The sequence below is a fragment of the Nicotiana tomentosiformis genome, chromosome 11 (genome assembly GCF_000390325.3).
Source record: "Nicotiana tomentosiformis chromosome 11, ASM39032v3, whole genome shotgun sequence".
Classification (NCBI taxonomy): domain Eukaryota; kingdom Viridiplantae; phylum Streptophyta; class Magnoliopsida; order Solanales; family Solanaceae; genus Nicotiana; species Nicotiana tomentosiformis.
In genome coordinates this window covers 76487600-76559688 of record NC_090822.1, presented here as the reverse complement: position 1 = coordinate 76559688, position 72089 = coordinate 76487600, and positions in this window count along the sequence as shown.

The window sequence follows — 72089 nt, the reverse complement described above, 5'->3', positions numbered from 1 at the left end:
ACATTACAACCTGGAAAGACCTAACTGATCATGGACATCGCAAACATAGATTAGTAGAGACATACACTACGGGCAAGCCTATGGTACGACCTCGTGATGCACATGAATTTCATTGAGAGAGTGAGCGAGTTATTTTGATTTATAAGTCCTTAAATTATATTTGAATGCATATTTGAGTGTGTGGACTAATTTCTATCTTTGATTTGTGGTGAGGGCATATGATTTACAAAGGATTGGCAAAGTCCTGGTACTTTGAGTTGGCACAAGAAGTGAGTTATAGTAGGGAATGTATTGGAGTATTCTTTTGAGGTGATGATGTTAGAAAAGTCACACAAATATTTTAAATAGTCTTGGCATGAGTCTAATTTTAAAGAATGATATCAATAAGTTTTATGTTGGATTCTAAGCGTTGATATAAACCATTGTCATTGGTGTGTTATTCGAGTATGTTTTGAAATGTGTTTCTTGCCTATGCGCTTAATTGTAAGTTGCTCGACGACGAGCAAGAGTTTAAGTGTGGGGTGGTGATAAAGGGTGAAAAGTGCATATTTGAGTGTGTTTGTGTATTAATTCTTGTGTGAGTTGCGGGAGTTCACACTACTTTTGAAGTAAAAATAGGCTCATTATATGTTTATTATGTGTAGAAATGAACTTGTGCGAAAAAGGATCAAATAGGATCAAAATTGGCGAAAGAAAAGCTGAAGGAAGAAATCTGGGACGCCAGACCGGGACCGGAGCAGAAAACAATCAGCTTCACCAATCCGAATTAAGAGAAGCCAAATTTGCCCTAACGGAACCCTAAACCATATAAATATGATAGCTAGCCACTTTTTGAAGGGAGAGAAGATTTTGGGGAGGCAAGGACACACTAGGAAGCAAAGAAAAGCCATAACAGAGTTTGGAACCGTGGAATTCATCTCGAGTTCTTCTTTTAACCTTTTACTATTGATTTTTATGTATTCTTGAGAATTAATTGAGATTGCTACCATGACTATGCGTGGCTAAACTTGTTTATTCTGGGTTATGATTTTACATGAATGTTGATATTCGGAGATTGATTTGACGATTTAATTTTTTATATTGAGTTATTTATTCATATCCCGAGCCTAATTATTTTACTGCCTATCTAATAGTGAAATACTATATATGAATCTTGAGTTGAACTTGAAAGAGATAATTCTTGATTGCAATAGGATTGAATAGAGAACGATCTTGAACCTAGTCATTGGGAAATTGATTTGTGAATACAGATAGAAATATACCTATTTGTTGTGCTTAGCCAATTGTGCAATAGATTATTAATGCGATTTTTTTATCTCTAATCTCATAGAAATATAGGGCTTAGCATAAATTGATTATGCTAGTAGAAGTTGTCTAATTTTTACGAATATTATTGTCTTTTCAAGTTAATAAACCCGATATATTGATTAGTTGAGTTAATTGAAGTATTCAATAGAATTGTATCGAACCATGACACCGCAATATTATTCTCACTGAATTCAACCTTTTGTGCTAGGTGTGCTTGTTAATTAGTTCTTTTAATCGTAACTTTAGTTAGTAGAATTAATCAAACAAAATCGCCTTGAAATTGTCCTTGACTCTATAAATTAGAATTTGCTTTAGTGTATAATTGTTCATAAGTTATCGTTGGAACAATACTCTCCTCACTATTTATTACTTGATTGATTGCGTATACTTGCGTGTGCGATTTAGGGCAACAATAATACGTCAAAAGATGGCACACGACACAAAATCAAAATGTTAAATGACCGAGCAGCAGCAAGACAACTGTCACCAGCTATGGAACGATGCAAGAACAATCCCAGAATTCTGAATGAACACCAAAAGAAAATCAATCAAATCACAACATTAGTCTAACTGAAATTAGTAGTGACAACAGTAGGTCAAGATCCAGGGGCGTAAGAGTTAAAAATCCGTCGAGGTAGCGGAGTTCTAGTGAAGCGACGACGGCAACCAAATGACCTGGTAAAAAAGCTTAAAGCTTGCTGCCTAAAAAACCGAGGAGACTGCAACAGTGAACACAAACGACTCGCCGGTGATGAACTCCGGTGTGGTCGAGAAATGAACAGAAATGAAGAGGACTCATTTTGATACCAGATCCGGATAATTCCGACAGAGAAGCAGTAGAAAAAGTGAAAATAAAGCAAGACCAACCAATGCATCGTGGTGGCTCGCTGATGACGAAGTCCGGCTGAGTTTCGCGGCCAACGATGGTGTTCCTCCTCCAATCATCATCTTTATTACGAATAAAAAAGGAAGTAGAATGACAATAACAGGTATAGACGAGTGTTCATGATACTACAGTCTAATTAAGTATGTAAATGTTCTAAAAAACAACACATTAAATCCTTTCAAGATGTCATATATTCTAATATGATTTGTAACACAAATAATTGAATGTAATGACCTAGCATGTTTTTAGGTATTTTAGCCCCGTTTCGCTTATTTGATACTTTACTTATGTTTATTAATGGTTACGTGACTTGTCGGGGTAGTTTGTTTGGTTTTGGGGGAAGTTTCGGAGTGAATTGGGACACTTAGTCTCAAGGTTGGAAGCTTAAGTTGTAGGAGTTGTCCTGAGTTTGACTTTTGTGTAAACAACCCCAAAATTGAGTTTTTATGGGTCTAATAGCTTCGTATGGTGATTTTGGACGACGTATGTCCGGATTTGGAGGTCCCTAAGTTGATTTGGTTCTATTTGGCAAAAATTGAGAGGTTGAAGGTTTAGAAGGTTGATAGATTTGACTGAGAGTTAAATTTGGTGGTATCGGGTTCATATTTTGGTTTTGGGAGTTATAATAGGTGGGTTGTGTCATTTGGCACTTGCATTCAAATTTTGAGATCATTTGGAGTTATTTAGGATTGTTCGGTGTATTTTTTGAATCCAGAAATTTGGTTTAGTTCCTTAGGCTTGAGTTGAGGTCTAATTCATGGTTTTGACGTTGTTTTGTGTGATTTGAAGCCTCGAGTAAGTCCGTGTTATGTTTTTGGATTGGTTGGTGTGATTGGACAGGGGGTCGAGGGCCTCAAGTGTCTTTCGGATGGGTTTCAGATCATTTTACCATATTTTGGATTGCTGGTTTCTGATGTCTGGCTTCTCTTCATCACGATCGCGATGGGGAAGTCGCGTTTGCGGAGGGAAATTTGATATCAGGTGGGTTGTTCATCGCGTTCTCGGAGCTTGAGGAGGCTGTGGTCTTCGCAATGGCGAGCTGGGTGCCGCATTCGCGTAGAATGGGAGGTTGCTGGGTGGTAAGGCTTGTAGCCTTCGCGATCTCGAGAGAAGGGCCGCATTCACGTAGGCTAAGGGGTGTTGTGCCTCGCGTTCGAGACCAAGGTCCCGCATTCTCGTAGAGATTTTTCTGAGGCAATGTTTGGTCGTGCTTCGCGCGTGAAGTTGGTCCCGCGATCGCGAAGGGTATGCCTGGGCAAAATATTTAAGTACTCTATTTCTATGTTTTGGTTATTTTATCTCATTTTGAGTTATACAACTCGGATTTGGGCGATCTTGGAGGGGAGTTTTATGATTTGGATTGGGGTAAGTGTTTTTGACTCGGATTTGTTCATTATTCATGAGTTCAACCTTGATTTTAGCATTTAACTGATGAATCTAAGTGTAGAAATTGGGGAATTTAGTAAAAAAATTCTAAAGTATAAATTGATGATTTGAGGAATGATTCGAGGTCGAATTTGAATGAAACGCATATATTTGGACTCGTAATTGAATGGGTGTTCAAATTTTTTGAGTTTTGACGGGTTTCGGGGTGCGGGCCTAAGGTTTGGGTTGACTTTTTCTATTTTAGTTAAAGATCAAAACTTTATTATTTGGAGTCATTTCCTTTGACTTTTATTAATGATATTAAGTTATTTTTTCTAGATTCGAGCCATCCAGAGGTTGATTCACGTGGGAAGGGCTTATTAGAGGGTTGATTTGGCTTCCTTGAGGTATGTATCTTGTTACACCTCATATTTTCGAAAGTATTCCATAAATAAATTGATGAAAGCTCGAAAATGAGATGTTACATCTCGCATTTTTGTACGTTAAAATTTTGTCGTAAGTTAATCGACGTAAGTTTGGGAATGAGATTATTTTGGGATTATAAGTATTGTGCTACTTCAAACAAGTGACGAGTAAATTCATGAAGGTGAGAGGGTAAGCAAATAAAATAAAATTAATTTCGTCAAAGTTTGACAATTTGGGATAAAATACGGTCCGAGCTATAATACCCGGTATTTATGGACTAGTGCCATACAAGGTACCACATGATCATGATGGTATGATGTATAAAGTGTGTTAAAAATGAGTAATATTTAAAGTAATTTGAGATAATTCTTAATTATGTGGATAATTAATTAATTATTGGATAGTGGGATATTACCTAATTAATTAGGGAATTGTTGGATAAGGATTTATTTCCACTACGTGGCAGCCCCCCTCCTTCAAATTAAGTGACTCGTACACCTAGATTGAAAGGTGGCCAAATAAGGTGTTATACACAAGACACTTATGTGTAAAGTCATACATAGAAGTTTGGCATTTTTGGCTTCATTTGGCCTTAAGATATGCAAGTAAGTGATCTTATAATGTTCTTCCTATTACAAAGATTGCAAAATAGATGTGAGAATATATGAAGGGAATTCATAATGTTTTCAACAATTCCTTCAAAGATTCCAACGTTAGCAACCTAAATCCAACGAGATTTCCATAAGATTTCTTGAAACAAATATTCCAACGAGATTTCTTAGCATCTTAAGCAACCTGAGATTTTTCGATACTAAAGGAGTACGGTGCAACCTTTCTCAAGAATATCGTACAGAGTTTTTCCTACTCCAGGTATGTTAAGGCTATCCCTTCTCTCTTTTTGGTATGATCTATACGACACGAACAAAGCGAGCAAATGCACAAATTCCATAAATGACTCTATTCATAGAAGTATTATGTGTTCTTGAATTCCCATATGTCTTATTATTCTATCATCTGTTCATGGGTCTCAGAAAATACGTAAGTTGATAAAGTTTGTTTCATGATATTAATCAGAGGTATAATGGTGTTATGATGTTCCGAGCGATTTTATTGACGTACTTCTCATGCATTGCATTCATTTATACATGTACATTGACCCATGACCAGACGGTATTATATACGCATATATATATATATATATATATATATATATATATATATATATATGGGATGTGGGAAAAGGTTACGGCGTTATATACGCACCACCACCTGATCAGCTGGTATACTTTAACTATTTGCCCACAATGGCCGAGATGATATGATGGGATGCCCTCAGAGGCTTGATGATGTTACATATATATATATATGGGATATGGGAAAAGGTTACGGCGTTATATACGCACCATCACCTGATTAGATGGTATACTTTGACGATTTGCCCACAGTGGCCGAGATGATATGATGGGATGCCCTCAGAGGCTTGATGATGTTATGAACGCATATACCTAATCATGGTATGATATTTCTATGCATATGCATGACATTGTAAATATTAATGATTCACAGAGTTATTCAGACATACATGTCGGGTCTTTTACTCCATGTTTTTCTCATGTCTATTGTTTACTAATTTTCATTCCTTACATACTCGGTACATTATTTGTACTGACATCCCTTTGCCTGGGGACGCTGCATTTTATGCCTGTAGGTCCCGATAGAAAGGTTGAGAGTCCTCCAAGTAGGCTATCAGCTCAGCGGAAGGTGTTGGTGCGCTCCATTTGCTTCAGAGTTGCTTGTTTGGTCAGTATGCTTTAGACGTGTATTGTTTGGTATGGCGAGGCTGTCCCGACCATTATGATAATTATGTATTCTTAGAGGTATGTAGACATATGTCATGTATGTAAAAGCTTGTATGGCCTTGTAGGCCTATGTTCAGTATATGAGTGATCATTTTGGGTCTTATAGGCTAGTATGTTATATGTATAAGTTTATTCCCTCATGCTTTACTTCAGTTCATTTACCTATGATGGAATGATACGAAAGATACGTTATGTTGGTACTCAGTTGTGTAAGGTACCGAGTGTCCATCGCGGTCCATCGGTTTGGGTCGTGACAAAAGTGGTATTAGAGCAGTTCTGTCCTAGGGAGTCTACAAGCCATGTCTAGTAGAGTCTTGTTTATGGGTGTGTTGTGCACCACACTTATAAGCAGGAGGCTACAGGACATTTAGGACTGTCACTCTTTCTTCTTACTCTAGATCGTGTGGTAGAGCTCAGTTGTAAGAACTCAATTTCCTAAACTCTATCTTATTCAGAATAATACGATGCTTACATCTACAAAGATGGTTGGTAAGAGATTGAATGTGGCTATGGAAGAGTTGAGTCAGAGGAACTCAATTTTTGCATCATGCTTATGAGGGATAAATATGAGGTATTCAGAAGATCATGTGTGTACTAAGATGTGTAAACCTCTTGATAAGGATCCCTAAGGCAAGAATGTCTATCCACTCTTACGATAAAATGGAATAAGAGAATTGGAAGATAGATACAAATTTCAGCATGTAAAAGAAGCAAGGAAGAAGGGTACGAGGTACCCATTTAGTAAAGATGAACATTATCTACAATTAGGGAAGAGAGATATAGGCATTTTGAGTTACCTTCAACAGTAATAGAGGTATGTACAATTGGCCACACCCATCTGATTTATGCCTTATGGGGTCTAACAAAAGTAGTATAAGAGAAGGACGGATATCAGGATTCGGCTAGGGTAAGAGTAACCCAAACTGGTGAATGGATTGTTTGTGTTAGTTGACATTTTCGAAGAATATTGCAAATGTGCTAATGGATATTCTTGTGAGACGCTCAGATGGTGCACTCTAGAATAGTACAGTTAGATATGAATACTAGAATGTTCAAAGATAGGCACTGGAATCTTGGAAGGAATAAATATTACTTTAGTATGGCTCCCGTCCCTAGTAGAGAAAGAATGTTAGGCAACCCGAACAGACAATGGATGCAACAAGGGGCGCTAAAAGCAAAAGAATGTCTTGTTCGAGTTTTTAGAATAAAGTGATAGACATAAATGTTAGCGGGAAATAAGAAGAGAATTAATGAAGCATTATGAGTAATATATGATACATGGATGACAACGGTAGATCAAAATGATGATAGTATTACAGAGTCTATAGCCAAGTGAGGGAAGAGACGAGATGTGACAGACCTTAAGACAATAAAAGAGTATAGGCCATACAGTCATATCCTCATTCCGAAAAATAAGTTCGCAACTCTAACACGATTACCAAAAGGAAAAGTTAGACCTAGAGTAATAGAAATCAGTATGGACTGGTGAACAAGATAAACTAAACATGAATTAGGGACTGAGTAATTTGATAATAGTCGGCATCATGAGAATTTCAAGATTGCGTTCCGACAATAATAGAATGGACGACGGAAGAATAATCCTCAAAGGTCATTTAGGAAAACGCTTCCCTAAAGCAAGCAATGTAAGTTTAAGGGACTATGTGAGCCAGTTACACTAAGTGTCACCCTCATGAGTAAGGAATTTTGTTATCCTTGGTATAGAAGGATTACCGCGATGCGAGTAAGGATCATCGATGATGTGAAAATATGCCAAATATGAAAAGGTAAAACATCTATACATAGATCGTCGTAGCTCCAATTCTTAGTGCTCCCCTAAAGGGGGGAATATAGTGTGATGTGGCATTAAGTTAGAATTAAGTGGTTCTAGTAACTATGGAATGGTAAAGGAAGAATGCGATAAATGAGAAAGGGATGAGATTGCACTCATTCAAATCCTATATATATGCTATGATTCCAGAACATTATGCAAGCATGACGTCAAGGAGACGAAGTAAGGGTTCCTACCCGAGATGTTATTGATAGATAATGAACCAGTGCGAGATGTAAGTTAAGACAAAGGAAATAAACAAAGAAAGATTATGCAAAATATTGATATGAATGGGCCAACAAGTAGGTAGTAGTTGTTTTAGGAAGAGCCTAGTTATGGCTAAACGAGAGGACACAGACAAATCAATAGATTATGCAAGACGAACATAGTTAACCCCAACATGGGTAATTCAGTCTCGCAGATATGACATCGTGATCCTTGAGATATATTCAGATAGGAGTTGGGGTAGTTAGAGGTAAATAAAATAGAATGCCACTGGGAAGACAGTCAAAATATTAGTTCAGAAGCAACCCTACAAGCACAAAGGCGTGGAAATAGATAACTACGGATAATTATAGGCGGGGAAGAACATCAAAAATTCCGTCAAGTATACAATGTAATAAGCTCAGAGCTTTACAAGAATCAGAGGATCCTCCCTAAATACTAAAATGAAAGACTAGCTAAGGAAATAAGGAAGAACGCTTCAACCTAAGCACAATGGCCGAAAGAGGAAATGGTCTTGTAACAACTGTCTCACAACAACATTGTAAGCACTCTATAAGAAACTGACACCTATCGTGTCTAATGAATGGGGAGTAAAACCAAAAATAATATTCGAGATTATATGAGTTGCACGAAAACTCCGGCACGCAACAAGGAGGCAAAAAGACCAGGAAAAGTAATAGCTTACATTTAAAGAAAGTTGAGAAGTAACGAAAAGAATTTTTTGATCAGTGATCCAGAGTGAGTAACGTTATGAATGTACTTTAGATTTCGGAGTATTATCCATGTAGCATATATGTTGACAATCATACAGCTGTAGAAGACTCTGGTATAAGTTAAAAGAAAGATTGAGTCCGAGTCATAGATAAGAGATTGAATTGTTAGATGATGGTATCACAGATATTCCATAGCGGCTATGAAAGATTAAAGTAATAACTAATACCATGAGCCTCAAATCGGAAGATATCTTAACACTACACGAAGGCCGATCAGAAGGAAGAGGAAACTAAAGAGTTACATCAACGAAACAAATCAGGAGTCTGATTATTGGACCCAGAAAAATTTAGACATCATGATTGAGAATATTGAAAAATCACTCTTAATATTAGAGGTACAAGAGAGATAGTACAACAACCATATTCCATTACAGCTCTACGAGAAAGCCAGTTAGAAGAGTACCAGCCTCATAAGAAGTCAATATGGAGCTCCCACCGGATTGTGTATGCGCCAGAGGTGCAAGTATTATAATAGAGCTTCAAGTTGTGGATGTGAATCATACCTATATGGAAGGGAGGTCATGAAAGAAATATAAGATGTGATGTGAGATCTTAAGGCAAGTAAGGTAAATGTGAAAAACGTACGAGATACTCAGGCGTAGAAGATTGTGAATAATCTATAACTTCAAGATGAAGGGCTAGAAGCGTTGGGATTTAGTATCCAGGAATACTAGCGGTGTCGTCAGTGGCATATCTTCCAACCTATGGTTTCTAGGTATCGAGAGATCTAGCCAAGAGAGTAAAGAAGAGTTAGAGACAATGTGATGTCTCGCTTAATTTTCCAGAATACCATAAGGAAATCTATGGTGCAAGAAAGTTGAAGGAAGGTTGCAAATAATATAAATAGATACGTATAGGTCGCAAGCTAAAGTATAGTAAAGCGACAAAGTTTTATGACAGGAGTAAGGATGAGAAAGGGCGAGTGAGAAGGTTACGAGAATGGATAAGTCCTCGGGATTAAGCCCATGAAAGCAAGAGAGCTAATGGTTTCTCTAAGTTATAAAAAGTTCAGTATAGCCTGAATGAATCAAAGGGATCTAAGACTAATAGGATCTAGAAGAAATGGAATGCTACCCTGGTAGTAGAATGAGGGTGTGATTGTGATAGATAAAGGATGACATTTGGGCCTTCAATTGAGTAATGAATTGAAGAGGATTTCATGAATTGTACGGGATTAATATACCCACGTAAGGTGAGTCATATTGGGATGCTACAAAATACGGTTATGGAAGTATAGTATTGCCCCTAGGTGGATCAGTATAATTACTCCAGATGTCCCCGATGAGACGTAAGCCCTAGCGGCAGTGTTACATAAGAGATCAAGTTATCAGTGGTATATGATAGATCAACATTAAGGTGAATAAATAATGGATGGACAAAAGTTACAAAGTATGAGGTGAGACTAGGCCATCATTCTTAAGATGAACAGTAATAAGGAAGCATTAAAGGACATAGATTATACATATGGTATAAGCAATGAACGTAACCTGGAGTTTGGTAGCATACCTCAGTAACGATAAATAGAGGCAAGAGTTATGATATATATTATGACTTACTTAAATGCAGTGAAGTCATGCGGATAGATAACTGGGCTTATAAAATAAGATATAGCAATATTCGTAAGTTCGACAAAGTACCGAGCGAAGAACTTCAGTATACCTATAGATGCCTAGAGGGATATCTTGTCAAGCTCTGTATATGTTTAGAAAGTGAGGCCTAGAGATGGGTTAAAAGCTAGAGAAAAAAGGAGAGAATAATCGTATAGGTGCACATACAAGGAAAAAGTCAAACAGACTGCATGACAGAAGGTAGCAAGAGTTACGAGATTGGAAGAATTCCGACCACAAACTGTGGTGTGAGAAAGAGGCCTAAAGGCGGGAATGCCCTGGCATTTCGGATTCATTCACAGAACAGTTGCCTAAATGGCAAGAAGAATATTAAAGTATTCGCAAGAGATACGGGTTATGAGAATGATAAGTGCATCAGTCAACATTCGAGGACAAATGTTCCAAAGGGAGGAATGATGTTACACCCTATATTTTCGTACTTGAAAGTACGCCATAAATAAATTGATGAAAGCTCGGAAATGAGATGTTACATCCAATATTTTTGTACGTTAAAAATTTCATCGTAAGTTAATCGATGTAAGTTCGAGAATGAGATTATTTTAGGATTATAAGTATATGCTACTTCAAACAAGTGATGAGTAAATTCACGAAGGTGAGAGGGTAAGGAAATCAAAGGAAATGAATTTCGTCAAAGTTTGACAATTTGGGATAAAATACGGTCCGAGCTATAATACCCAGTATTTATGGACTAGTGCCATACAAGGTACCACATGATCATGATGGTATGATGTATAAAGTGTGTTAAAAATGAGTAATATTTTAATTAATTTGAGATAATTCTTAATTAGGTGGATAATTGGTTAATTATTGGATAGTGGGATATTACCTAATTAATTAGGGAATTGTTGGATAAGGATTTATTTCCACTACGTGGAAGCCCCCCCCTCCTTCAAATTAAGTGACTCATACACCTAGATTGAAAGGTGGCCAACTAAGGTGTTATACACAAGACACTTACGGGTAAAGTCATATATAGAAGTTTGGCATTTTTGGCTTCATTTGGCCTTAAGATATGCAAGTAAGTGATCTTATAGTGTTCTTCCTATTACAAAGATAGCAAAATGGATGTGAGAATATATGAACGGAATTCATAATGTCTTCAACAATTCCTACATAGATTCCAACGTTAGCAACTTAAATCCAACAAGATTTCCTCAAGATTTCTTGAAACAAAAATTCCAACAAGATTTCTTAGCATCTTAAGCAACGTGAGATTTTTCGATTGTAAGGGAGTACAATGCAACCTTTCTCAAGAATATCTTGCGGATATTTCCCTACTCCAGGTATGTTAAGGCTATCCTTTCTCTCTTTTTGGTATGATCTATAGGACACAAACAAAATGAGCAAATGCACAAATTCCATAAATGACTCTATTCATAGAAGTATTAGAGATGCCTATGTTCTTGAATTCCCATATGTCTTATTATTCTATCGTCTGTTCATGGGACTCAGAAAATGAGTAAGTTAATAAAGTTTGTTTCATGATATTACAGAGGTATAATGGTGTTATGACGTTCCGAGAGATTTTATTGACGTACTTCTCATGCATTGCATTCATTTATACATGTACATTGACCCATGACCTGACAGTGTTATATACACGTATATATGTATATCTATATATGTATATGGGATATGAGAAAAGGTTACGTCGTTATATACGCACCACCACCTGATCAACTGGTATACTTTGACGATTTGCCCACAGTGGCCGAGATGATATGATGGGATGCCCTCAGAGGCTTGATGATGTTATGACCGCATATACCAAAGCATGGTATGATATTTCTATGCATATGCATGACATTGTAAATATTAATGATTCACAGAGTTATTCAGACATACATGTTGAGTCTTTTACTCCATGTTTTTCTCATGTCTATTGTTTACTGATTTTTATTCCTTACATACTCGGCACATTCTTTGTACTGACATCCCTTTGCCTAGGGACGCTGCATTTCTTGCCCGCAGGTCCCGATAGACAGGTTGAGAGTCCTCCAAGTAGGCTATCATCTCAGCAGAAGGTGTTGGTGCGCTCAATTTGCTCCGGAGTTGCTTGTTTGGTCAGTATGCTCAATTTGGTATGGTGGGGCTTTGTCCCGACCCTTATGAAAATTAGGTATTCTTAAAGGCTTGTAGACAGATGTCATGTATGTAAAAGATTGTATGGCCTTGTAGGCCTATGTTCAATGTACGGGTGATTGTTTTGGGTCTTATAGGCCAGTATGTCATATGTATAAGTTTATTCCCTCATGCTTTACTCCGATTCATTTACATATGATGGAATGATATGAAAGATACTTTATGTTGGTACTCGGTTCTGTAAGGTACCGGGTGTCCGTCACGGTCCATCGGTTTGGGTCTTGACATATCTTACCTAAACTTGGTTGAGGCACTAGTTGGCTAAGTTATTTATGATAGCTACGTGCTATGGGTGACGCACATGAGTGGGGTTGACCCCATGTGCATGCACCGAGGTATTTGCTCATGCTCGAGGTAGTTCATAGGATATAATATGCCTTGAGTTGATTGCTAAGTTCCATGATGTGATATTTCTCCTATCTGTACCCCTTTTTCTGAGCTCTTTGTATAATGTTTGAGGTTACATAGAGGTTGATCTCTTGATTGAACCTCATAAATTGCTACTTTCTATATGTATTCGCCTGATTGAGATATGATAGAAACTTTGCACATGCATACACCTTAGCATGTCACTTATACTAGTCCAGGAGTATGAAATTTTATATCCATTGATCATATACATGTATTCTTGCATATTTGCTTTCTATGTGATATGGTCTGGACTGGTAGCACGTGACCATACCATGCGGTTTGTGATAATGAGCCTTTGACCATGCCGAGAAAATTGTGATATTGAGCCTGTGACCACACCGGGCAGATTGTGATATTGAGCTTGTGACCACATCGGGCAGATTATGATTATTTGGACGTGACTACGACGTGCTGCATGTGGATATGGATCCATCCCCCTAGGGTCACCCTCTCATGTTTCTTATTGATTGTGTACACATGGTTTGAGGAAACTGATCAGTGGTTTGGTACGGTTATGGAAATTCCGAGGAAAAGCTGGCCAATGTTTGATTTGGTTATTGCATTTCATCTTTACTTGCAATTTTCTTGGTTGTTTTCCCTGATTTATTTGCATATCTTCTTTATATGATGGTTTGTTGGCTGAGCAGAGTACATTAAGAGATTTTGTACACCAAGGTGGTTATTTTTGTGATTCATGACTTGATCATATTATTGTTCTGTACTTGTTAGATTTATGAACTGTATAGGTGACTAGAGAGTATCATTTATAATTCTTGCTTCCAATACCTCACCGAGGTTAGTTATGGTACTTGCTGAGTACATAGGGTCGGTTGTACTCATACTACACTCTGCACTTGATTGTGTAGATCCAGGTGCTGGACCGAGCCACCGGTAGCTGAGACTTGTTTGATGAGGCATCTCGACCGCAATCTTTGTATCTTTTTTCATTTTTAGACTTGTATTTTCGTTTTAAAGCTCTTTACTCTGTACTTAGTTGTTTTAGGGGATTTTTTATGCATAAACGTTGTTGATTATGTTAATTGGTCTTAGACTTGTACTGTTTCTGTTAATTTAGTATTTATATTTTGTTTTTGTTATGCTTGGCTTGCCTAGCAAGTGAATTAGGCGCCATCAAGATCGGTTGGTGGTTGGGTCATGACAAGTTGGTATGAGAGCCCTAGGTCCATAGGTTTTATGGGTCATGACCAAGTTTAGTTGAGTGGCGGATCGGTACGGAGACATCTCTACTTATCTTCGAGAGGCTACCAAACTAATAGGATACTTCACGTTCTTGCATTTTTGTCATGTGAATTTGTTATTTCTGAAGTTTGAACGCATACTCTTCTATTCTCTCATGTATGGTGACGACGCATTTAGCCAGATTGGGCGGGAAAGCACCACTACCACTAGACAGGGCCGTGATAGGCCGAGTTCGATGTGGGGCTCACGCTACAGCTAGAGCAGCACCTGTGGAGCCACCAGTCACTCTAGTAGAGGAGCATATTTTAGATACTATTGAGCCGGTGGGACCAGCTCAGACACTGTCGGTACATATTGTTATAACTTGTGTTCAGGAGGATTTGGCTCAGATCTTGAGTGTGTGCACAAGCTTGGCTCAGGCGGGTATTGTTCCAGTTGCACCAGCTACCTTATAGGCTAGGGGAAGAGCCCAGACTCCCATCGCCCATACACCGAAGTAGCTAGCTCAGGGTTATCAGACACCATGGGTGTTACTAGTTCAACTAGTTATTGCTACTCAGGCCGAGGTTGGTCCACCTATGACAGAGGAGGACCAGAAGAGGTTTGAGTGATTTAAGAGGCTCGATCCTCTCGAGTTCAGTAGATGAGAGTTAGATGATGCTCAGTATTTTCTGGATCAGTGTCATCATATTGTTCGCACAACGGGAATTGTTGACACCAGTGGAGTTACCTTTATTACTTTTCAGCTGACAAGGGCAGCCTACGGATGGTGGTAGACCTAGGAGCCAGGTAGGCCAGCTAGTGCAGCTAGCGCAACACCACTTACATGGCATGAGTTCTTAGTTCTCCTCTTAGAGAAGTTTGTCCCAAAAGATATATAGAGAGGAGCAGCGTAGGGAGTTCTAGCAGCTATGCTAGGAGGGTATGACTATGACCCAGTACGAAATGAGATTCGTAGATTTTTCACGTCATGCAGTATGGTTGGTTCCCACTGAGAGGGAGAAGATCCGGAGGCTCATTGATGGTCTCAACTATGATCTATATTATAGTTTGGCTCGAGAGGCCGAGACGGATGCTAGGTTTGACCAGGTGGTTGAGATAGCTAAACGTTTAGAGTAGGTTCGCAGTCATGAGCGTGAGGAGTGGGAGGACAAGAGGCTTTATGTTTCAGGTGGTTTTAGTAGTTCCTCGTCTGAAGAACAGTCTTATCACAACAAAGGCCATCATTTTAGATCCGCTCAGATAGATCGTCAGATTCCTCGTGGTTTTTCAGTTAGCCACAGTTCATACAGTGCTCTCCCAGTTTAGTCATCATTCAGTGTGATGCTTTCAGAGAGTTCTTCTCGTGCTCCATCTACTTAGGGTTCCACAAGTATTTATTCGGGTTATCAGGGTCAGCAGCCTCATAGGAGGGGTTTCTTAGAGTGTGGAGACTTGAGTCATCCTAAGACAGATTGCCCTAGACTTCTGGGTAGAGTTCCACAGCATAACATGTAGCGTATGGTATCAACACCAACATGTACACCACCCGTACAATGAGCTAGGGGTGGGGCTCACTAAGTTCGAGGTCGCTCTAGAGGAGGAGGTCGGTCAGGTGGTGGTCAGGCCCGTTGCTATGAATTTCTTGCTAGGCGAGAGATAGTTGCTTCTGACGCTATGATCATAGGTATCATTTTAGTGTGCCACAAGAATGATTCAGTGTTATTTGACCATGGTTTTACTTATTCAAATGTGTCATCATACTTTGCTCATTATTTGGATATGCCTCATGATTCTTTAGATATACCTGTTCAAGTATCTACACTGATGGGTGATTCTATTGTGGTGGACTGTATAATTGGTCTTATATGGTGACCATTGGGGGTTATTAGACTAGAGTTGATCTTTTATTTCTTAACACGGTATATTTTTATGTGAGTTTTGGGCATGGATATATCATGCTATTCTTGATTCTCACGCTAAGACTATAATAATGGCTATGCCGGGATTGCCGAGGTTGGAGTGAAGAGGCTCCCTGGATCATGTTCCTCGTAGAGTGGTGTCTTTCGTAATGGTTCAGTGGATGGTTGAGAAGGGGTGTATGATGTACTTGACCTTTGTGAGGGATGTTAGTGCTGATACTACTAATGTTGAGTAAGTTCCAGTAGTAAGGGAGTTTATAGATGTGTTTCCTACAGACATTCTGGGCATGCTACCCGATAGAGATATTGATTTTGGTATTGATTTGGTGCTGAACACTCAGCCCATCTCTATTCCACCGTATCACATGGAACCAATAGAGTTGGAGGAACAATTACATGAGTTGCTTGATAAGGTTTCATCAGGCCTAGTTTGTCACATTGGGGTGCACCAATACTATTTGTGAAGAAGAAAGATGGTTCTGTGAGAATGTGCATTGAATATAGGTAGTTGAACAATGTTACTATCAATAACAATTACCCTCTATCACGTATTGATGATTTGTTTGATCAGCTTTAGGGTGTTCTTGAAAATTGCTTTGAGATCGGGGTACCATTAGTTGAAGATCCAGGCTTTAGATACCGAATACGGCTTTCAGGACCCGTTATATTCAGTATAGGTTTCTGGTGATGTCTTTTGGGTCGACCAATGTCGCATAAGCTTTTATGCACTTGATGAACAATGTATTTCAACCCTATCTCGATTCCTTTGTCATAGTTGTCATTGATGATATATTGGTGTATTCTCGCAGCCGGGAGGATCATGAGCAGCACTTGAGGATCGGGCTCCAAACTTTGAGGGAGAAGAAGCTATATGCTAAATTCTCCAAGTGCGAGTTTTGGTTAGACGTGGTGGCATTCTTGGGCCACGTGATGTCCAGTGTGGGGATTAAGTGGATTTGAAGAAGATTGAGGCAGTACATAGTTCCCCCAGACCGATTACTTCTACTGAAATCTTGAGTTTTCTTGGGTTTGCTAGGTATTATCGTCGTTTTGTGGAGGGGTTTTCACCTTTAGAAGCCTTATTGACTAGATTGATGGTAGTCTAATGAGTGTGAAGAGAGCTTTCATAAGTTCAAGACTGCCTTGACTATAGCTCGAGTTCTGATTTTTCCTTTGGGATCGGGTTCTTATACGGTCTATTGTGATGATTCACAAATTGGCATTGGATGTGTGTTGATGTAGGACGGTAGATTGATTGCTTATGCTTCGCGTCAGTTTAAGACCCATGATAAGAACTACCCAGTACAAAATTTGGAGTTGGTAGCCATTGTTCACGCGCTCAAGATTTTGAGGCATTATCTTGACGGCGAGCCTTGTGAGGTGTTCATAGATCACAAGATTCTCCAGCACTTATTCAAGAAAAAGGATCCGAACTTGAGGCAGCGGAGGTGGTTAGAGCTACTAAAGGACTATAATATCACCATTCTTTATCATCCGAGGAAGGCCAATGTGATGGCCGATGCTTTGAGCAGGAAGGCTGAGAGCATGGGAAGTTGCATATATTCTAGTTCGTGAGGATTGATATTTCGGAGTCCAGCAGAGTTCTTGCTTGTGTTGTACCACAACCATCCTTGTTTGAGTGCATTAAGGCATGTCATTATGATGATCCCCACTTGCTTGTCCTAAGGGACACGGTGTAACACAGAGATTCCAAGGAGGTTATTATTGGTGATGATAGGGTATTGAGCCTACATTGTCGAAGTTGGGTTCCAAATGTTGATGGGTTGCGAGAGGTGATTCTTGAGGAGGCCAATAGTTAAACGTATTCCATTCATCCGTGGGCCGCAAAGATGTACCATGATTTGAGGTATCACTATTGGTGGCAGAGGATGAACAAAGTTATTGTTGAGTATGTTTCTCGGTGTTTGAATTGTCCGCAGGTGAAGTACGAGCATCAGAGACCTGGTGGTTTGCTTCAGAGTCTTGATATTCCAGAGTGGAAGTGAAAGAGTACCACTATGGATTTTGTAGTAGGGCTTCCACGGACCTTGAGGAGATTTAATGCATTGTGGGTCATTGTGGACAGACTGACCAAGTCTGCACACTTCATTCTAGTCCTGACTACCTATTCTTTAGAGCAGCTTGCTCGGATTTATATTTGGGACATTGTTCGCCTTCATGGTGTGCCCGTATCTATTATCTCGGATCGAAGCACGTAGTTTATATCGCAGTTTTTGAAACCAATGCAGCGTGAGTTTGGTACACAGGTCAAGCTGAGTACAATATTTCATCCCCAGACGCACGGGCAGTCCGAGAGCACTATTATGGATTCTGGAGGACATGTTTACGTGCGTGTGTCATTGAATTTGGGGGATCATAGGTTCAGTTCTTTCCGTTAGTAGAGTTCGCCTACAAAAACATATATTATTCAAGTATCCAAATGGCTCCTTATGAGACCTTATATGGGAGGCAATGTCGTTCTCTAGTTGGTTGGTTTGAGCCTTGGGAGGCTAGGTTGTTGGTCACCAATTTGGTCCGTGATGCTTTAGAGAAGGTAAAGTTAATTCAGGAGCGACTTTGTACAACACAGTCCAGACATGAGTTTCGCCCATGAAGGGTGTGATGACGTTTGGAAGGAAGGGAAAATTGAGCCCTACGTATATTGGACCATTTGAGGTGCTTGAGAGAGTTGGACAAGTGGCCTACAGACTTGCCTTGCCACCTAGTCTATCGAGTGTTCACCCAATGTTTCATGTATCCATACTCCGGAAGTATTGTGGGATCCTTCACATGTTTTTGAATTCAACACGGTGGAGTTGAATGAGGATTTGATTTATGATGTGGAGACGGTGGCCATTTTTAACCAGCATGTTCTAAAGTTGAGGTTGAAGAATACAACATTAGTGAGGGTTCACTAGAGAGGCCAGTCGGTTGAGGAGGCTACATGGGAGACCAAGCAAGAGATGCAGAGCAAATAGACTCGTTCGAGGGCGAACGTTTGTTTAAGTGGAGGAGAATATAACGACCCAACCGGTCATTTTGCGTATTTTAGCCTCGTGTCCCCTATTTAATGCTTTACTTATTTAAATTTATGGTTACGTGACTTGCCGATGTAGTTGGTTTAGTTTTGGGGATGTTTAGTAGTGAGTTGGGACACTCAAAAACAATAATATGATCAAGTCATGAATCACAAAAATAACAACCTTGGTGCACAAAATCTCTTAACGTACTCTACTCTGCCAACAATCCATCATATAAAGAAGATTTGTAGATAAATCAGGTAAAATGACAAAGGAAATTGCAAGTAAAGATTAAATGTCATAACCAAATCAAACACGGACCATCTTTTCCTCAGAATTTCTATAACCCTACCAAACCACTGATTAGTTTCCTCAAACCGAGGGTACACCATCAAGAGATCAAATTGGGGTGCCGCATTCACATAGAAGGGGAGGTCATTGGGTGGTCAGGCTTGTAGATTTCGTGATCCCAAGTTGAGGGCCACGTTTGCATAGGCTCAAGGGTGTTGTGCATCGCGTTCGCGACCAAGGTCCCATTTTCGCGTAAAGCATTTTTTGACGTAGTGTTCAGTTGTGCTTTGCGATTGCAAAGTTGGTCCCACGATCGCGAAGGGTATGCCCGGGCAGAATATTTAAGTACTCTATTTCGATGGTTTTGGTTATTTTATCATATTCTGAGTTATAGAGCTAAGATTTGGGCGATCTTGGAGGGGATTTTCATGATTTGGATTTGGGGCAGAGTTTTTGACTCAGATTTGTTCATTATTCATGAGCCCAACCTTGATTTTAGAATTTCATTGGTGAATCCAAATGAAGAATATGGGAAATTTAGTAAAACCTTTTCTGAAGTATAAATTAACAATTTGAGGGTCGATTCGATGTTGGATTTGGATTGAACACATATATTTGGAATCGTATTGGAATGCGTGTTTGGAATTTATGAGCTTTGCCGAGTTCTGGGTGTTTGCCCGGGGTTGACTTTTTTATTTTAGTTAAAGATCAAAGCTTTATTGTTTGGACTCATTTCCTATGGATTTTATTGATGATATTAAGTTATTTTTGGCTTGATTCGAGCTATTCAGAGGTTGATTCACGCGGGAAGGGCTTATTAGAGGGTTGATTTGTCTTGGTTGAGGTAAGTATCTTATCTAAACTTGGTTGAGGAACTAGTTGCCTGAGTTATTTGTGATAGCTATGTGCATCAACATCAAGCATGATCGAGTGTACATTATAACTATAGGAAGAGGAATAAGCATAATACAATACAGAAAAAGGAAAGCACAACTAGGGTGCAATAATCAAATCAACATCACAAGAGCCATATCGCTCATATATCGCTACAAGGCCTAATAACAATTACGATTACAACATGCATACGAATAACCAAGTAGCCTCACAAGCTATCATAACATAAGAGAGAAACACGTAACATACACTAGGGCACAAATAACATCCATCCCTCCCGATGATATACCAACGGTATTAGTTGCGTAAGAGTAAGCAAATCCGATCCGATATTGAATACACATTGTCATTAGGCCTACAAATATCCCCCAACAGGTAAATAACCTTCCAAAAGTCTATAGAAACCTATCTATAACATATACGATCAGCTATCCAATTTTTAACATATCTTCACAGTCCGCAACTAAGGAATAATATACCTACGAGAACATATAGTCTCTAAACCTCATGAATACCGGAATCTCCATATCTGATCCCAACTACACCACTCAAATTACTGATACATCACTTATACCCTATCATATTACGGAAAATTCACACATAGATCTTCTGTTCCACATATCAAAACCTGAACCTCTACAGCCCAAAACCAGGTGATCACCGTAACTCTGGTCATGCATATGCAAGTCAAAACACAATGCGCCTCCTAAAATGCACACTTTTCTCAGGCGATATCAAATAGTTCAAACATTCTCTTAAATAACTAAAATCGTTCGTGCCTTCTGGAAATCTAGACCTTCCTTTTAAAACGAAATCACAACCTTGAAATCGCAACCTTCAATCCTACATGGAGCCCGCTAGTATCATGCTAACTTGCAAAAATACGGAAATCTCATAATCAACTATGAATCACAAGCAGGATGAACACCTCATCAACTGAGAACCTTCAATTTAACTTAATCCGGGAGGACATCACCACACGTAACACACCTTCTATACCTGTAGAAGACATCAACCCCGAGTCGTGGCCATAACCATCGTGAATATTTCGAAACCCATTACCACATAATCAAGTCATCATAACTTATTTCCCTCTAAATCAACCGAGTCAAGCAGACTTCCAAACCCAAAAGTAACTCAAACCGAAATGCTCGCTCTGAAGGGACATTTTGCGAATCCGAAGTCGTTTCATGCATTTCTTTAATACTTCTATGTAGAGTCAATAATTATATAGAAGTATTGCAATTCTAGACACCATCCACCACCGATCTCACGTCCTAGCCATACACAAATCCAAAAATCCTTAAATACCGCATATGAACCTTGGACTCATCAAAACCTTCTCGATAGCCATCCACTATGCTCCAATCTTTGATGCACTTACAATACGCATCGAACAACCTATGCTTCACCAGCACATGAATATACAAAAGAAAGAACTATTGATTCCCTTTCCTGGTGCAGTACATCTACAATGAGCATCAAACCTGAATCATCCCGAGACCTCTATATACCCATAAGGTGTAGTATATCATATATCCAATAGATACGTTGCTTGAATCATCCTTGAAATCTTCATTTTCCAAGTCATAATTAATCTGCAAGCGTCCCTCAGTCAAGAAACTAATATAACACATGACCATACGATCCAATTGTCGATAGCAGACTCTTAACTTGGCTCGAACCCGTAGAGTAGTACACATCATTTGTTTCCCATAGTACTCTTACTTTATAACTGCCCTCGACCTCGCACTTCTAATCAACTGAATTCTTCATAAACTCATGTAACACTAGTCATAAAATACCCCAAAGGCTCCGCCAAGTGCATACTTAGCCTTGTGACAATCGTGCGAACTTCCTCAAGCCCTCCGAAATGGCAGTATATGCATTCCGCTAAATAGAAGCCTCTTACGGGTCACAGAACCTCAAATCTTTCACAGGAGATAACCCACTTGTTAACCTCAAATCAATATCTTCCCATGACTCTACCTTGGCCTCAACAACTAGGCCACCAATTAATCCTCCTGAATCTACACTCGCCAACAAGATATAAGAATCTACTTCATTCCTCAAATGAACAATTGAAAGATCCACTAACACATCCATATCTCAAATCGTACCACACATCAAGATGATGATCAATTATCCACAGCCCTTTGCATCCTCTCTGCATCATCATAAGCCGTCAGTGCACATCTAATACCGAGCGTGTAACATCATATATGATTGAATGGAAAGAAGTTGAATGTATAAGCTTCAAGCTGAAATAAAGTTGTACGACAAGGAAAGAAAGATGGGAAGTTTCTTAGATGCCCTATGGCCTCTCGGAGATAGATATAGACGTCATCATACCGATCCCTAAGACTCTACTAGGTACGTAATCCCGACTTGTAGAATCTATGAACTGTCACGACCCAAATTATCCCTCCGTAAGGTGTCGTGATGGCACCTAGTCTTTACGACTAGGTAAGCCTAATATTACGAAAAATATAAAGAAAACACAGCATTTTAAAGATAAAAAATATATTATGAATGGCCAAGAGTAGCACCACTCGGCATATACAAAATAATTTTTCAAATCATGGAATATCACTAAGTCACAAGCTGCTATAATCTATGTAGCTCTATACAAAAGTCTGAAGATAATAAATAAAGTCTCTAGGCGAGGGAGTAGAAGGGGACTCCATAGATCTGTGGACGCAAGCAGAAATACCTTGAAGTCTCCTAGAATCAACAGCACACACTAACCCCATGGCTGATAGCTCGTACTTGGATCTGCACATGAAAAACATGTGCAGGAAAGGGCATGAGTACACCACAATGGTACCCAGTAAGTGCCAAGCCTAACCTCGGTCGAGTAGTGACGAGGTCAGGTCAAGGCCCTACTGGAGTAAATATAATAAATTAAATAGTAAATGATATAAGTAGAATTTACGGTAACACAGTTAAAGATATTCTCGAAAATTTAACAGTTAAGGGATCCCTCGGCTCAAAACAAGGTAAACACAGTGGGAAATCTCTCGGGATACCGTCCCATAGTTTCAAATGAATATGCACTACAGGGGGATCTCTCGGAATACGTCCGTAGTCCCAAAGTAAATATGCAGTCCTGGGGGATCTCCCGGAATATGTCCGTAGTCCCAAAGTAAATATGCAGTGCTGGAGGATCTCCCGGAATACGTCCGTAGTCCCAAAGTAAATATACAGTACAGAGGGATCTCCCGGAATATGTCTGTAGTCCCAATTTAAATATGCAACGCAAGATGAAATGACAGGTATGACATCAAGTTATACAGTTTATACTGGACACAAATAAGGCAAATAAGGACTTAACTATACATGACGCACAGAATGTCAATTAGGCAGTTAAAACACGTAAGCATGATTTTCTAGTCTAAACTACACAATTAAACATATTAGTATAACTTAATAAGAGAAGAAATTTATGATTTAAAAAGGATAGACAGGATTTTTGTAATAATAGCCCGTGTACGTACTCGTCACCTCACGTACACGGCGCCCACACACCAAATAATATTAAGATATCCTAAGGGAGAAGTCCCCAACACAATGTTAGGCAAGCCACTTACCTCGAACCGCTCAAATCAACTCGATATCACAACAGTATAATACCAATAATACGCGTTAATGGAATGAATCCCACAAGGAAAACTACAAAATTAGGCAAAAACCCGAAATTGGCTCAAACCAGGCCCCCGAACCCACGTCTCGAAACCCGAAAAAATTCACGAAACTAGAAAGCTCATTCATTCACGAGTCTAACCATATCAAATTTACTAAAATCCGACACCAAATAGTCCTCCAATCCACAATTCAAACTTCCAAATCCCTAGCCTCCAACTTCCAATTTCCACCTTAAATACACATTAACTTGGTGGGAAAAACACATGGAAAGGCAAGATTATTGACCAAAAATAATAACAAGGAACTTACCTCAATAAATGCCTCGAAAACGCTCTCAAAAATCGCCCTAACCCGAGTTTGCAAAGCCAAAAATGATAAAAATCGCAAAGCCCTTCGGTTTTAATCACTGCCCAGGTATTTCCGCACCTGCGGGTGCGCTTGTGCGGAAAACGTGCGTATCTGGGCAACTCACTTGCCCCCATCTGCCTTCGAACCTGCGACGAAAGGGTCGCACCTGCGCGCATGCCTGCGGACATCCCTTCCGCTTCTGCGCATCTTGCGCATCTACGAACAACCTTGCGCATTTGCGAGCATCGCAGATGCAGAACTTCCTTGCACCTGCGCCCGCAGGCCAATGCTCGACTTTCTCGCATCTGCACCTGCAAGCCTCGCTTCTGCGAGGCCGCACCTGCAGACTCCCCACCGCAGGTGCGAAAACACCAGAACCAACATAAATCATAAATTCCTCTAAGTCCAAGCTTTCACCCGTTAAGCATCTGAAACACACCCAAGGCCCCCGGGACCTCAACCAAACATACCAACCAATCCTAAAACACCATGCGAACTTAGTCGAGCCTTCAAACCACGTCGAACAATAACAAAATCATGAATTAAGCACGGATTCAAGCCTAAGAATTAAAAATCTTCCAAATTCTACAACCGACGCCGAACCATATCAAATCTAGTCCGAATGACCTCAAAATTTACACACAGGTCACAAATGGCACTACGAACCTACAACCACTTTCGGAATTCCATTCCGAGCTTGATATCAAAATTTCAACTATCGGCCAAAATCGCCGAAAAACTAACTTTTGCCAATTCAAGCCTAAATCTATTACAGACCTCCAAAACACATTCCAGACGCGCTCCTTACCCCAAAATCACTCAACGGAGCTAATGGAGTTGACGAAATTCCATTTTGGATCCGTCTTCACACAGTTCCTACTACAGTCCAAACTCTAAGGCTTAAATTCACGACTAGGGACTAAGTGTCCCACAACTCTCAGAATCTCATAACCAATCACTATGGCAAGTCCCAAAAGTAGAAACAAATATGGGGAAAACAGATATTAGGGGATCGGGGATCTAAATCTCAAAATGACCGGCCGGGTCGTTACATGAACCTAGTGCTCTGATACCAACTTGTCTCAACCCAAAATCCACCTAGTTGTGATGGCACCCAACACCAGTGTTAGGTAAGCCTAACATAGAATAAGGTAACTCAAGTGAAAGATCATAAACAATAAGAATGAAAATAACTAAATTTTATACAACTTTCCAAGGATTGGTAATATAAGTCCCGAGCCCCTGTGATTTATATTTACAAATCGATAAGAAGAAAAAAACAATATATGTTTGAAATTTACATAAATAGAATTTAAGTCCTAAACTACCATGAACAAGAAGTAACTTGATTCTGGAACGCTGGAAAATCTTCAATGCAAGGCTCCATCTCCCACAATTAAGCGGCTCCAAGATCTGCATAGAAGGTGTAGAAATGTAGTATGAGTATGACGAATGCAAAACACACACTTAAATTATGCTCGCTAGTCAAACATAGTATAGTATAATATCGTGTCCACATGGATTGGATTTAAACAGTATTCTTGTAGTTTCTAGCTTGATTGCTATTCAAGATGATCAACAATTGAGAAGTATATGAAGTCTAACTAAAATTTAACTACGAATCTAAAGCTATTGACTAATGACAATCGAAACAAAGATAAGCAAGGAAGTTATCAGTGGGAGGAAATAGGGGTTGATAGGATATGTGCAATATAATTGTTGGGATCTAACTCTAGGTAATTCACTTCTAATGTTTAAGTGAGTTTCTCAAATTCACTCAATTATTAGTTCAAACGTTCAGCAAAAACTCCTCTCTCGATTAAGTCTTAACCTCACAAGATGAACCAATTTAAGCACGTGAAGATATGCAAGAATGCGTAGTGGATTGGTATTTAGGAGAACCTCTCTCGATTATCCTCCTAACTAGGTTTAATCAATGATTCAACTAGCCTACCTCGATTACTAAGAAGAATTAAAGAACTCAACCAATAATATAATGCAAAAATATCATAAGTTATGCCCCTCTCGATTACATGAACAAGTGAATATAAATGCAACAATTAAATCATCCAAAAATGCTTCAATACATAAAACTAGATTTATAATCAACAAAACATCATCGATACACCAAATATATCAAACCCTAAAGAAAACTACTCCATAGATATGGAGCAATTCATCACAAATAAATTTTGAGAGTAGGAAAACATAAATACGATCCAAACTGGGGTCTTGAGTGAGGAAGGAATGATGAAATTCTTGTACTTTTGCTCCTCCAACTCCTCCTTAGCTTCCTTAGGTCTAAAGTATGTCAAAAGTCCAGAAAATAATGTTTTCACATGTATTTATACCAAGTAGGGTCGGGCGCAAATGAAATCACCTTTTCCTAGCCGAAATAGGACATTTACTCTGTAAAGATTGCACAGGTGCGCCGCATGGGGCGACGCGCCATGCGGGACATTAGTGGGGAAATCTAGAGAGCTCAACAATTCAACAGGCAACAAAAATACACTGCTACGTCGCCTTGTGCCTCGTACCCTGCGTCGCACTAGTGCAAATTGCTCAGTGTATGGCTCAAATCTTGCATTTTGGCATCACGACATGGTCCTTGACCCCCGAACACGATCCCGGCTTAATCCCTTGGTATTTTACTCAGACTTCAAATCTCCAAATCACTCAAATAAGATCCATAACATCTACATCACTTGGAATCACTCCTACAAGGCATAAAAGACACAATAAGTGCAAAACTCTATCAATTAGAGCTCAAAATGAGTAAAGTACAGTAAATTAGAGTGCGATAAGTGACTAATATATGAGATTATAGACTACCATCAACAACCGACCCCATGTACTCAGTAAGTATCTTGACTAACCTCAGTGAAGTAGTGACGAGGTTTTAAACTAAAAGATACTCACTATTTATTTTTACTTGTGCGGATGATAAGCAGAAAGAGAAAAATGAGATAGAGAAATGCGTAACCACATAATAAATGAAATAAGAATAGAAATGACTAAGGGACCTAAAATATCATCACTTCTCAATCTCACAACACTATATGGTAACAGAAACCAACAACCAAGAATAACCATACTATATTTTTTCCGTTTTACAACACAATACGGTAATGGGAGAACAATCTGAACCTATTTCAATATAAGTACTGTTGAGGCACGCAACCCGATCCCATATTGATATAGGTGTTGTAGCAGCGTGCATCCCGATCCCATGTCAATATAAACAATGTTGCAGCATGCACGATCATTTAATCACATTGTAGCAACATGCAACCCGATTCCATATATATTATCAATATTGTTTTACAAAACCAAGCATGGGAAGTTCATAATGTAACGCCAAGGAAACTAACACGTTGAATTCAACTAGGAATACAAACTCAAACAAAGTAGATGACCAACACATCATCCCAAATCTAGTCTCCCACATATAGAGACAACATTTTTCACAAGGGATAAACACACAACCAATATAAATGTCACCAAATCCGGCTAAGCAAAGAAGTGTAGAACATGAAGCGATGAGGGATGTATGTCAAATAAAAACCGGTATCAAGTAGAGGTGTGTAAGAAGTGAAATAGTGTAACATGTGGAGGCATGTAGCAACTAAAGGCATATAGCATGTGAAGGCAGGTAGTAAGTGAATGCATATAACAGGTAAAGACATCTAATAAGTAAATCACGTAACAAATAAAGGCATGTAACACGTTCGAGCTAATAAAAAGTAAATGTATGGATTCAAAGAGAATATGTAGCAGAATTAAGTCAAGTAAAAGCATAGGAGAAATAGTCACAAAAAACGTAGAAACATAGATATAGCAGTATCAGGCCAAATATGAAGCACCGAGATCACTATATAAGGAATACAAACGTGAAAGTAACATACAAACATCAAACGTTAATAAACACCAAAGTAGAGGGCATGTAAGTGTTTAATGAACAATTAATCATAACAAAAATCCAACTCCTATTCTTCTCACATGGTAATAACCAACCAGTCAAACTTGTTTCTCACTACACGGCAATACACATCGTGCCAACATCATATCCACTGCACTGAAATACCCATCGTACCACAGAAAGGCCCAAGGCCCCCAATCATCATCTCTTATTACAATTAAAGAATCTCAAGTAGCATGACAATAACAACTATAGATGAGTGTTCATGATACTATGGTCTAATTATGTATGTAAACGGTCTCAAAAAGAGCACATTAAATCCTTCCAAGATGTCATATGTTCTAGCATGATTTCTAACACAGATAATTGAATTTACTAGGCATACAATTAATTTATGCATAAGATAAGGGATCACCAAGTTCAACAAGGCACAAATAAACATATATTTTCTCCTCCCAAGCATCGAAACTCTGGCACATGAATATACGCTTGTCTCCTCGTATATGCATCACCCACGCATATTGCAAACAATATCATTTACTAGAAAAACGTCCCTCAACAAAGCTAGGCAAGACACTTCCCTCATTCCAGAACATATAATAAACTATCAACCAGGGCTTTTCCTTTTGAACAAGCATCCAAATCAGTCAAATCTTACCAAATATCGTTCAAACAATTCACAATAAACTTTAGAAACTACCAACGGATGAAAAAGGTTAAATGGTTAACTATATAGAAAAAGTCAACAAAAAGTCAATCTGGTCCCACGTGGTTGAAATTTGAGTTTCGGCTTAAATTACGATTACCCATTCACCACTAGCCGGGATATGTGATATTTTTTAAAATCCGACCTCAATTCGAGGTCTAAATCTCAATTTTATAAAATTCTTAGATTCTACACAAAACCCCTTATTTCTACCTTTAAATACATGGATTTGATGATGAAATTTATGAAAAAGTAATTGAAATTTATTGAAAACAAGTTAAAGTTACTAACCAATGAGTTTGGGAAGAAATTGCTCTTCAAAAATTGCCTCTGTGGACTCTAGGGCTGAAAAGATGGTGTAAAATAAGCTAAGTCCTGAAATCCCAACATTTAACCCAGCTGCAGATGTCACAATTGCGAACTCTTATTTGTAATTGCGACGTTTGCAAAAGTAAAAAACTGGTCGCAATTGAGGACCTGTCTTTGAGTCTTTAGCTATCGCAAAAGTGATAATATCATCGCAAATGCGAACCCTGGGTAGCCACAAATATGATCAATGCTTTGCAAATGGGAATGTAAGGCCCCGTAAAATTTTACCAAGAACTCTAGGTTTGTGGTACCGAGGTAGGCTAATGTGTAAGGCCACTTGAATTTCTATTGCTAATTCGAGCGATTTCGAGCTTAAGAATACAATTTAATATTTACCCGAACCACATTAGAATTACTAGAGTGAATAAAGTTATTTGGATACATGGGGATAATTATTTTATTAATCTTTGAGTGTTGTAATAATGGGGAACACTTGGATGTTAATTTCAAAGCAATAAGACTAACGAAAATAGAGTGAGCTATCTCCCCATAGCGCATCTATAGCACAGGAGGGAAGCAGAAAATTTTAGCAAACCAGTGAGCTAAAGCCTTATAGCACAGAGATAGCACCAGTGGAAAAATATTGTACCTGATTTTGGAAAAACAGTGAGCTAAAGCCTTATAGCACATGGATAGCACCAGTGGTAAAATACTGTACATGAGCCTATTAATACCTTAGCGGGGAGAGAGAAAATTAAAAGGATTTCGAGACTAGAGGTTTTCTCTCCATCACCCATCCGGTCAAGGCTTCCAATACACACTTAAGATCGAGTTCTTAATTGTGTTTTTATGATGATTACACTTCTCAATCACTAGTTACAACAAGGTTTTGTTTTGGATTCCATAGGATTTCTTCAAAATCTCAAGAACACCCCAAAAGTTGACTTTCAAGATTTGGTCTACAAGAGGTAATCTTTCACTCTTAAACATACATGCATGGATTTTTAGTGAATATATGGGAAAGGAATAAGTACTAGCACTTATGATATGGTTATTGGAATCCATAAATACTTAAACTAGATTATTGGTTGTTGTAAAGATTTTTAATGAGTTAATAAGTGAAATTTGGTGGATGTGAGTTCATTAATAATTTATAATGGTGCAAAAGAAGGCAGTTAGTAATCAAAGGATATTGTATTATATCTTGTTAGCAAGAGGGAGGGATTGTTGGATGAATAAACACCATTACTAGAGGTAGTTGAATGATATGCACTCTAGGTGTTTGATAAAATGCCAAAACGAATAAAAACCTAGAAACTTTTACTAATATTGGTCCAATTGAATTATGTTGATGTAGATTGAAGTTGTAAGAGTAGTGGGTCATTTTAGTAGTACTAAAGAGCTCCATCAAGGTATGTTGTCTAAACTACTCTTTTAGAAATGAATTCCATGATGTTCCCGTAAGTTTCAAGTATGGTTGTTTCAAGTTCCTAATTCCTATGTTCCGAGTTATTCCTTATAAACTTGACTATTCCGAATGAGCCTTATGTCAAAATATATATGTTCAAAGTATGGGTTGTGTATTAAAATGTTATGGCTTTGAGTCGTGTTCCAAATGAAAGCTAGTATGCCAAATTGTATAAGAAAAACTCGATAAGCTTAACGCTCTTAATTGCTCATATGTGTAACTAAAGTCTTGATTGGAAATGCCTTGTTGTTGATAATCTATAAAGATGCTTGAAAGTGAACGAAGTGAGTTGAAGATGTAATGTGTGGCCACCGTGCAAAGAATGAAAGTTATACTTGTGGCTAGCGGTGCCAATAAAATGAGATGATGTGAGAAAGATTATGAAATGAGCCTTGATTCAAATGTTCCAAAGTTACTTCAAAAGTAGATTTTCCTAAAAGCTTATGTCCTCAAGTCATGCCCCAATGCGTCTGTTTTTCTAATGCTATGCTTTATGTGTATTTTCAATGTATTTTGCATTCTTACATATTCGGGAGTGGAAATTGTATATTGCCCTTTTTGGAAAAAGTTATTTCAAGAATAAATTGTGTGTTACTTGTTTATGTTTTTAACTTGCGCATTGATTGCCAATCATTTTACTTCATTTCTTGGAAAGAAATCTATTGTGCTTAAATTCTTCATTCCCAATGAACTTAAAGTTGTGATTTCCGGAATATTATATTTGTTGATAATTATGATGACGATCCATGAAAGGAAATAAATGAAAGTGTGGAATATGAAATATGGCCACTGTCCCATGAAGAATCATAAGTATGGTCAAGAGAGCCAATAAAATTATAATGATGTCGTGAATGGCTGAAGTTACTAATGAGGCTATATATAGTGTGAAAGGTAATGAGGTGAATATGAAATATTATTTTGCTTTTTTTTTCCTTATGTGCAAACCATAAATTTTTTTGGGAGTATTATTAGCAAACCGAGGAAGGGTGGGTCATAAGGTCCATACCCAAAACTACACATGCCAATGTAGGAGTGGATTGTGATTATTCCCCTTATTTGGGATGTGATTGATGTGTTGATATTATTCCCCTTAATTGGGATGAAACTGATAATAGTTGTGAATTGGAAAGGTCAACCCACACAGCATATGTGGGAGGCGGCCTAGCTGATCAGGTGGAGATCGGACGCCATGTTGCGCACATAGTGGTACTACTCTTGGTAACACTTTTGTTTCGCATCACATGTCAAACCACATTGTTCGTGGGGAGATGGCCTAGCCGGTCGGGCGTGATCGGACTCCGTGCTAAAAATACGGTGGTATATCGGTGCTAATGATCTCCCAACCAAAAATATATATTAATTTTGTATTTTAAAAATTGATATATTTTAACTGGACATTTGGATATGGTTGATTGTGACTTACTGTTTCTATGATTTTTTCCCTTTCTTATATGGGCATTCTATTTTGAAAGAGGACATTTAGCTTTATATACTAGTACTATTCCATATATACTAACGTCCCTTTTGTGGTGGGCGCTGCATCTTCAATGGATGTGGGTGGTTCGTCAGCGGGCAACTTTGGTCCTCGTTAGGAGTTACTCCCTATTCAGCAGGTTTTGGTGAGCCTTACTCTATTCCGGACCTGATGTCATTTCATGTTGTACTTTGTATTTTTAGGTATAGCCGGGGCCTTGTTGCCGGAATTTCCATATTACTCTTCTGTTGTACTTAGAGGTACGTAGACAGGTTGTGGGTGGTGTTTGATGTGGGGAATTGAACTAGAAATGTTGGTATTTGGCAAACATGTTTTTCATTATATCTATAAACTTGTAACATTTTGGAAATTATGAATGAAGCTGATAAAGGAAATGAAATGGGTATTGTTTATGAAATCATTTCAATGTTTAATTAATGGAGTACATCTCCACTCTATTCATGGGCAAGGTCGGGTAGAATGTATCTAGCAGGCTTGCTCGTCCGGAGTTATCTCGGTTGAGCGTCGGTCATGCTCCCCAAGGTCGGGGCATGACAGCGAAGCTGCCCCAAAGTCCATTGTGTCGCAAATGTGACTGACTCTTCGAAAATGCGGAGACCCCGTGTCCACAAATGTGGTACAATCTTTGCAAATGCGAAGTGCCCAACCCAGATCCCATATTGCAAATACGGGACTAGGATTGCAAATGCAAGCTTTGAATTTGCGAACAGGTTTTCTCGAATGCATAACCTACAGGTCAGTTGCAGCAACAATACTATTAAGCCCAAAACCAATCAGCTGAGCATCCAAAACTTACCCGAGCACCTTGGGCTCCAATCCGAACATTTACACAAGTATAATAATATCATTCAGATGCGCTTGCTAGCTCAAATTATCAAAATAACATCGAAATTCAAGAATCGATCATTAAAACTCAAGATTTTCGAGTTTAAAGCTCATTTTCCAACTTTTCACATAATGCACCGAAACGGCCTCGGGTCACCTGGGACCTCAACAAAACAAACGTACAAGTCTAAAAATATCATACGAATGTACCGGAATCACCAAAATACCGATCCGAGGTCGTCTACCAAAAATGTTCACCGTGGTCATATTTAGTCATTTTTTAAGTCAAAAATCATATTTTCATTAAAAATTCAGATTTTGTTTTTTGAAAATTAACACGGACCATGCACGCAATTCATAAATCAACAAATAGAGTTATGAAAAGTCAAGGGAATACAAAAAGGAAATCTATTACTCAAAATGACCGATCGGATCGTTACAGGTTCATAAGCATTTTGCACGTATACGGTGGTGCCATGTATAAAATCATTCTTCAAGACAAGTAGGGGATGAATCCATTGCACCAATTATGTCTGCTCGAAGATTTTCTTTATTTACTGATTCTCCGTCAATGTAATGACCTAATCGGCCATTTTGTGTATTTGAGCTCTATTTCCCTTTTCGACGCTTTACATATGTGTATTTGTGGTTAGGTGACTTGCGGGGATGGTTGGTTTGGTTTTGGGAAGGTTTTTGATTGCTTCAGAATATTTGGTTCTTAGTTTGGAAGCTTAAGTAGGAAATGTTGACCGAAGTTTGACTTTTGTAAAAATGACCTCAGAACTGTGTTTTGATGGTTCTAATAGGTTCATATGGTGATTTTGGACTTAAAAGTATGCTCAAGATTGTGTTAGTAGCTTCCTAGGTGTATTTGGTTAAGGTTGGAAATTTGAAGGTTTGGAAATTTCCCAAGTTTAACCATGGGTTGACTATATGGCTATCGGGTTCGGATTTTGGTTCGGGGCTTAGAATAGGTTCATTTTTCATTTGTGACTTGTGCGGAAAGTTTGACATTATTCCAAGTTGGTTTGATAGGAATCAAATGCTTGCTTGTGTTTTTAAAAGTTTTTGTGTTTCATGGCGATGTCTATGCGTTTTGGTGTTCGATTCGTGGTTTGATATGTTATTTTGACGATCCGAGTGAACGAGCGAGTTCGTATGATGTTTATATTCTTGTGTAGATGTTTGGTGTAGAGCCTCGAGGGCTCGGGTGAGTTTCGGACGCGTTTCAGGCTATTTTAGTTTTACTAGTTCATTGTTGGTGCTTCAGGTGTCGCAAATGCGAGATCCTGTTCATATTAGCGAGGAGGTGATCGCATTTGCGAGGCAGTCTGGGGGCTAGAGAGTTTGCAGTTGCAAACTCTTTGATCGCATTTGTGATGCTGAGCTTGTCTGAGGCAGACCGCATATGCAATACAAGTGTCGCATTTGCGATGCATGTCGAGTTTGCATTTGCAGATGTTATGTCGCATTTGCAACTTCTGGGAGGTTTTGGAAAGGTTCGCTTTAGCGAACCCATGGTCACAAATGCGACTTCTGCAGCTGGGCATATAATTTGGAATTTCAGGACTTATTCTCATTTATCACATTTTGAGCCCTAAACTCAGTGGGAGGCAATTTTAGGAGGTGATTTTCAGACCAAACTATTGGGTAAATGGTTTTGACTCAATTTTAATTATATAACATGATTATTTATGAAGTCATTTTTTGATAGCTTTGAGCCGAGTGAAGGTGAATTTTAAAGAAAAAACATTTTTAGAGTAATGATTGAGGGTTTTTGAGGTAAGTATCTTGCCTAACATTGTGTGAGGAAATTACCCCTTAGGATTTTGCTTAATTGCTTAATTGTTGTCACGCCCCGAACCTGGGGGCGAGACCGGCACCTGGTACGTCACCTATCCTTGCGTACCAACTTTCGACTAAGGGGTTGTGAACATATAATGTCATACTTTGTCTATGGACCACATTGCAAGACAATTTTCGAAGCAAAATATAAAACTGGAGGAAAACTAGCACTGAATAAACGTCAATATAAAGCTGGACCAGCAAGGTCCTCATAACTACTACAGCTGACAAACCAACAAAATATACATACAAGGCCTACAAGCCCAACATACTACACTAACTGACAAGATATGTCTACAAGCCTCTACTGATGGATGTATCGTGATCAGAACAGGGCCCCGACCTATCCATAACCTATATACATATATACACAAGATGTACACAAAACCTCTAGACCCGGCAACTACGAAGGACGTGGAGTTTACCGATAAAGCTGAACTCGGGAAACACCTACTAAGGAGGTCTACCCGTTTGTCTGTCTGAACATGCATGCATGAAATGCAGCGTCCCCAGAAAAAGGGACATCAGTACGAAATAATGTACCGAGTATGCAAGGTAATAAAATAACTGAAAGCTGGAACTGAACTGATAATATAATAACTAAAACTAACTGGAAGTCAAAGATGATATGGAGATATACTTACCTGCTGATACTGACTCAACTCTCTCAATATAGTAAGTAAAATAAATGTCCGTCCCTGTAAGGCTCAGAACGTGTAACTGTTCCACCGTAGTAGGCTCTCTCATTGGCGCTCAGCCATACTAGACTCTATATCTTGCCCATTCTAGGCTCGCTCATAGGCGCTCAGCCACAATAATCTCAGTATATAACTTACTATCTAATTAGAGGTTGCCCAATAGGGGCCTGCCTACCAATTATAGCTCGATGGTGGTGAAAATACTGGGATACTGTATATATATATATATATATATATATATATATATATATATATATATATAGAACCTCCTCTCTCTTGAATGAAAGAAGACAATACTCAATTGAATATAAAGTCCCGATAAAGGAAAAATACTGTAATTTATGAGACTAGGATAATGTACATAAGTTCAGGAATACGAACTTCTCTTTATCCCTCGTTATCAAATTCATGTAGTTACGAGATCATGCCAAAATGAAGGAAGGGCTTAGCCTTAACATACCTGGAGTAGGGAAAATTCATATGATATTCTTGGGAAAGATTGCTCCGTATTCGCTTAGAATTGCAAAATCTCACGTTGCTTAAGATGCTATGAAATAAAGTGCTCCATCGTATGTTATTTTGGTGTTGTAGTAGGAAAATGTTATGTATTCTCTTAATACATTCTAATGTGTCTTTGTAGTAGAAAGAACATTATAATTGAATCACTTGAACATCTAAAGACCAAATGAAGCAGAATGGTTACAATTCTTCTAAGTATATGTTTACACGTAATGAAGAATGTAGTGACTTATGTTTATAACTTTAGTTTGCCATCTTTCAATTTGGTTTATGAGTCACTTAGTTTGAAGGGTGGGCTGCCACGTTAAGAAATTTAATTTTTATCCAACAATTCCCTAATTAATTAGGTAATATCCCATTACCCAATAATTAACCAATTACCCACATAATTAAGAATTGTCTCAACTTACTTAAAATACTACTCACTTTTAACATACCTTGTACACCTTAATATCATAGCTATGTAGTATATTGTATGGCACTAGTCCATACATACTGGGTATTATGGCTCGTACCATATTTATTCCAAACCAACAACCGTCAACGTAACTCATTTTCTTTGATTTGTTTACCCTTTATATTTGACGACACTTACTTATTGCTTGTTATAAATAGCATAAATTCTTATAATCTCAAGAAAATATCATCCCCGAGTCTATGTCAATTAAGTGAAGACGAAACTTTAACGTACAAAAATGCGAGATGTATCATCCTTCCCCCCTTAGAAACATACATCCTCGAATGTTTACTCTTAGAGACTTTGGGAAAATTTTGCAAGAGTCTCCTCCGTACACTAGACTAAAACCAACATGTATGCAGCCAGAAAACATATTATACATACAACACATGGCCAATGTCTATAAATAAAAACACTTGGCTTCACACAACTGCCCATTATAAATTCTGAAAGTCAAAAATAAGAGCTTACCTGATGACCTACTGACCTGAATAGAGTTGTGTTGAGGTATCCCACATCGAGCCATATCTTCAGTTTGAAATAGGTGGGGGTATTTAGACTTCAGTTCTTCCTCCGCTTCCCACGTCATCTCTTCCACATTCTTGCTTCTCCATAAAACCTTCACTAAGGCTACCTCCTTATTTCGTAGCTTACGAATTTGTCGGTCTAGGATGGCAACTGCAAATTCCTCGTATGATAAGTCTTCCGTAATCTGTACATCATCTGTGGGCACCACTCGGGTAGGATCACCAATGCACTTTCGTTACATAGATACGTGAAAAACTGGATGGACAGACTCCAATTCCGATGGCAATGCTAACTCATAAGCTACTCGGCCCACTCTTTGAATGATCCTATAAGGCCCAGTATACCGTGGGCTAAGCTTATCTTTCTTGCCAAACCTCATCACGCCCTTCACAGGTGACACCTTTAAGAATACCCAGTCATTAACCCCGAACTCTACGTCTCATCGCTGCACGTCAGAATATGACTACTAATGACTCTGGGCTAACAACAGTCGCTCCCTGATAAACTTTACTTTCTCTGTGGCCTGGTGAACCAGGTCTGGCCCATGTAACCCATATTCTCCAACATCAAACCACCCTATAGGAGATCTACACTTACGCCCATACAAAGCCTCATAAGAAGCCATTTGTATAACGACCCGATTGGCCGTTTTGAGCTCTATCATGTCGTTTGGCAGTTTCAGGCCCTGAGCATCTTCACTTCAGGTATTACGACTTGTACGTGTGGTCGAAATTTAATTTCGGGAAGTTCAAAGTTGATTTGGAAAGAAAATTCTAATTTCGGAAGCTTTAAGTTGGAAAGATTGACTAAGGTGTGATTTTTGAGTAAATGACCTCGGAATCAGGATTTGAAGGTTCCAACAAGTTCGTATGATGATTTTAGACTTGGGAGTATGTTTGGATCGGGTTTTGGATGACCTGGAAGAGTTTCGGCGCTTATTATGGAAGTTGGGTATTTTGGAAGAAATTTCATTAATTTGAGTTGAAGTGCATTTCAATGTTATCAATTTCCGTTTGAGATTTTGAGTCTGGGAATAGCTCTGTATGGTGATTCCGGTATTGGGAGCACGTTCGGAAATGGATTTGGAGGTCCGTAGCTCATTTCAGCGTCATTTGGTGAAAGTTAGAAATTTGAAGGTTTTTGGAGAGTTTGACCGGGAGAGGACTTTTTGATATCGGGGTCGGATTCTGATTCCGGAAGTTGGAATAGGTCCATAATGCCTATTATGACTTGTGTGCAAAATTTGAGATCAATCGGACATGATTTGGTAGGTTTCGGCATCAATTGTATGAGTTTGAAGTTCTAAAGTTCATCGAGTTTGAATTGGAGGGTGATTCGCAGTTTCGATGTTGTTGGATGTGATTTAAAGGCTCGACTAACTTCGTAATATATTTTGGGGCATGTTGGTATAATTGGTTGAGATCCTGAGGGCCTCGGGTGGATTTCGGATGGTCAATAGATCAAGTTTGGACTTGGAAGGAAAGATGAGGCAGCTGATATCTGGTGCGATCGCACCTGCGCAAAAAGGGCCGCAGGTGCGAGCCAATGGTCGCAGGTGCGGTTTGGACGAAGCAGGGCACTGATCGCAGGTGCAAAGGATTGTCCGCACCTACGAAGGCGCATATGCGAAAGGAAAGGCGTAGGTGCAGAGTCGTTCTAGGAAGAGAAAATGTGCTCCGAGACCGTAAATGCGACGAAGAGGCCGCAGGTGTGAAAGTCGGGCTGGGCAGAATGCTTTTAAGCGGGGTTTGGGTTCATTTCACCCATTTTTATTTTGGTTGGGCGATTTTTGGAGCTTTTGAAGAGGGGATTTCATCATCTATTATGAGGTAAGTATCTCCCACCTATTTTGAGTCAAATACATGGTTTTTATGTGGATTCAAGGATGGAAATTTGTGATTTTGAAGAAAAACCTAGAAATTGGTATATTTTGATTTTTACCACTAATTTGAGCATAGAATTGGACATAAATTATATATCTGAATTCGTGAGGTTATGGGTAAACTTTATCTTCGAAATTTTTTGGAATTCGGGCACGTGGGCCTGAGGGTGATTTTATCGACTTTTTAAGCAGAGTTGGAAAATTGTTTAAATTGATTAGTTATGTGTATTAGAACACACATTGATTGATTTGCACATTGTTTGCATAGTTTTGGATCATCACGTATCGGTTTGAGGTATTAAAGTGGCGTTGGATCGGCTATGGAACTTCGGAGTGAGGTAAGTCTCCTTTCTAACCTTATAAGAGGGAATTAACCCCATAGGTGAAATAAATTAATATGTGCTTCTAATTGTGGGGGCTACATAGGCATGAGGTGACGAGAGTCCGTACGTAGCTACTAACTCGGCCTATGTCCGAGTAGTCTAGGTTTACATCATGCCTTGTTGATATTGATGTCGATTTATATTATTGTTTGCCTTGAGAAGAAGCAAGATTGAGGTTGAGTAATAATTGTTTTGAAAGAATGGAAATTTGATGAAATTTTAGATTTAAAAGGTTTTATTTGATCTTCGAAAAATATTATAATAACTTAAGAAATCTATGTGCAACCGCGTCACAAGTATATTCCGCGAGCGGGGTAAATTTCCACTACCCTCATGGGAGCGGTCCGTTCGCTTCAGCAGGTTTATATTTGACTCGCATGTATGATTCGCGAGCGGGGTAATAGATGCATCTATGGTTCGCGACGTTCGACCCTCGGCAGTGCACGGTTTATTTTTATTGTTGGATCGGGTCGTACGACCTCGGCATGACTTGCGCATGATTGTATTAAAAGTTTCAGAAATTATAATAATTTATATTGCCTCATTGGCTTGAGATATAAACTGCTAAAATGATGAAAATGAATTTGGGAAAACTTCTTGTTAATAAAAGAATTGTTTACTTATTTCATGATATCGGGCTTACAGCCGTTCTACGCGACCCATGCTTAATCATATCATTGGTATATTAATTACAGCCCATGGTAAGTGTCCGAGTCGACCCCTCGTCACTACGTCTTCGAGGTTAGGCGGGATATTTACTGGGTACGCTTTGATTTACATACTAATACTACACTTGCTGCACATTTTTGTGCATGTACATATATGACTAGTGGCCTTGTGGGCACAGAGGCACAGTTATTACAGGGACTTAGGTGAGCTGCACTCTATATTACGATCCGCAGCCAGCAGAGTCTCCTTCAGGGGTATTTATATTTCTTCTATTCAAAGTTTGTATTCCAGACAGATGTTGTAATCTATTTTCTTTCTTAGTTGATGCTCAGGCACTTGTGACGCCGAGTTTTGGGGTGATTATGTGTGTCATGTATTGAATTTGTTGAAAACACTGTTATTTATTCTGTAAACCTCATCGTTTACTGTTAAATACAAGGAAAAATATGATTTCAAATATTAAAAATGAGAATCAAATTGAGTATGTATTTTTGGCTTGCTTGACAGCGGTGTCCAGGTCCATCACGACCTTTAATGGATTTTGGGTCGTGACAACATGGTATCAGAGCACTAGGTTCACTTAGGTCTCACGAGTCATGAGCGAGTCTAGTAGAGTCTTCCGGATCTGTACGGAAACGTATGTACTTATCTTCTAGAGGCTACCAGGCTGATAAGAGCACTTCTGTAACGACCCGTTCGGTCGTTTTGAGAGTTAGAGCCTCAAACCCCTATTATCTACTTTCCCCATATCTATTTCTGCTATTGTGACTTGCCGGGATGATTGGTTTTGAGTTTCAGAGTGTTTTGGGACACTTAGTCCCTAAATGAGAGCTTAAGCCTTAGAATTTGGAACGTAGTTGGAACTGTGGGAGGACGGTTTCGAAATGTAATTTCATCGGTTCCGTTAGCTCCGTTAGGTGATTTTGGACTTAGGGGCGTGTCCGGAATGTGTTTTGGGGGCCCGTAGCTCATTTAGGCTTGAAATGACGAAAGTCAAAATTTTGGAGTTTTGGACCGGTAGTGAAAATTTTGATATCGGGGTCGGAATCCGATTCCGAAAGTTGGAGTAGGTCCGTAGTGTTGAATATCACTTGTGTGCAAAATTTGGGGTCAATCAGACGTGGCTTGGTTGGTTTCTACATCGGTTATCGAATTTGGAAGTTTCAAGTTCTTTAAGTTGGAATCGGAGGATGATTTGTGATTTTAGCTTTTTTTGATGTGATATGTGGGTTCGACTAAGTTTGTATGGTGTTTGAGGATTGGTTGGTATGTTTTGTTGAGGTCCCGGGGGGGGAGTTGGGAGGGGGAGACTCGTGTGAGTTTCGAGTGCTTAACGGATCAAAAGTTGGATTTGTGTTGCTGTTGAAGTCTTCAGGCATCTATCATTTTTGCATCTGCGGTGGAGAGACCGCAAGTGCGTGATCGCACATGCGGAGAGGCAAGCGCAGAAGCAGATTTGGGATGTATAGTCAGGGGTCGCAGGTGCGAAGGGAAATTCCACATCTGCGATGCACGCAGATGCGCTAAAGGACCCGCAGGCGTGGAGGAGATCGCATAAGCGGACAATAGTCCGCAGGCACGCACTCGCAGGTGCGGCCCATTTTCCGCTGAAGCGGACCCAGCCCTCGTAAGTCGTTTCTGCACCTGCGAAGAAAATTTCGCAGGTGCGACCCAAGGTCCGCAGATGCGGAATAACTGGGCAGAAAAGGGGCAGATTCGAGGGTTTGAAGTTCACTTCACAAATTTGATTGAGAGCACGGTAGAAGGCGGAATTTGGAGAGATTTTTGGAGAAAGTTTTTGGGTAATGATTCTTAACTCCCGTATGGTTATATTCCACTAATCTATGCTTGAATTCATCATTTAAATTCGGATTTGGGGCGAAACATTGAGAAAAGTTCTTGGGCCGAATATTTGGGTTTTGATCGAGATTTGGGTGTCGGATTTTAGTAAATTGGATATGGTTAGACTCGTGAGTGAATGAGCTTTTATATTTTATGACTTTTACCTGATTCTGAGAAATGGGCCCCACATGCGATATTTCAGTTAAATTTTGGAATTTTTATTAAATGTTAATTTCGTTAATTAGATGAGTCTATTATTGTTGTATTTCTGATACGTAATTTCTTTTGGCTAGATTTGGGCCATTCAGAGCCGGCTATTCATGGGAAAGGCATTGTGACCGATTAATTGAGCATGACTCGAGGTAAGTGGCTTGCCTAACTTTGTGTAGGGGAAATCCCCTTAAGATTTGGAACTATTGTGATATGTGAGCGCCGTGTACGTGAGGTGACGAGTATGTACACTGGCTAGTTGTAGTAAAACCTGATTTTCTTACTGAGCAGCAACATGTTTTCCTGTTATTTTTAGTTATACCATTTTAATGAGTACTAATCTATTTTCATTCTTAATTGAGTTATTCCAATATGTGTAGCTATCATGTTCAGTCTAATACAACATGTCTACGTGTTTTAATTGTTTGTGTGAATTATGTGCAACATGCTTAGTGAATTTCCTGCTTCTTCCCTGACTGGTACTTAGTCTAAATTGTAAGAACTTCGTGATGTAGTTATATTTCTATCATTCGTGCTGCATATTTACTTTAGAACTACATAATGGTATTTCGGGAGATCCCCATGTACTGCATATTTACTTTGGGACTACGGAACGGTATTCCGGGAGATCCCCTTGTCTTGCACATTTAGTTTGGGACTACAGAACGATATTCCGGGAGATCCCCCTGCATATTTACTTTGGGACTATGAAACGGTATTCCGGGAGATCCCCATGCACATTTACTTTGGGACTACGGAACAGTATTCTGGGAGATCACCTTGCACATTTACATTTGGGACTATGAGACGGTATCTACGGAGATCCTCTGTTGTGTTTTTGTGTACAAAGCTGTTACCTTCTATGATTTCATTGTTGTTAAATTTTAGCCTTTATTTTATTGCAGTATTACACTTTTTATTGCTTTATTATATATTTACCAGTAGGGCCTTGACCTTACCTCATCACTACTCGACCGAGGTTAGGCTTGGCACTTACTGGGTATCGATTGTGGTGTACTCATGCTACTCTCTGCACATGTTGTTCGTGTGCAGATCCAGGTGTACCTTATCAGCCGCACTATCAGTGAGCCGGGACAACTTTGATGACTTTAAGGTATATTTGTCCGTCCGCAGACCTCAGAGTCCCCTTCTACTCTTTCTCATGTCCATTATCTTCTGTATTTTTCCTTGTTAGATTGTGAGGTATAGAGACACTATATTTTTCCCTATGTAGTTTGTGATTCAAGATGTTCCTGATTTTGGGATTTGTTGTGTAGTCTTGAATAATTGGTTAAATTTATATTTTTATTTCAATATTCCACAAAAATGTTAGGCTTACCTAGTTGTAGAGACAAGGTGCCGTCACGGCATCACACAGAGGGAAAATTAGGTCATGACAACTTCCCTTCTTGATTCCTCATTGGGCGATTTGATTCCTTTGACGCTTATGCCTTCATTTCCTCCCTATTCAATCTTGTGTGACGTGAAGCGTTTGTTATACATTTGGAAATCGAGGAATTTTAATGGTACTGCGGATGCGGTGCGGGATGTTTCTCCTTGCGTATTTGATTGGGTATGTCATCGCCTTATGGAAGGATGTTCTGTCATCTCAGCTCAGTAACCATATTTCTGATGGTTTTGGGGCTATGCACCAATTGCTATGATGTTCATGAGTTGTTATTGAATAGTATTAAAGTAATAGTAGGATACTTGTCTACGTGTAGGGGCAATGAATGAATTGAAATGAGGTTCTTCTCAATGTGTGATTCAGAGATTCAGTGTTTTATTTCCAGAGGAGGTAAAGACAATCGGACTAAGAATGTTCAGGTTGGATTGATGGAGAAACGAGATTTGGTATTTTCAAGTGTGGTGGAATCTTCATCCGAGATGTGGGGTCATCGTCCCTGATTAAATATGTTAAGTTCGCCGGTGTTATAGCCTTCTTCAAATAGCAGTTGGGGCAAAGTATTGCGAATGGTGCAGGGGAAGCAGCTGTCAGATGTCGCAACGTGCTGTGGTTCAGAATCGAATCGGTAATCCTAATGTTGATGGTTCAAGGAAGATGATCTTCGGGGAGGTTTAAAGTTGGAGGCGATCTGTTGGTTCGGGTGCTACAGAGATGAATTTAGAGTTAAGGTAACAACTGGGCAGCAAAGGATGAGGCAGGACATGTGAGAGGTGTCTTGCGGTGGTTAAACTTCTAGAAGGCCAAGTGTAAGGAAACAAAAGTCGAGTAGTCGCTTAGAAGAGAGTGTTTGACCAAAGTGGGAGAGTGGCAAATGTGAGCATCTAATTTTTGACTATGCGTGAATTTTTTTGCACTCATCTTACCAATACCTAACTTCTCACTTCCCCCACTCTTACTCTTTAACAATTCACACTCCCACTCTCTCTTACTAATATAAACACATACAATAAAAAGTCAAAAAAGGGGAGGAGAAAAATCAAAAAAGGGAAGAGGAAAGTCAAAAGGGGAGGAGAAAAATCAAAAAAGGGAGGAGGAAAGTCAAAAAAGAGGGGACAGAAAACACACGGGATCGGAAAAAAGTGATTTTGTTTTCTCCTCCTTCTTTGAGAAAAGCAGTGATTTTTTCTCCATTTTCCATCCGAAAACGCTGCCCTCAACTACCCCAAACCTGTCCCTTTTTTCAGTCCAGAAAGGAACCCTTTTACCCCTGAAACGAAGCTAAAAAACACAGCTGAAATGCCCCCAAATCTCTGCTGAAAACGTCATAAAAATCAGCAAGGAAACAACCAATTTTTCCAGCAAAAATCAGTTGCGGAAATAGCCAAGAAAAAGCTCAAAAAACGGGCAGTAATTTTTAGCCATTAAAAGAGCCAAAAAATGCAGCAGTTGCTGTTTATCTTTTCCTGGAGAAAATGACCTCCCTCAGCCCGAAAACCAGTTGAGAGCTCAGCTAAAAATCAGCTCTTTTCCACCCAAAACTGACCCCGAAACAGCTAGCAAAACACGGTCAAACCGGCTTTTAAAACACCATTTTGAATCGAGCCGAGGTTCCGGTGCGGTCTCCTGTCGCGGGTCTTGTTCGGGTTCTTTATCTGGATGTAGCTTCAGGATTTCATGTATTTTTGATGATGATGGAGCTTCATGTTTGGATCTATTGAAGAGGCTTATTTGCTGAACGTAAAGGTTCATCCTTACCATTTTTTTATTAAAGTTCTTTAGTCGTTCTATTAATTTATTTATTGTTCATGAATCCATGTCTATGTGTTTTCCTTGTCTTCAGTTGATGCCATGAGTATAGGATCTCTTTGAATATCTCATTGTGAATTAATTCTGTTTAGAATATTGGGGAAGGAAGTAGCTGCGTGGATATTGGCCATATGATTTTGGGGTGTATCAAATAATAAATAATGGGCCATGTGTTTGTTTGGCAGCAATTAATAGACTGTGTGTTTAAGCTAGTGGTAACATTAATGGGTCATAGGAATTTTAATTAATTTTTATCCTTAGTTTGTTCTATTCCATGTTATTAACTAGTATTAAATATTATGCATATAGTAAATTATTTGCTTGGTATAGTAATTTTTATGAGAGTAATAACGTATTAATAATCCTTTATCATGATTGCGGATTCGCTTGTGTAGTGTTGTTATGACAAAATTAATAAATTTCATCTCGATCATGCATTCGCTTCCGTAGTGTGGTTACGACATTTTATTTTATTCAAAACTTCTTTTAATAATTCTAATAATCAAGCATTAAAAGCGGATATGTAAAATATGGAAATCCATTAAAACACAGTTTGTTCAAAAATAATATAAGCCAAATATATTCAATAAAGCGACTGTGCTAGAACCACGGGACTCGGGAAATGCCTTACATCTTCTCCTCGGTCAACAGAATTCCTTACACGGACTTTATTTTTGCAGACCAATAATGATAGAGTCAAACCTTCCTTTGACTAAGGGTTCAAATAAAAGGTGACTTGGAACACCAAAAATCTATTCCAAGTGGCGACTCTGAATAACAAAATAATCCCTATTTCAAAATTATCACTTTAATTGGAAAAATTCTTTAACCCACAATCCATAATACATTATCTTTGTGGGGAGGTAAAAAGGAGTGTGACAGCTCTGGCGACTCTGCTGGAGAACCCCCAAGAATTCGAGCTTATACATTGACTTTATTTGGCTTTATTAATTTTTGTATATACTGTGATTTATTTGGGCCTAATGTGCTATTTGTCTGCTTTTTACCGCTTTGATATTGTTGAATTGTACATATAAACGGTCTTCTCTCGCACCTCTCTAAGTCTTCTTGAATTTAAATTGGGCATTTGCGTTACATAGCCCGCTTTCTTTGAGATAGCCGAGGTGCTTGTCATCCGGTGAAGGATTTTAGTCACACATATTTTAGGCGGGGAGCACCACCAGCTAAGCTGGAAAGCAATGCTACTAGTACGCTGACACTCCTCGGCTAGAGTTGTCCGCTCGAGTAAGCCAGTCTAGATACCTTCTCTACCAAGATTTAAACCTAGAAGAACAAACCTCATGACGGATCCCTAGTAGGTACGTTTGTTTGCATCATGTGCATTTATTTGATTTTGGGACTCAACACAGGGGTTGGGTCCGTCTAGGACAGGTGTACCCAATTTAAAAGACCATCCTGATGCATTTAACGTGCTACTTGTGCACTTATTTGTTTCGGCTTGCATGTTTACCATCTTCTAGAATAGGGAAAGAAAATCAAGCAAAACAAAGAGTGAGGAGAGAGAAACTTACCCAGTTCGGAAAACTCCAGGTATTTAAAAAATCATGAAACTCTGTCGAAAGTTTGAAAAAAAGAGTTATTTAAAAAATAAGCCAAATATTTTCAAAAACAAATAAAAACAATTATGTTTTTCTGTTATGTCAACACCGATCGAACTACGCGGGGCTAATTCTCACCGGATGTGAGACACGTAGGCATACCTCATCGGTTCCGGCCCCCAATTTTCAAAAATACAAAAAGATATTTTCCTTTAATTCCTTATTTAGAAGTTTTCTTTGAGACATCAAATCCAAAAATCCAAATATATTTTCTTTCTTTTTTAAAAAAAATGTCATTCTCCCAAAATTCAAAAAAAAAAAAATTCTAAATCCAAAAATATATTTTCTTTCTTATGAAATTTAAAAATATTTTCTTTCTTCTTTAGAAGTCTTTTTTTCACTAAGGTCGCAAAAAGGCAAGTAGACAGTTTGGTGGTGAAAAATAGAGGCAAACATTGGTTAACTTTTACCAGGTTTGAGCAACAGGACATGCTTCGTGTGAGACGATCTGTGATGACAAGGAGATAATAGAATTCTTCCAAGTCTTTTGGCAAATCTGTTGCTATGAAATTTCCCATGCCGTTAGCCCTGAAATCCAATAGCCAATATTGGGAATGGTTTGATCATAGAGTTGAAATTTGAATGTTGATTCCAAATCAATCAAAATTAGTGAATGCCATAGTAATGTTGATGTGAAAGTCCCTGGCTAAGATGTCGCTTACTAACTAAAAATCTACTCCTCTTTCAGCCGGGGAGGGGTGATGGTAGCTTATTTTATTATCTTTTCTTTTTCTTTTTATGTTATCGGACACTGCTATCCTTTATTCAATAAAAAGCAGTCAGTCATTTTGTGTCCATTTTGTGCATAGTTCTTTTCACGCTAGTTCTAGTGACATGACATGCATGCGGATTTTTTGGCCAGGTCTTAGAAAACTCATTTAGTCTTGAATTGGATAAGTGAGAAAGAGACACTTTTGAAAATGAATAAAGACATGAAACATTTGGTAAATAAGTATAAGCCAAGTATACGTGGAACTAAAGTAGTCATACCCATGGAGGTTAAGGATCTCTACCTATGAATTGTTGTGAAGATCGGGCTTAAGGATGATCAGATGGGTTGAAGTTTGTTTAGCACTAAAAGATAGAAAGTATTTTTCAAAAGAATGTGCAATACATATAATTTGAAACGAATCAATCAGTCTCGAAATGCACACTTCCATATCAAGAAAGAAAGGTCACCCAAATTGACAAGGGTATTTCCTTATGAGGAAATTATTGCTCATACAACTTTACGTTGGACAAGACCTAGAAGACAACATGTTTATCAATGTCATGATTGTGAAGAGATAATATGTTTGGCGTTCTTGAGGCTAGGAGGCCATTTTTTCTACTACCCAAACACTTTATACCATTTGTTACCTTTTTTGAGCTTGTGTTATTTTCTTTGACCACCCTCTTTTGGAATCAAGTTTCGGGTTAAAAGTCCAAAAAAAATATTGAAATAAAAAAAAATTAATAGAAAAGTCCATGCCCCAAGAGTACAAACAGGTGCAACTAAAAAAAGAATAAGAAAAGAACAGTCAAAGTTCTATGCCCCCAGGAAATAAAAGCTGGGGCAACTTGTTTTGAAAAAAGAAAAAGAAAAAAGAAAGAAAGATAAAAAAATACAGTTAGGTCAAATGTTTGAACTACGTTTCACCTGATTCCGTAAAAAAGGGATACGTAGGCAGCCTTACACGGTTCAGTCCAACCAAATAAGAAATTCAAAAAAGAAATCCAGTATCTAAAACTGGGGCATGAGTTTGTTTTCGTTTTCTGAAAGAGTCGATTCCAAGAGTTGAAAGTGTAAAACCCCTCATATTGAGTCTACTTTGAGCCTTCATGCCATCATTTCTTTATAACCATATCAAAAAGCCTTCCAAACTAGACCTCTTGATTAGTTTTGAGAATGCCAAGGGAAATCCGCAATGATCAATGGTTGTCATATGGAGGACATTGTAATGGTTCTCACTCAAGGAATCAAGAAAAGAAAATAAAAAAAAATAAAAAAAAGAGAAAAAAATGAGAGAGCCTTACTAGCGAAAACCCTCACGCTGGAGGGGAAGTGTGAAAACAATATAGATCCTCCTAATTTGGGAGGGGTTTAAAAAAAAAAAACCTCACAGGCACTGTAAGACGACGGAAAGTAGAGATAAATAAATGAGAGAGACTTGTTGGTGAAAATCTCTCGGGGAACCACTAGTTGAAACTGAGTCGTGAAACTGATGTATAAAATTAACACAAACAATTCCGACTAAGGCCCGAAGAAATAACAAAATGAATGATTGGAACAGTTTGATAGATCAGACCGTTGAATCCAAAATGCATGTCATGATCATTATGGGTAGTTACCCCATTCAAAAAAAAAGCCTTTTCCTTCTTTATATATATATATATATATATATATATATATATATATATATAACTCTTTTCCTTTTTTCCTCCCTGATGAAGGCATCTCTTGTAAATATTGTTTCTTCGCATCATTATATCCTTTGCTTTGAGTCAGTCCTTCTCAAAACAAGTAAGAAAGGATTTCCAAATTTGCTACCAGCTTTTCAGTTTCATAGAGAAAATTCTGGCCAGAGCATTCAAGAAAACATTATCGAAGAAGTAACATGTACACAGTTGTTACAGTCGACAAGTCTCGAGGATTCGTGCAATACAAAGGTTCCCCCGAGGATATTTTTGTCTACCTACTTTGTCAAAAACAAGAAAAGAAAAGATCGCAAGATTGATTACGGGTTCCCTGTAGTACTGAACAGAGACTATGAAGTGTGCACATCACGCAAAAGGCGCATACCCAGTTGCGATTCTCTCTGACAAACAAATTGCTCAAAAAGCAAGAAGCCATTCAAGATATCAGAAAAGGTCACCTAACCAAATATCTCCAGTTGGGATAAGGATGATTGAGCCACAAACACAATCAAGGTTGGTACAGAGAGCAAAGGTCTCTTGAAATAAACAACAAAGTCTACCAGTAGTGTAGCCAACTAGCAATACAAACAGTCTTCCTGAAGCGAATGCGCACAAAGCCAAGTTGCCAAAGACATCAAGGCCACAAACCGACCACCACTTTGAAAACTCACAATTTATCTTTATTTGAAGAAGGAACAAAGCAAGGCATAATGGAGATTCTCAAAGGACGAACACCACAAAAGGTAAGTTCCTCAAAATCTCCATTTTCTTTTATTTTCAGCATGAGTCATTACTATTCATACCTCCCATTTTCGTAGCTTAAATCACATATAACCATTTCGCCTTGGGGGATCCAGCTCATAGTTCTGGGCAGAAGTACTCTTCGCTCAAGATGTTTTACATAACTTAACCTAGGTAGAGCCTTTTCGCCTAGGGGGATCCAGCTAATAGTTCCGCATAGAAGTACTCTTCGCTCAGGATATTTTACTTAGCTTAACCCAGGTAGAACCTTTTCGCCTAGGGGGATCCAGCTCATAGTTTTGGGTAGAAGTACTCTTTGCTCAAGATATTTTACGTAGCTTAACCCATGTAGAACCATTTCGCCTAGGGGGATCCAACTCATATTCCGTGTAGAAGTACTCTTCGCTCAAGCTGTTTAACGTAGCTTAACCCAGGTAGAACCTTTTTGCCTAGGGGATCCAGCTCATAGTTCCGGGTAGAAGTACTCTTCCCTTAGGATGTTTTACGTAGCTTAACCCAGGTAGAACCTTTTTGCCTAGGGGATCCAACTCATAGTTCCGGGTAGAAGTACTATTCGCCCAAGATGTTTTACATAGGTTAACCCAGGTAGAACCATTTCTCCTAGGGGGATCCAGCTCATATTTCGGGTAAAAGTATTCTTCGCTCAGGCTGTTTAACGTAGCTTAACCCAGGTAGAACCATTTTGCCTAGGGGGATCCAGCTCATAGTTCCGGGTAGAAGTACTCTTCACTCAGGATGTTTTACATAGCTTAACCCAGGTAGAACCTTTTCACCTTGGAGGATCCAATTCATAGTTCCGGGTAGAATTACTCTTCGCTCATGATGTTTTACATAGGTTAACCTAGGTAGAACCATTTCGCCTAGGGGGATCCAGCTCATATTCCAGGTAGAAGTACTCTTCGCTCAATCTGTTTTACGTAGATTAACCCAGGTAGAACCTTTTTCGCTTAGGTGGATCTAGCTCAAAGTTACGAGTAAAAGTACTCTCTGCCCAGGCTATTTTACGTAGCTTAACTCAGGTAGAAATCTTTCGCCTAAGGGGATCCAACTCATATTTTCGGGTAGAAGTACTCTTCGCTCAAGTTGTTTTACATAGTTTAACCAAGGTAGAACTTTTTTGCCTTGGGGGATTCAGCTTATATTTCCGTGTAGAAGTACTATTCGGTCAGGTTGTTTTACGTAGCTTAACCCAGGTAGAACCGTTTCTCCAAGGAGGATTCAGTATTTTTCAATAATACAGGGTACCAACCCCTGGTTACATTTTATATCAGTAATACAGGGCACCAACCTTGGTTACATTTCCTTTCAATAGAACAGGGCGTCAACCACTAGTTACATTCCCTCTCAGTAATATAGGGTATCAACCCCTAGTTACATTCCTTTTCAGTAATACAGGGTAGCAACCCCTGGTTACATTCCTTTCGGTAATATAGGGTACCAACCCCTAGTTACACTCATTTCGGTAATACAAAGTACCAACCCCTGGTTACACTCAATTTGGTAATACATGGCACCAATCTCTGGTTACATTTCTTTTTTAGTAATACAAGGATCCAACCCTTGGTTACATTTTCTTTTCAATAATACAAGGCACCAATCCTTGGTTACATTCTCTGTTCAGTAATACAAGACGCCAATCCCTGGTTACATTTCTTTTCAGTAATACAGGGCACCAATCCCTGGTTATATTTTCTGTTCAGTAATACAAGGCGCCAACCCCTGGTTACATTTCTTTTCAGTAATACAGGGCACCAACCCCTGGTTACACTTCCCTTTAGTAATACAGGGCACCAACCCCTAGTTACATTCCTTTCAATAATGCAGGGTACCAACCCCTGGTTACATTTATTTCGGTAATACAGGGTACCAACCCCTGATTACACTCATTTCGGTAATACAGGGTACCAACCCCTAGTTACACTCATTTTGGTAATACAAGGTACCAACCCCTGGTTACACTCCTTTCGGTAATACAAGGCGCCAACCACTGGTTACATTTCCTTTTTAGTAATATAGGGCACGAACCCCTAGTTACATTGTCTGTTTATTTTTTCCCCAGTAATACAGGGTACCAACCCCTGGTTGCATTCCTTCCTAGTAATACAGGGCACCAACCCCTGGTTACATTTCCTTTTCTGTAATATAGGGTACCAACCTGTGGTTACATTTCCTTACCAGTATCAGGATATACTAATCCCTAGTTGTGTTTTCCGACATAGGGTCACCACTCCCTAGTCTCCTTACCAGTATAGCGTACACCAATCCCTAGCTATATTTTCCAACATATGGTCTCCACTCTATAATTGAGAGCTTAAATGCAGGGTACACCACTTCCTGGTCTCCTTTCCAGTATAGGGTACACCAATCCCTAATTGTGCTTTCTAACATAGGGTACACCACGCCCTAGTTGATTTGAGCTTAAATGCAGGGTACACCACTCCCTGAAATCTTTATTAATATATGGTACACCATTCCTTAGTCGCATTACTCCAACATAAGGTACACCAATCATTAGTTGAGACATAATTTTGACAAGAAGGGTATACCATTCCAAAAAAAATAAATTCATCTTTGTATTTTCCCAGGGTAAACCATTCCTGACATTTTAGTCCTTTTAATAAATAAGTAGTTTAGAATTTTGTTACAATAACTGACGAAATTTTTCTAGTAAAAATTGGGGTAGAAAAATTTCGTTCGTTTGTTTGTCTGAGCAGGTTTTACCTCGAGGCACAGGATTCGAGATGACCAAAAGAAGAATTCTCAATCCAGAATAAAGAAAAGAAAAGAAAAAGAAGTGAATCTAGAATGCAAAAGGAGATAAAAAGATGTGAACTGCTCAATACATGACCAAAGTCATGAGCATTGCATTTCCCGTCTTCATCAGAAGAGGCCGTAGAAGAACGAACTGGCACCTGCAGCTAGCAAGCATCAAGGTTCAGATCAGAGTCTGCGTGAAGAACTAGTCAAGATTCAAGATCAAGTTTTAGAAGACTTATAAATAGGAATCATTTAATTCATAGCTGATAGGCTTGTTTACTTTCTTTTGATGTTGATGGAATAACAGGATCATAGACCGGAGCCTCGACGGAACCTCACTCGACTCTCCAACTCAGCATTCCATCCTTTTCCTTGAACTACACGCGACTTGATTCCCTTATAACCCGGGATATGTAGGTTGTCCAAAACAAGGACTCGGTTGTACTATTTTCTCTTATCTTTTACCTTTTGAATAATGGTATAGCCAAAAATTAGTCACATCGCTCATCTTTTCTTTGCCTGAAAACTATTCATGTTTCCAAGCAAAGAGGGGAATGCTGTAAGCACCTAATTTTTGACTATGTGTGAATTGTTTTCCACTCATCTTACCAATACCTAACTTCCCACTTCCCCCAATCTTATTTAACAATTTACACTCCCACTCTCTCTTACTTATATAAACACATACAACAAAAAGTCAAAAAGGGGAGGTAAAAAATCAAAAAGGGAGGAGGAAAGTTAAAGGGGGAGGAGAAAAATCTAAAAGGGGAGGAGGAAAGTAAAAAAAGAGGGGAAAGAAAACACAGGGGATCGGAAAAAAGTGAGTTTTATTTTTCTCGTCCTTTGAGAAAAGCAGTGATTTTCCCTCCATTTTCCATCCGAAAATGCTGCCCTCAACAACCCCAAACTAGTCCCTCTTTTCAGTCCAGAAAGGCATCCTGTTATCCCTGAAACGAAGCAAAAAAACACAGTTGAAATGTCCCCAAATCAGCAAGAAAATAGACCATTTTTCCAGCAAAAATCAGCTGCGGAAATAGCTCAAAAAACGGGCAGCAATTTTTATCAATTAAAAGAGCCAAAAAACGCAGCAGCTGCTGCTTATTTTTTCCCGGAAAAGATGACCTCCCTCAGCCCGAAAATCAGTTGAGAGCTCAGCTGAAAATCAGCTCTTTTCCACCCCAAAATTGACCCCGAAACAACCAATAAAACAAGCTCAAACCGGTCTTTAAAACACCATTTTTAATCGAGCCGAGGTTCCGGTGCGGTCTTTTGTCGCGGGTCTTGTTCGGGTTCTTTATCCGGATGTAGCTTCGGGGTTTCATGTATTTTTGATGATGACGAAGCTTCATGTTTGGATCTATTGAAGAGGCTTATTTGCTGAACGTAAAGGTTCATCCTTACCATTTTTTTATTGCAGTTCTTTAGTCGTTCTATTAATTTGTTTATTGTTCATGGATCCCTGTCTATGTGTTTTGCTTGTCTTCAGTTGATGCCATAAGTATAGGATCTCTTTGAATGTCTCATTGTGAATTAATTCTATTTAGAATATTGGGGAAGGAAGTAGCTGCATGGATATTGGCCATATGATTTTGGGGTGTATCAAATAATAAATAATGGGCCATGTGTTTGTTTGGCAGAAATTAATAGACTGTGTGTTTAAGCTAGTGGTAACATTAATGGGCCATAGGAATTTTAATTAATTTTTATCCTTAGCTTGTTCTATTCCATATTATTAACTAGTATTTAATATTATTCATATAGTAAATTATTTGCTTGTGGTTTTAGCCTATCCCTCATGTTAGTGTTTAAACGGGGCTACGAGAAACATGTTTGGCCAAGCGAATTTATTTTTCTGGTCCATTTTTTATAATAAATCAATATAAAATATAGTAAGTTTTATGAGAGTAATAACATATTAATAATCATTTATCATGATTGCGGATTCGCTTGCGTAACACTATTATGGCAAAATTAAAAAATTTTGTCTCGATCACGCATTCGCTTGCGTAGTGGTTACGACATCTTATTTTATTCAAAACTTTTTTTAATAATTCTAATAATCAAGCATTAAAAGTGGATATGTAAAACATGGAAATCCATTAAAACACAGTTTGTTTAAAAATTATATAAGCCAAATATAGTCAATAAAGCGACTGTGCTAGAACCACGGGAGTCGGGGAATGCCTTACACCTTCTCCCCGGTCAACGAAATTCCTTAGCCGGACTTTGTTTTCGCAGACCAATAATCATAGAGTCAAACCTTCCTTTGACTAGGGATTCAAATAAAAGGTGACTTGGAACATCAAAAATCAATTTCAAGTGGCCACTCTGCATAACAAAATAATCCCTATTTCAAAATTGCCACGTAAATTGGCAAAACTCTTTAACCTACAATCCATAATACATTATCTTTGTGGGGAGGTAAAAATGGGTGTGACAGTAGAGTATCATACGGGTTCTGCGGTAGAGAGCCACACGCCTTAGGGGAAGATAGAGTGATTTGGGATTAGGTCTACGAGCTTAATTTGGAATATGAGCTACTACATTAAGGAAGATTGGGTGTGACAGAAAGGAGTTGCATGATATGAAGAAGGATACAACATGACTTAGGATTGGAAGGTATTGTCGCACCTTTAGTTGATGTCCATGAGGAGTGAACGAACTTGTATAGCTGGTGAACGAGCACGAGCTCAGGATGGTTTATTGGTTCCGTGGTAATGGTACTCGGTGCAACGATGTTGGAAGATGTCAGCATAGAATTTCCACAGGTGCGTTATATCTGGTGAGCGGCTTAACTGTTGCGTGGTGTTGATGAAGCTTCTATGAAGAATTTTACTAGCTATCCGGTAAGAGGTCAAATATGTAAATATGGCTAGTGATTGAATGCATTCATGAAATGGTTAACAGGAAGATTTCGAGGAATTTGGCAGGTCGATTGCGCAAGGTCATGTCAGTAAGGAAGAAGGAATCTTGGTAGGTTCTAGGGTCATGCAATGGTAGCTTCAAGCTAAGTGGGAGAGCCCCACCGCCTACGATTGGATTGCATGGTTGTCTACTTGTGAGGTTTCTAATTACCAGCATATTGGTGGGTTGTTACGACTAAGGAAAGAGAACATCAATGGTAATTTGAGAAAAGGATTTGATGAATGTGTGCTATAATTGGCCTTATCGATTCTTGTTCAGGTTTTGGGAAGACTCAGAGTTTATGCTTCGTGGGGATGTGATGTACAAGGAAAAGGGATTTAGTCATTCACTTCTTTAAAAGGGTCTACCTGTGCTAGCAGGGCCTTAGAGTTGATTATATTTGGGACCGAGTCGGAATGGGTGACTCTTAACAACGGACCTAGTAGATTCAAAAGTTAAAGTGCGGTACCTAAGGAATTCGAGTCTGTAGTATGGCTGAGTATCGGGCTTTTGCAGCAGATTATGAAAAGGGGCTTGGAGTGTTTTATGTTGTCTTCGGTCTGCGATGTAGAGTTGGAGGAATAGGATAAAATAACTTCAGATTCGTAAAGAAAATATCATAATGGGTGTACCAGTTGAAGATGCGAATGTGCGCACAAGGAGGGTATGAGATAGTTTGTGGGTTTTGAGACGAACATGGTCTCATGAAATAAGGTCACTTGGGATGAGTGCGGATTTGGGTTTATGATGCTTTGAATGGAGCTATTATGATTTCTAGGATAAGTCCCCAGTAAATTAGAAGAAGTGACTCGGTTGTTAATGGTTGAATCGACACGGTTATGGCAGTGACCAGTTTCTCCAGCATGAAATTATACATGTGGTTTGTGGTTCTACACTTGGGCTTGAGTTCCACCACAACTTGGTTGATTTGGGAGGTATTCGATTCATATGGCCTGTTGTGTGAAAATGGATCCCGGAAGGGACATAGTGGATTAGACCGCTACTTGGGGTTGTATTTTCTATGGTTATGAGAATTCAATTACGTTTTGCAATGGTTCTCTTGAAATGAGTCAAGTGAGAGGTTCTTGTATGATGAAGTGTGTATTCTATTAGTGGTTCATGAGTTATGATGAAATTCTTGTACTCTTGCGCATTGGCATGATTAGGTGCAGTGAGTAGCATGGGAATTGGAAGTTGAGGATCAAGGTTGAGGTTCGGTGTTGACAAAAATGTCACGAGCTCGAATGATCAGGTAAGAATTCATATGTTTAGATTGAGCTGGTATTATCTTTAGCGACACTCAAGATCGGTGTCCTATGTAAAAGGCTTGGTGTAGTGATTTGCGGCTTATTGATTTGCTTTACAACATTAGTGTGCCGGTGGTATGGATGTGCAGATTGGTTACCTGGTGCGGAAGGTCGTGAGAGCGTATCCCACGTGAAGATTGTATAAGTATGACATGTAGTCACTTGATTGATTAAAGATTAGAACCAAGCATGGAGATTTGGTACTATTGCTGATGTGAGAGTTTAGGCCTGAAAGGCGCTCTATTCAGTTGGTTGTGAATTGTGGAATTTTTTTCCGGATTTGACAGTTGTTCTTATGTGTCATGGGAAAAAGGGTTGTTGTGTATTCTTGAAAGGCTATTAGCCTAGTGCGGTACGATCAGAATAGACTTGAGGTCTGTGGATGGATCTAAATGTGAATGTGGGCTCTATATTAGGCCGGATGTGTTCATTTCAGCAAAGCACTATTTTCGGAGGGGTCTTCGGGCCTTGGGTGTTATTTTTGTTGTCGGCCTTTCCGTGTAGTCTCTATTGTGCCATGTGGGTTGTGAGGCGGTTTGATTATTCGCACTCCTATTGAGATCCCGCAGAGTTTGTGGTGTTATATGAGAAGGATAGCTCTTGAGATGCAGGTCATTTTTTGCACCTTAGTTGTGCTTGCATTTTATAGCGTATGATGCTACCCGTCTCCCCAGGATTTGTATTATGCACTTGGCGTGATTATGGTTGATATTCGGCCATTTTGTGAGTAGAAGCATTATATCTCGATGTGTGTTTTCTTTAGATTATTATGTGTGGATCGGGTGACACACCGCCACAGATATGTTGTTTGGATCGGGTAGCACGCTGCCACGAGTATCATGTGTGGATCGGGTTGTACGCCACAACAGTGTGATGTTGAGTTCAGTTCCCCTTATTTATCCGTATGTGTTTTGTTTCTCATTTTCTGGGGAAAGTTCATAACATCTTTTCGATTGTTTAAATTAGCTACGTGGGATGAGTAGTTCTTTCCAGAGGTCATTTTCCTTATGTATCGCATTCGAGTCCGTAGCTTGTTAGCACATTGTGGCATCACATGAGGCTTTTGCTGTGTCGGAGGTTGCTTATTGCCTGAGCAGCTTGTACTGGGGTGAGACGCGATTATTGGACATGGGAGCAGTGCGATCAGATTTTTTATGAAGCATACTAAAAAGTAAATATTGTTATTCAGTCCATAATGAGGTAATGGTTCTTGTCGAGAGGAGAGACTCCATAAATTGTAATTTGGCAGGTGGCTATGAGTTCTACACATCTTCTCTCTCGTGGCAGTATTGCGAGAGTTTAAGCAAGTCTTAATTGGTCATGAGGTACACTACGGGCTTCAGTCAGTGGAAAGTTTAGCTGATGTGTTTTGGAAAGACTGCCGTGGGCAAATGAGTTACGTGGGGCATGGTAAGAATTCAGTGAGAGTGTACCATCATATATTGGTACATCGTGTGGTGATTGAAACAGTGTTCATATGTTGAAAGCAGGCCTAGTGGAGAGTTCTGGGATGTTGGAATTTGGCTCTATGGCTTATTTGATCAAATAAAAGGGAGAATCTTCAGACAACTCCAGAACAATTCTTAGCACGTTCGAGGACAAACGTATGTTTAAGTGGGAGAGAACGTAACGACCCGACCGGTCGTTTTGAGCTCTATCACATCGTTTGGTAGTTTGAGGCCCTGAGCAGCTTCACTTTAGGTAATACGACTTGTACGCGTGGTCAAAATTTAATTTTGGGAAGTTCGGAGTTGATTTAGAAAGAAAATTCTAATTTTAGAAACTTTAAGTTGGAAATATTGACGAAGGTATGATCTTTGAGTAAAATGACCTCAAAATCGGGATTTGAAGGTTCCAACAGGTTCGTATGATGATTTTAGACTTGGGCGTATGTTCGTATCGGGTTTTGGATGACCCGGGAGCCTTTCGGCGCCTATTATGGAAGTTGGCATTTTAGAAGAAATTTCATTAATTTGAGTTGAAGTGCATTTCAATGTTATCAATGTCTGTTTGATATTCCAATTCTGGGAATAGCTCTGTATGGTGATTTCGGTATTGGGAGCATGTCCGGAAGTGGATTTTGAGGTCTGTAGATCATTTCAGCGTCATTTGGTGAAAGTTAGAAATTTGAAGGTTTTTGGAGAGTTTGACCGGGAGTGGACTTTTTGATATTGTGGTCGTATTCTGACTCCGGAAGTTGGAATAGGTCCGTAATGCCAATTATGACTTGTGTGCAAATTTTGAGGTCAATCAGACGTGATTTGGTAGGTTTCGGCATCAAATGTAGGAGTTTGAAGTTCTAAAGTTCATTGAGTTTGCATTGGAGGGTGATTCGTAGTATCGATATTGTTGGATGTGATTTAAAGGCTTGATTAAGTTCAAAATGTGTTTTGGGACGTGTTGGTATAATTGGTTGAGGTCCCGAGGGCCTCGGGTGGATTCCGGATAGTCAACGGATCGAGTGTGGACTTGGAAGAAAAGATGAGGCAGCTGATATCTGGTGTGATCACACCTGCGCAAAAAGGGCCGCAGGTGAGAGGTCGTAGGTGTAAACCAATGGTCGCTGGTGTGGTTTGGGCGAAGGTGGGCAGTCACCGCAGGTGCGAAGGGTTGTCCACACCTGCGTAGTCACATATGCGGAGGTGCATCGCAGGTGAGAGACTGAGAGAATAGTATGGGAGCGTAGGTGCGAGGGTATTTCTGCACATGCGAAGGCGCAGATGCGGAAGGAAAGGCACAGGTGCGGAGTCATTCTAGGCAGAGGAAATGCGCATGTGCGAGGTTTTGGCCGCACCTGCAAGACCGCAGATGAGACGAAGAGGCCGCAAATGCGAAAGTCGGGCAGGACAGAATGCTTTTAAGAAAGGTTTGGGTTCATTTCACCCATTTTTCATTTTGGTTGGGAGATTTTTGAAGCTTTTGAAGAGGGGATTTCATGATCTATTATGAGGTAAGTAACTCCCACCTATTTTGAATAAAATACATGGTTTTTATGTGGATTAAGCATGGAAATTTGGTAGAAATTTGGGATTTTGAAAAAACCTAGAAATTCGTATTTTTGGATTTTTACCACGAATTTGAGTATGGAATTGGACATAAATTGTATATTTGAGTTTGTGAGGTTATGGGTAAACTTTATCTTCGAAAATATTCGGAATCCGGGCACATGGAGCCGAGAGTGGTTTTGTCGACTTTTTGAGCGGAGTTGGAAAATTATTTAAATTGATTAGTTATGGTTATTAGAACACACATTGATTGATTTGCACATTGTTTGCAAAGTTTTGGATCAGCAAGTATCAGTTTGAGGTAGTAAAGTGGCATTGGAGCCGGCTATGGAACTTCGGAGCGAGGTAAGTCTCCTTTCTAACATTATAAGAGGGAATTAACCCCATATGTGAAATAAATTAATATGTGCTTCTAATTGTGGGGGCTACGTACGCACGAGGTGACAAGAGTTCATACGTAACTACTAGCTATGCCTATGTCCGGGTAGTCTAGGTTTACATCATGCCTAGTTGATATTGCTGTCGATTTATGTTATTGTTTGCCTTGAGAAGAAGCAAGATTGAGGTTGAGTAATAATAGTCTTGAAAGAATGGAAATTCGAAGAAATTTTACATTTCAAAGGTTTTATTTGATCTTCGAAAAATATTATAATAACTTAAGAAATCTATGTGCAACTGCGTCACAAGTATATTCTGCGAGCAGGGTAAATTTCTACTACTCTCATGGGAGCGGGTCGTTCACCTCGGCAGGTTTATATTTGACCGCGTTGCATGTATGATTCGCGAGCGGGGTAATAAATGCATCTATGGTTCGCACTGTTCGACCCTCGACAGTGCACATTTTATTTTTATTATTGGATCGGATCGTATGACCTCGGCATGACTTGCGCATGATTATATTAATTGCTTCAAAAATTATAATAATTGATATTGCCTCATTGGCCTGAGATATAAACTGCTAAAATAATGAAAATGAATTTAGGAAAACTTCTTGTTAACAAAAGAATTGTATATTTATTTCATGATATTAGGCTTATAGTCGTTCTACGTGATCCATGCTTAATCATATCATTGGTATATTAATTATAGCCGATAGTAAGTGTCCGAGTCGACCCCTCGTCACTACTTGTTCGAGGTTAGACCGGATACTTACTGGGTACGCGTTTATTTACGTACTCATACTGCATTTGCTGCACATTATTTTGCAGGTACATATATGACTAGTGGCCTTGTGGGGTAGAGGCGCGGTAATTATATGGACTTAGGTGAGTTTCACTCTATACCACGATCCGCAGTCAGCAGAGTCTCCTTCAGGGGTATTTATATTTCTCTTGTCCAAAGTTTGTATTTCGGATATATGTTGTATTCTATTTTCCTTCCTAGTTGATGCTCATGCACTTGTGACAATGGGTTTTGGGGTGATTATGGGTGTCATGTATTGAATATTTTGAAAACATTGTTATATATTCTGTAAACCTCATCTTTTGCTGTTAAATACAAGGAAAAATATGATTTCAAACATTAAAAACGAGAATCAAATTGAGTATGTATTTTTGGCTTGCCTGACAGCGGTGTCCGGCGCCATCACGACCTTTAATAGATTTTGGGTCATGACAATCTGGATAATGGAGTGGTAACTGTTATTATATACAAACTCGATAAGAGGTAAATGTTCATCCCAACTTCTTTTAAAAGCCAACACACATGCTCGTAACATATCCTCAAGCGTCTGAATTGTGCGCTTGGCTTGTCCATCAGTCTGTGGATGAAAAGATGTGCTAAAATTCACCTGAGTCCCTAGACCTCTCTGAAATGACCTCTAAAAATGTGCTGTAAACTGGGCCCCACAGTCAGATATAATAGATAATGGTACTCCGTGTAGTCGCAATATCTCCTTAATATATAACCTTGCATAATATTCTGTTGTATATTTAGATCTGACCGGTAGGACATGAGCTGATTTCGTGAGCCTATCGACTATCACCCATATAGAATAGAACTTACGATGATAACGAGGTAAACCCGTGACAAAGTCGATGCTTATCGCCTCCCATTTCCACGGCGAGATCTCTATAGTCTGCATTAGCCCTCCGGGTCTCACAACCCAAAAATCAAACCTGTTGTGATGGCGCCTATCGATGGTACTAGGCCAGATGACTCCCATAATACTACAACAATTCATTCAAAGATATGCCAAAAGGCGTCTTGCATAGCGGAATTTCATAAAAGAAACAAGGGTTGAACTCAAAAATAAAAATGCGCAATGAAAAGCCCCAAACATCGGGGTGTCAATGAGTCATGAGCAACTACTAAAAACTGGTCTGACAACAACAAGACTAACATAGTCTGGATAAAAAAAATCCAAAATACAACTAATGGGAAGATAAAGAAGAAGAAAACAAGGTTGCGATCGCCGGCCAGCTACCTTGCTAACTCCAATGATCAGCTCCAGGAATATCAACAACCGCTACCGTGACCAAAAATGCATGGATCTGCACACAAGGTGCAGGGAGTAACATGAGTACACCAACTCAGTAAGCAACAGAAGTAAATAAAGGCTGAGAAGTAGTGACGAGCTAAATGCAAGTACCGTTCATATCACAAGAACTTAGTAAAGTGTGGCATGCTATGCAACCAGAGTTTAAGTCAAATCAGTTTGTTTAAATTTGACATGCTGGCCCGCTAGGGTCTCTCTACTGCTGGGAGATACGCTAAACTCTCCACCCAGTGACTCAAGGCATCGGCCACCACATTGGCCATCCCCGGATGGTACAAAATAGTGATATCATAGTCCTTGAGAAGCTCTAACCATCTCTGCTGACGTAAATTAAGATCTGGTGATTAGTATAGATCTCACAATGAACCCCATACAAATAATGACGGCAAATCTTCAAGGCGTGAACAATGGTTGCTAACTCAAGATCGTGGACATGATAGTTCTTCTCATGGGTATTCAATTGGCGCGAGGCATAGGCAATCACCCTATCCTCCTGCATCAGAACATATCCAATACCTACCCTCGAGATATCACAATACACGGTGTAAGAACCTGAAGCTGATGGCAGAACCAACACTGGAGCTGTGGTAAAAGCAGTCTTGAGCTTCTGAAAGCTCTCCTCACACTCATCCGACCACCCGAATGGAGCACCGTTTTGGGTCAATTTGGTCAAGGGCGATGCAATAGATGAAATTCCCTCAACAAAGCAACGGTAATAGCCTGCCAAACCAAGACAACTCCTAATCTCTGTGGTTGAGGATGGTCTAGGCCAACTCTGTACCGCCTCTATCATATTCGGATCTACCCGAATACCCTCACTGGACACCACGTGCCACAAGAATGCTACAGAATCGAGCCAAAACTCACACTTGGAGAACTTTGCATAAAGTTTCTCCTCCCTCAATCTCTGTAATACAATCCTCAGATGTTGAGCATGCTCCTCTTGGCTACGAGAGTACACCAGGATGTCATCAATGAATATAATAATGAATGAGTCCAAATAGAGCTGGAATACACTGTTCATCAAATGCATGAATGCTGCTGGGACATTGGTCAGCCCAAAAGACATTACTAAGAACTCATAATGGCCATATCAGGTCTAGAAAGGTGTCTTAAGTATATCCCAATCCCGAATCTTCAGCTGGTGATACCCGGACCTCAAATCAATCTTGGAGGATACCCTCACTCCTTGAAGCTGGTCAAATAAATCATTAATACGAGGCAAAGGATACTTGTTCTTGACTGTGACCTTGTTCAACTGCCTGTAATCAATGCACATCCTCATGGAACCATCCTTCTTCTTTACAAATAGAAGCGGTGCACCCCAAGGTGACATGCTAGGCCGACTAAACCCCCTATCAAGGAGTTCCTGAAGCTATTCCTACAACTCATTCAACTACGTTGGTGCCATACGATACGGTGGAATAGAAATGGGCTGAGTGCCCGACACCAAATCAATACCGAAATCAATATCTCTATCAGAGGGCATGCCCTGTAGGTCTGCAAGAAACACATCCGGAAAATCATGTACCACTAGAACAGAATCAATGGCAGGAGTCTCTGCACTAACATCCCTCACAAATGCCAAATAAGATAGGCAACCCTTCTCAACCATATGCCGTGCCTTCAAATATGATATTACCCTACTAGGTACATAATCTATAGAATCGCTCCACTCAACCCTCGAAAATCCCGGCATCGCCAACGTCACGGTCTTAGCGTGATAATCTAGAACAACATGGCAAGGAGATAACCAATCCATACCTAGTATCACATCAAATTCAACCATACTGAGCAGCAAAAGGTCCACTCGGGTCTCCAGATCCCCAATAGTCACCACATATGACCGATATACGTGGTCCACAATAATAGTATCGCCCACAGGAGTAGATACACATACGAGACTAGATACTTATGGGGCATAACCAGAAAAGGAGTGAAATACGAGGAAACATATGAATAAGTGGAACCAGGGTCAAATAATACAGAGGCGTCTCTGTGACAAACTGAGACAATACCTGTAATCAGAGCATCTGAAGCAATAGCATCTGGTCTGGTAGGTAGGGCATATAAACGGGCCCGGCCATCTACTGATCTACCTCTTCCTCTAGAGTGACCTCTAGCTGACCGACCTCTACCCCGAGCTGACTAGAGGGTGGTGAAGCAACTGGTGCTGCCTCCACATATGCCCAAACTCCCCACATTCAAAACAACTCACTGAAGCTGGTGGCGGGGACTGAAGGGAGCCCCAAGCACCAAGATAACTGGTAAAAGAACCTGGCATAGAGGAGCCACGAACTGATGGAGCACGGGACGAACTCTGGGCTAGAAGGGCACTGAGTGATGAGTGGCCCTGATGAGAACTGTGAGAACCATGGCTCGATGATGCACCATGGCGAACTGGCCGAGCTGACTGAGCCTGACTGAAATGACGACCTCTACCATGCTGGAACTGACCCCAGAAGGAGCACCGCTGAATCCTCCCTATCCTCGAGACCTCTTGGCCTCCCTCTTAATCCTCTCCTAACCACGAACCATCTCAATATGCCAAGCCATGTCGACAACATCATCGAATGTAGAACCAAACACTATCTCTCTGGTCATAAGCAACCGTAGCTAAAAAGTGAGACCATCTATAAACCTCATGATTCTCTCCCTGCCTGTGGGAAACAACCAAATAGCATGACGGGCCAACTCCGAGAATCACATCTCATACTGCGTCACCAACATATCACCCCGGCAAAGCTACTCAAACTGTCTGTGCAGGTCCTCTCTACTGGACTGAGGCACGAACTTCTCCAAAAAGATCACGGAGAATTGTTTCCAAGTAAGGGGTGCTGCGCCAACAGGCCTACGCCTCTCGTAAGTCACCCACCATCTGAGTGTAGCGCCAAAAAACTAAAAAGTAGTGAATGATATCCCATAAGTCTCCACAATACCAGCTGTATGGAGTATCCCTTGACACCTGTCCAAGAAGATCTGGGCATCCTCTTTCTTTGTGCCACTGAAAGGTGGAGGCTGGAGTCTCCCAAACCTCTCTAACCTACGTTGATCATCCTCAGGCATAGCAGGAACTACATAGTCCTGAGTATCTGCAACTGGCTAGGCTGGTGGTGCCCCCAATGTCTGGAGTCCCTGAACAACCTGCTAGGGTGTGCGAGCGTCTGGAGTCTGAGTGCCTCCACCGGCCTGAGAAGTGGTTGCGTCCGTCGAGATAGAGACCGTCTGAGCAAGGCCAATACACGCTGCCAGAATCTGAGATAGGGCCTCCTGAAGTCCTGGAATCACAATAGGGCAGGTGGTGCCTGAGCTGGTGCATCAACAACTGGAATCTGATCCTGATCTCGGGAAACTGGTGGGTCTGCAGGTACTGCCCCAACTGTTGTGCGGGATGCACCTCTGCCCCTACCGCGACCTCGGCCTCTCGCGGCCCTTGCTGGTGGTACTAGTGGCTATCCATCCTGACCGGTAGTACGAATCCTCACCATATGTGAGAGAATGAAACAACAGAAGTTTAGTTACCAGAATCAACAGATTTGCACGACAAGAATTCAAGAATGTGATATTTACTAAAGGTTCTACAGCCTCTCGAAGATAAGTACAAACGTCTCTGTACCGATCCACAAGACTCTACTAAACCCCCTCATGACTCGTGAGACCTATGTAACATAGGCTGTGATACCAAAATCTCACGACCCTAAACTCAAACCTGTCGTGATGGTGCCTATCGATGGTACTAGGCAAACCGACTCCCACAATACTACAATAATTCATTCAAAGATATGCCAAAAGGCATCTTGTATAGCGGAATTTCATAAAATAAACAAGGGTTGAACTCAAAAATAGAAATGCGCAACGAAAATCCCCAAACATAGAGGTGTCACTGAGTCATGAGAAACTACTAAAAATTGGTTCGACAACAACAAGACTAACATAGTTTGGAAAAATAAAATCCAAAATATAACTAATGGGAAGATAAAGAAGAAGAAAACAAGGCTGCGATCACCGGCCAGCTACCTTGCTAACTCCAATGATCAGCTACAGGAATATCAATAGCCACTACCATGACCAAATATGCCTGGATCTACACACAAGGTGCAGGGAGTAATGTGAGTACACCAACGTAGTGAGCAATAGAAGTAAATAAAGTCTGAGAAGTAGTGATGAGCTAAATTCAAGTATTGTTCATATTACAAGAATTTAGTAAAGTGCGGCATGCTATGAAACATGAGTTTAAGTCAAATCAGTTTGTTTAAATCAATTTCAAGTAAGACAATCAGAAATATCTTTCAACAGTTCTCAAACAAGGACTCAAAGCAACTATGAGCATGGATGATGAAATCATGTACTGCCCTCGGGCTAACATCACTCAGTCCTCCCAATCAATCCAACCTCACAATCGCTCAAGCCTCACAATCACTCAAGACACACAATCTCTCAACACTCGACACTCGACACTCGGCACTCGCACTCAGTGGGTACCTGCGCTCACTAGGGGTATTCGGACTCCAGAAGGGCTCCTACAACGCAAACGCTATAATCTGCACGGATAACTCACGTGCTATAATATCATATCAGAATCCGCACGGACAATTCACGTACTAAGGTACAATACCTCACAAATAGGCCCTCGGCCTCACTCATTCATAAACTTCTCTAGTCTCTCGGGCTCTCAGAAATCAAAGAAATCAGCCCAAACAACATTAACATGATGCAACAAATAGAATGACAGAGACTGATCCATGATGTAAGAATGCATGAATATGACTGAGTATGGGATATCAACTAAAGCAGTGAGAGGACAGCAAGAAACGACCTCTAAGGGTCCAAACAATACTGGCATAAGGCCTAGACATGATATCTAGTATGATTTACAATAAATCTTTATAAAGCACATAAAGAGCATATAGCTACAACAGGTTGTTCAAATTTACAGTTGTTACGGGACGGACCAAGTCACAAATACCCAATGGTGCACACGCACACTCCCGTCACCTAGCATGTGTGTCACCTCCAAATAGTCACATGACACAAAAATCTGGGGTTTCATACCCTCAGGACTAGATTTACAATTGTTACTTACCTCAATCCGAGCAAATCTATACTCCGCTATGCCCTTGCCTCTCGAATTGGTCTGCGAGCGTGCCGAATCTAGCCACAAGCAGTACAATACCATTAATATATGCTAATGGAATCAATTCCACAAGAAAACTACTAAATTAGACTCAAAACTCAAAATTGGCTCAAACTCGGCCCGTAGGCCCACGTCTTAGAATCCGACAAAAGTAAAAAAAAAAAAACCGAAGGCACATTCACTCACGAGTCTAGTCATATGAAATTTACCAAAATTCGACAACAAAATCCCCTTCAAAACCTCAAAATTCCATCTCAAGAACTCTTCCATTTTTCCCCAATTTTTCACCCCAAATCACAATTTAGATGATAAAAATCAAGATACAATCGTGAAATTTAACCAAAACCGAGTGAGAAACACTTACCCCAACCAACTCCTTGAAAATCCATTCAAAAATCGCCTAAATCCGTGGTCTCTAGCTCAAAATATGAAAAATTGGTTCAAACCCCCGATTTTGAAATTTAACATTGTTGCCCAGATTTCCTTCTTCACGAACGAGGAAGTGCCCTCGCGTTCGCGAAACACAACTGCCTATGCCTAGAAATCCCTTCTACGCGAAAGCGATCTACCAATCGCGAACGCGAACCTTTACTAAACCTTCGCTTCGCGAACACGACCTCACCCTCGAGAATGTGTAGATCAAATGAATGGGGTCCCCAGCTGCCTCTTTTCTTCTTCGCGAACGCGTTACTCACCTCGCGTCCGCGATGCACTCTACTCCTAAACATTCGCGAACGCGTCCCTTACTTCGCGAACGCGAAAAACAATTCTTCCTCAATCTTCAGATACTCTTCGCGAACGCGCGACCTATCTCACGAACGCGTAAGAGGAAACCAGCAACAGCAAAAACCAGCAGATCAGCTATCTCTCAAAGGACATAATTGGTCTATTAACCACTTGAACCTCACCCGAGACCCTCGGGACCTCAACCAAATATACTTACATCTCCCATAACATCATACGAACTTAGTCGAACCTTCGAACCACTCAATACAGCATCAAAAAACCAAAGTACCCCTGGATTCAAGCCTAAGAACTTCTAAACTTTCTAATTCCACCAACGATGCCGAAACCCACCAAACCACGTCTGAATGAGCTAAAATTTTACAGATACGTCAAAAATGACACCACGAACCTACTCCAAATTCTGGAAATTCATTCCAATCCCAATATTAAATTTTCCACTGTCTACCGAAATTGCCAAATTTCCAACTTTTGCCAATTCAATCCTAATTCCACTACGGACCTCCAAATCACATTCTGAATGCGCTCCTATGTCTAAAATCACCTACCAGAGCTAATAAAACCATCAAAATTCAAATTCGAGATTGTTTATTCAACATCCGGTTGACATTTAAGGTTCTAAATAAGAGACTAAGTTCTCAATTCACTCTGAAACTACTCCGGGCCCGAACCAACGAACCCGATATATCATAATATAGCTGAAAAGAACAAAAGGAAGCAGAAATGGGGAAAATGGGGCTATAACTCCCGAAACGACCGGCAGAGTCGTTACACCGGGCTTCTGGTACCTTCACGTGCTGTCAACTAGGACACTGAGCGATAAACTCAACAATGTTCTTCTTCATATCGTTCCACTAGTACACATCCTTAATGTCATGGTACATCTTCGTCGACCCAGGATGAATGGAGTACCATGAATAATATGTCTTTGACATAATCCTGTATCATTGCCCTGCTACATCAGGGACACACAAACGACCCATATAACTGAGAACCCCATATCACTTGAGCTTTAACAATGGCTTCTTTTGCTACAGAACTCGCTCTCTCAACTCGACCAACTCTGGGTCCTCGTACTGCCTCTCATTTACTTTAGCTATGAGAGATGATTTTTTAGTATTTTGGAGTACAACTCCACCATCACCAGAGTCTACTAACCGAATCCCCAATAAGCCAATTGATAAATCTCTCTAGTTAATTGTCTTTTGTCGGCCTCTACATGTGCTAAGTTACCCATAGATCGGCGACTTAAGGTATCTGTGTTCCCTGGATGGTAGAGAATGTTAACATTGAATCTTTCATTAACTCAAGCCATCGCCCATGTCGCAAATCCAACTCTTTTTGCTTGAAGATATATTGCAGGATTTTATGATTTATGAATACATCTACATGAACACCATATAAATAATGCCTCCATATCTTAAGTGCATGGACTACCACAGCTAACTCGAGGTCATGGGTCAGATAATTCCGATCGTGATTCCTTAACTGCCTTGAAGCATATACAATTACCTTCCCATGTTGCATCAGGACACATCCTAACCCGACACCTGAGGCATCACAATACATGGCATAACCACATGGACCCTCTGGAAGTGTTAGAACCGGCGCTGAGGTCAACCTGTTCTTAAGCTCTTGGAAACTCTGCTCGCAAGCCTCTGTCCACTGAAACCTAGTTGCTTTCTTCGTCAACTTCGTCAATTGTGCCAAAAGGGAAGAAAAACCCTCTACGAGCCTCTCGTAGTATCCTACTAAGCCTAGAAAGCTACGAACCTCTATCAGAGTGGTAGGTCTAGGCCAGGATTTCACAGCCTCAATCTTCTGAGTGTCTACCTTTATACCTCCATCGGATACAATGTGCCCCAGAAATGCTATAGACTTCAACCATAACTCACATTTAAAAAACTTATCATATAATTTACTATCACGGAGGGTTTGGAGTACCGCTCACAGGTGGTCCTCATGCTCATCCTCTAAGCATGAATAAACTAGAATATCATCAATAAATACTATCATGAACAGATATAAAAATAGCCAGAATAGGCTATTCATCAAGTCCATGAATACGGTAGCTGCATTCGTCAACCTGAATGACATGACAAGGAACTCAAATTGGCCATATCGGGTCCTGAAGGCTGTCTTGGGAATATCTTTCTCCCGAACTCTGACATGGTGGTACCCCGACCTCAAATCTATCTTTGAAAAGCATCTATCTCCCTGCAACTGATCAAACAAGTCATCTATCCTTGGAAGTGGATACTTATTCTTAATAGTTACCTTGTTCAGATTCCTATAATCGATACACATCCTCAGCGAGCCGTATTTCTTCCGTACAAGCAGTACCGGTGCACCACAAGGTGAGGTACTGGGCCTGATGAAACCATTCTCTAGCAAATCTTTTAACTGCTCCTTCAAATCCTTCAATTCGGCAGGTGCCATTCTATACAGAGGGGTGGATATTGGTTGAGTTCCCGAAAGAAAATCGATGCCAAAATCAATCTCTCGCTCTGGAGGAATGCGTGGAAATTTGTTTGGAAATATATCTGCGTACTCTTTGACTACTCGAATAGATTGAAGTGTAGGTATCTCATCATCTGTATCTCTAACTCGCACAATATGATTAATGCACCCTTTTGCGATCATTTTCCTCGCCTTCAGATAGGAAATAAACCTACCTCTAGGTGTCGCTGTATTACCTACCCATTCAAGGACTGGCTCACTCGAAAAATGAAATCTAGCTATCTTTGCTTGACAATCAACTATGGCATAGCACGCTGCCAACCAGTCCATGCCCATGATATCATCAAAATCCAATATCTCTAGCCCAACTAGGTCGACATAGGTCTGACGGCCACAAACTGTCACCGTACAACCTCGGTAAACCCGTCTATAAATAATCGATTCTCCAACTGGTATAGATACCATAAAAGGATCACTTAGTATTTCAGGCACTATTCCAAACTTCCCCGCAACAAATGGGTTAATAAACGATAAAGTAGATCTTGGGTCTATCAAGGCATAAGCATCCTGAGAGCAAATGGTCAACATACCTATCACAACGTCTGGTGAAGACTCCTGGTCCTGTCGACCCAATAAAGCATAGCTACAATTTTGGTTACCAGCTGAACCGAAACCTCTATCTCTGCCTCGACCTCTACCAGCTGAAGACTGAGTCTTGCACCATGTAGGATGCACAGACATAGATGATCCTGTTGCTGAATTCGCTGGTTGTGCCATACCCCCCAGAATCTCTATTTGGGCAATCTCGCATCATATGCCCTGGACGTCTGCATGTATAACAAGAATCGGAATCGGCTCGGCATTGGCCCAAGTGTCCTCTACCATAGATGTCACACCATGGCAGAAACGACTATGTATGCACTTAACCTTGCTTTAATTTCAAACCTGATGCCCGTGAGCTCTCACCTGGTCCTGACTGAGTATAGAGGTCATACCTGTAATCCTATAATTGAGATAGCGGAGGCCTAGGTGGCCGTTCGAAGTACTGGGGCCTGTAACTACCCCGAGACTGCTCCTAGACCTGGAAATTCTCATCCTCTTATGTTGTCCTGATTCAGTCCTCTTTGTACCCTGATGCCGACGCCTATACCTTTCTATGGTCTGGGAGAATGCCTAAATCTAGGAGATATCCATACTATCCTGCAATGCAGTAGTGGCGCATGCCTCGGTCAACTCTGGGGCCAACCCTGCTATAAACTTGTGAATCATGTCCCTCATAGTAGCAACTATGGATGGTGCATATCTCGCCAATGAGTCAAAACGGAGACTATACTCTCAAACACAAATATTGCCCTGCTTAAGGTCTAGAAACTGATCGACTCGA